Source organism: Lolium perenne, chromosome 5 (assembly GCF_019359855.2).
Source record: "Lolium perenne isolate Kyuss_39 chromosome 5, Kyuss_2.0, whole genome shotgun sequence".
Lineage (NCBI taxonomy): Eukaryota > Viridiplantae > Streptophyta > Magnoliopsida > Poales > Poaceae > Lolium > Lolium perenne.
In genome coordinates this window covers 261,687,018-261,759,106 of record NC_067248.2, presented here as the reverse complement: position 1 = coordinate 261,759,106, position 72,089 = coordinate 261,687,018, and the positions used below count along the sequence as shown (strand labels likewise).

The window sequence follows — 72,089 nt, the reverse complement described above, 5'->3', positions numbered from 1 at the left end:
TTGATGAAGAAGGGGATGCCTTGGGCATCCCCAAGCTTAGACGCTTGAGTCTTCTTAAAATATGCAGGGATGAACCACGGGGGCATCCCCAAGCTTAGACTTTTCACTCTTCTTGATCATATATCATCCTCATCTCTTGACCCTTGAAAACTTCCTTCACAACAAACTTCTCATAAACTTCATTAGAGGGGTTAGTACTCAAAATTTTTGAATCCACCTTGGTCCTGTAGTGGCACATTGCAAGAACTCAATAAAACATTAGCTACAGCTCTCTATGTCTAGAAAAGCTCGCTTAAAGTCCACAAGAGACAATGCAAAAAACAGAGACAGAATCTGCCAAAACAGAACAGCCAGTAAAGACGAATTTTAATAAAATACTTGCGTTGCTCAAATCAGAAAACTCAAAACTAATGAAAGTTGCGTACATATCTGAGGAAAACGCACGTAAATTGGCATAATTTTCTGAGTTTCCTACAGAGAATTAGACCCAGATTCGTGACAGATAAAAATCTGTTTCTGCGCAGAAATCCAAATCTAGTATCAACCTTCGATTAGAGGCTTCACTTGGCACAACCAAACACAAAACTAAGATAAGGAGAGGTTGCTACAGTAGTAAACAACTTCCAAGACACAAATATAAAACAAAGTACTGTAGCAAAATAACACATGGGTTATCTCCCAAGAAGTTGCTTTCTTTATAGCCATTAAGATGGGCTCAGCAGTTTTGATGATGCACTCGCAAGAAATAGTATTTGAAGCAAAAGAGAGCATCAAGAGGCAAATCCAAAACACATTTAAGTCTAACATGCTTCCTATGCAAAGGAATCTTGTAAATAAACAAGTTCATGAAAAGCAAAGTAACAAGCATAGGAAGATAGAACAAGTGTAATTTCAACAATTTCAGCATATAGAGAGGTGTATTAGTACCATGAAAATTTCTACTACCATATTTTCCTCTCTCATAATAATTTTCAGTAGCTTCATGAACAAACTCAACAATATAACTATCACATGCAGCATGCTTCTCATGATTTCCAAACACATAATTTTTATCAAGTTCAAGAATAGTGGAATAAAAACTTTCAAACTTACTTTTATTAATAATATAACAAGGTAGTTGATCAATCTCAAGAGATATGGGACTCATAGAATAAGTCAAGGACTCTCCAATCCCATTTTCATTAGTAGTACAATTAATAGTATCAAGTAACATAGGACCATCATCTAGAGCTTTGTCATAAACATTTGCCAAGCAAAATTCTTTAGTACCATGCATTTCGACTTCAGGCACAAACAAAGCATTATCATAAGATTTATCAAAGTAGCATGGATTATCATAAATAACAGTAGCATAATTATTCTCACAAGTTTTACTTATAGGTACTATTTCAAGAGAATCCACAGGAACATAACATTCAACCTCTTTCGGTAAGCATGGAGGACAATCAAATAGTGTAAGAGATGAAGAGTTACTCTCATTAGAAGGTTGGCATGGGTAGCTAATCCATTCTTCCTCCTTTTGTTCGTCGCTCTCCTCTTCTTTTTCATCCAATGAGCTTTCAGGTTCATCAATTTCTTCTTCTTTTTCATCCAATGAGCTTTCAGGTTCATCAGTTTCTTCTTCCACCGGTTCCTGCAAATTGTGAGTGCATTCTTGTGCATTAATGTGTCTCTCTTTATAATCAAGGATATAAGGATTCCTACTGTAGCATTCTATGCAAGAATTAAGGATAGTAGAGACATAATCTTTAAGGTCCTTACAAATAGCACAAGTTTCATAATTCTCAACCATGAAGGATTCTATCTCGGAGGCTCCCATAAATAAGACAAATTGTTCTACCTCTTCGAACCCATAATGAATATAGCAATTCCGATTATAGTTCTTAATAAAAAATTCCTCACTAAAGCCACATTGAAATTTAAGATGTTTAGTATCCTGTTGAGAGCAACAGTTTATATCATGGCGTCTAAGCAAGATTCTAGCAATTGTATTTAATTTCTCTATCATAGCACTCATTATTTTACCAGTTCTTGATTCTCTATAATTATTATAACATTCTATAAGCTCCAAGTAGGTTGTAGGTTCTCCCATAACAGCAGTTTTTAATTTTTTGGTTTTTCAAATTTTTATGGATTTTTGGGTATATGAGACAAATAAAACAAGACAAAAATAAACTAAGCAAAAGTAAACTACGCAAAATAATACTAGACAGAAATAAACTAAGCACAAATAAACTAGACAAAAGTAAACTAAACAAAACAAAATAAAATAAAACAGAGAGAGAGGTAGAGTGTACTCCCCAGGTGAACTTATGAGTAGAGCTATGCCTCCCCGGCAACGGCGCCAGAAAACAGTCTTGATGACCCACAAGTATAGGGGATCGCGGCAGTCTTCGAGGGTAGTATAACCCAAATTTATTGATTCAACACAAGGGGAGGTAAAGAATACTTATAAGCCTTAACAACTGAGTTGTCAATTCAGCTGCACCTGGAAAAGCACTAGTAACAGGGGTGATGTGAAAGTAGCAGTAATATGAGAGCAATAGTAACAGTAACACAGCAGCAGTAATAGCAATATGGGAGCAATGGCACCGAAAAATAGTTGATACTACTTCCAATGACATGTAGAACAAGTATATTATGATGAGAGATGGACCGGGGTTCCCAGCGATCTACACTAGTGGTAACTCTCCAATAACAAGTGACAAGTGTCGGGTGAACAAATTACAGTTGGGCAATTGATAGGAATCAAAGAATTAAGCTAGAACATCCAGATTATTAATTATGTAGGCATGTTTTCCAATTATAGTCGTACGTGCTCGCAATGAGAAACTTGCACAACATCTTTTGTCCTACCAGCCGGTGGCAGCCGGGCCTCAAGGGAAACTCTGGATATTAAGGTACTCCTTTTAATAGAGTACCGGAGCAAAGCATTAACACTCCATGAAAACATGTGATCCTCACATCACTACCATCCCCTCCGGTTGTCCCGATTTCTGTCACTTCGGGGCCTTTGGTTCCGGACAGTGACATGTGCATACAACTTGTAGATACAATCTAAGCAATAAGTATAGAGCTCAAATCTAAGATCATGCCACTCGGGCCCTAGTGACAAGCATTAAGCATAACAAGATTGCAGCAACAATAACTTCACAAACTTTATAGATAGACTAATCATAATGTATCATCCATCGGATCCCAACAAACACAACACCGATTACATCAGATGAATCTCAATCATGTAAGGCAGCTCATGAGACCATTGTATTGAAGTACATGGGGGAGAGAATACCGACATAGCTACAGCTAGAACCCGTAGTCCATGGGGGAACTACTCACGGAGCATGGCGGAGGCGGTGGCGTTGATGGAGATGGCTTCCGGGGGCACTTCCCCGTCCCGGCAGGATGCCGGGACAGAGTTCTGTCCCCCGAATTGGAGTTTCGCGACGGTGGCGGCGCCCCTGGAGTCTTTCTGGAGTTTCGTCAATTGGTACTGCGTTTTTAGGTCGAAAGGGATTTTATAGGCGAAGAGGTGGCGCAGGGGGGCACCTGGAGGCGCCACACCATAGGCCGGCGCGGGCCCAGGCCAGGCCGCGCCGCCTTATGGTCTGGTGGCCCTCTGGCCCCTCTCCGACTCTTCTTCGGTGTTCTGGAGCCTTCCGGGAAAAATAGGAGGTTTGGCGTTGATTTCGTCCAATTCCGAGAATATTGCCCGAACAGCCTTTCTGGAACAAAAACAGCAGAAAACAGGAACTGGCACTGTGGCATCTCGTTAATAGGTTAGTTCCGGAAAACGCATAAAAACATTATAAAGTGCAAGCAAAACATGTAAGTATTGTCATAAAACAAGCATGGAACGACAGAAATTATGGATACGTCGGGGACGTATCATAGACGTTCACTTGCCGCTTGCAAAAGCGCGTAGAAGATCTTGATCATGATCGCTTCCGGCGCCACGAACGGGCAGCACCTCCGTACTCGGTCACACGTTCGGTTGTTGATGAAGACGATGTCCACCTCCCCGTTCCAGCGGGCAGCAGAAGTAGTAGCTCCTCTTGAATCCTACAGCACGACGGCGTGGTGTCGGTGGTGGTGGAGAAATCCGGCGGAGCTTCGCTTAAGCGTGCGGGATGTGGTGGAGGAGAGAGACCGCTAGGGTTTGGGGAGAGAAAGGGGGTTGGGCGCCGGCCCTCTAAGGGGTGCGGCCAAGGCTGAGCCAAAGAGTGGCTGCCCCCCTCCCTCTCCTCCTCATTATATAGGTGGAAGCACCAAGAGTTCTAGTCCAAGTCTTCGAATAAGACCCCAACACTAAAACCTCCCATATGTGGGAAACCTACTCAAGGAGGGAGTCCTACCCAAGGTGGGACTCCCACCTTTCCTTGAGGTGGGTTGGCCGGCCACCCTAGGGGAGTCCATCTTGGACTCCTCCCCTTTAGGGTTGGCTGGTCATGCAAGGTGGAGTCCCTCCGGGACTCTACTTTCCATGGTGATTTCTTCCGGACTTTTCTAGAACCTTCTAGAACCTGCCATAAATGCACCGGATCATTTCCAAATTTGGAATATGACTTCCTATATATGAATCTTATTCTCCGGGCCATTCTGGAACTCCTCGTGATGTCCGGGATCTCATCCGGGACTCCGAACAAATATTCGAACTCCATTCCATATTCAAGTTCTACCATTTCAACATCCAACTTTAAGTGTGTCACCCTACGGTTCGTGAACTATGCGGACATGGTTGAGTACTCACTCCGACCAATAACCAATAGCGGGATCTGGAGATCCATAATGGCTCCCACATATTCAACGATGACTTTAGTGATCGAATGAACCATTCACATACGATACCAATTCCCTTTGTCACACGATATTTTACTTGTCCGAGGTTTGATCTTCGGTATCACTCTTATACCTTGTTCAACCTCGTCTCCTGACAAGTACTCTTTACTCGTACCGTGGTATGTGGTCTCTTATGAACTTATTCATATGCTTGCAAGACATTAGACGACATTCCACCGAGAGGGCCCAGAGTATATCTATCCGTCATCGGGATGGACAAATCCCACTGTTGATCCATATGCCTCAACTCATACTTTCCGGATACTTAATCCCACCTTTATAACCACCCATTTACGCAGTGGCGTTTGATGTAATCAAAGTACCTTTCCGGTATAAGTGATTTACATGATCTCATGGTCATAAGGACTAAGTAACTATGTATCGAAAGCTTATAGCAAATAACTTAATGACGAGATCTTATGCTACGCTTAATTGGGTGTGTCCATTACATCATTCATATAATGATATAACCTTGTTATTAATAACATCCAATGTTCATGATTATGAAACTAATCATCCATTAATCAACAAGCTAGTTTAAGAGGCATACTAGGGACTTCTTTGTTGTCTACATATCACACATGTATTAATGTTTCGGTTAATACAATTATAGCATGATATATAAACATTTATCATAAACATAAAGATATAAATAATAATCACTTTATTATTGCCTCTAGGGCATATCTCCTTCACGCGGATATAACAGTTATAGGGGTTTCTAACTCAGAACATCTAAGCCCGAATTTTTCCACAAACTCCAATGCAAGAAATGATGTGGTTGCTCCAGTATCAAGTAAGACTTTGCCAGGATGAGTAAGAATGCTTAGCGTACATAAGACTGTTTGATCCGACTCTTCCGCTTGTTCCAAAGATGTGCAATTCAGCTTTCCATAAGGCTTTCCCCTCTTGTTATTGTTGTTGTAGTTACGGTTGTTGTTGTTGTTGTTGTTGTTGTTGTTGTTGTTGTTGTTGTTGTTGTTTCCACCTCGTCCTCCTGAGCTCTGTCCGCTCCAAGACGCCTTGTTTGGACAATCCGGCTTGATGTGTCCATCCTTCCCACAACCATAGCAAATTATTCTGGGTTTCTGACAATCCTTTTGCATATAACCCCTTAGGCCACAATTGTTGCAGATGATCTGGTTGATTGGATTCTGACTCTGACCTCCCCGGTTGTATTGATTACCAGTAGTAGGTCGGTATCGGGGTTTGAAACTCCAATCAGGTGTTGGTTTACTAATTGGGTACTTCCTTGGCTCGATACGAGCCCTCTTCCTCCTGTCCTCCTGGACTTGCCGGTAATCATCCTCGAAAGTGATTGCCAAGTCAATCAGTTCCTGGAATTCGGCAGTCCGTGCCAACCTCAGTTGCATCTTCATGTATGGATTCATGCCTTTCATGAACCGCTTCTTTCTCTTCTCCTCTGTATCCACATCCTCAGGTGCATACCTGGATAGCCTGTTGAAATCCCGAACATACTGCATAATGGGTGCAGTGTTCTGACGTAGTTCGTCAAACTCCCTCTTCTTCAGCTCCACCACGCTCTTCGGAACATGGGCATCCCGGAACTTCTTCTTGAACTCCTCCCAGGTGAACACCTTATCTGGAGGGTGTACTGCTACAAGATTCTCCCACCATGACGCTGCTGGTCCTGACAACAGATAAGTAGTATATCTAATCTTCTCCTCATCGTTGCAACCAACGGTCTTCAGCTTCCGTTCCGTATCCATGAGCCAATCTTCAGCGTCCATTGGTTCTGGAGCTGATGTAAAAGGTAGTGGTCTTGCATTTTGGAAGTCTGATAAGGTTACTCCCTTGCCTTCATTACCCCTATCATTGATGACGTGGGTAAAGAAGTCTTGCATGTTCTTGCTTTGACTTTCCTGGTAACGCCTCCTATCTTCCTCCATTGCTCTCATATACTGTTGGAAGTCTGGGTGCATCATTAGGTGTGGTGGTGGTGGTGCATTCTCTGCTCTAGCTGCTGCATCTGCCTCTTCTTTTTCTCTTGCCTCCCGCTCTCTGCGAGCCTCTTCAGTTTCTACTAACGCCATTTTCCCCCTAGTCCTGTAACAAAGAGCGATTACTCATAATTACACCATGCAAATGTTTTCTGAGCTCAACTCAATGCCCAGAACTAGTCACACAATGAAATCAAGAAGCAAATACAAAACAAACATTTATTATGCATATACTTTGTATATTACATAACACACACACACATTTATATTACATGTGGTATATATATAAACCACTTATTTGGCTCAAATCCCAAGCCAACTGGAATTTAAAATACGTTCTATTACAATACCACCTAGATTACTTTATTCTTCCTTGGAGCTCTACTCCTCGTCATCATAACTCGCCTCCGCGTACATCCCTGGGGTCCATCCGGTACAGCGGTTTGTCTTCCGAACACCGTCCGTAATGAAAGTCCTTCCAGTAGGTATGTAGTCTGAATCGGACGAAGTGCCGAGACAGAGATCTGTCATGTCAAAGTAACTGGATAAAGACTCATATGTATCCCCAGTGGGATACAGCTCACCTTCTTCTGCCATCCATGGAGGATTCCTACTCACTTGACCTCTCATCTTCTTCTTCTTTTTCTTGGTTCCAGAACTTTCACCTACGACGTACTGGGATGTTTTGGGTAATCCCATCTCCAGATCTAAAGAAATGGAGTTGGTGTCTGATACGTCTCCAACGTATCCATAATTTCTGACGTTCCATGCTTGTTTTATGACAATACTTACATGTTTTGCTTGCACTTTATAATGTTTTTATGCATTTTCCGGAACTAACCTATTAACAAGATGCCACAGTGCCAGTTCCTGTTTTCTGCTGTTTTTGGTTCCAGAAAGGCTGTTCGGGCAATATTCTCGGAATTGGACGAAATCAACGCCAAACATCCTATTTTTCCCGGAAGCATCCAGAACACCGAAGGAGAGTCGGAGGAGAGCCAGGGGGCCACCAGAGGGGTGGGCCGCGCGGGCCAGACCCTGGCCGCGCCCCCCTATGGGGAGGCCACCCTGTCGACCCTCCTGTGCCGCCTCTTCGCCTATTTAACCCCTTTCGACCTAAAAACGCAGTACCAATTGATGAAACTCCATAAAGACTCCAGGGGCGCCGCCGCCATCGCGAAACTCCGTTTCGGGGGACAGAAGTCTCTGTTCCGGCACCCTGCCGGGACGGGGAAGTGCCCCCGGAAGCCATCTCCATCGACGCCACCGCCTCCATCATGCTCCGTGAGTAGTTCCCCCATGGACTACGGGTTCTAGCAGTAGCTAGTTGGTACTCTCTATCCCATGTACTTCAATACAATGATCTCATGAGCTGCCTTACATGATTGAGATCCATCTGATGTAATCGGTGTTGTGTTTGTTGGGATCCGATGGATGATACATTATGATTAGTCTATCTATAAAGTTTGTGAAGTTATTGTTGCTGCAATCTTGTTGTGTTTAATGCTTGTCACTAGGGCCCTAGTGGCATGATCTTAGATTTGAGCTCTATACTTATTGCTTAGATTGCATCTACAAGTTGTATGCACATGTCGCTGTCCGGAACCAAAGGCCCCGAAGTGACAAGAATCGGGACAACCGGAGGGGATGGCGGTGATGTGAGGGACACATGTTTTCACGGAGTGTTAATGCTTTGCTCCGGTGCTCTATTAAAAGGAGTACCTTAATATCCAGTAGATTCCCTTGAGGCCCGGCTGCCACCGGCTGGTAGGACAAAAGATGTTGTGCAAGTTTCTCATTGCGAGCACGTACGACTATAATTGGAAAACATGCCTACATGATTAATGAATTGATGTTCTTTCTTAATGCTTTGAATCCTATCAATTGCCCAACTGTAATTTGTTCACCCAACACTTGTCACTTATTGGAGAGTTGCCACTAGTGTAGATCGCTGGGAACCCCGGTCCATCTCTCATCATCATATACTCGTTTCTCTATGACATTGGAAGTAGTATCAACTATTTTCTGGTGCCATTGCCTCTGTGTTACTGTTACTGCTGTTGTGTTACTTTTACTATTGCTCTCATATCACTGCTACTTTCACATCACCCATGTTACTAGTGCTTTTCCAGGTGCAGCTGAATTAACAACTCAGTTGTTAAGGCTTATAAGTATTCTTTACCTCCCCTTGTGTCGAATCAATAAATTTGGGATTTACTTCCCTCGAAGACTATTGCGATCCCCTATACTTGTGGGTTATCAAGACTGTTTTCTGGCGCCGTTGCCGGGGAGGCATAGCTCTACTCATAAGTTCACCTGGGGAGTACACTCTACCTCTCTCTCTGTTTTATTTTGTTTTGTTTTGCTTAGTTTACTTTTGTCTAGTTTATTTGTGCTTAGTTTATTTCCGTCTAGTATTATTTTGCTTAGTTTACTTTTGCCTAGCTTCTTTTTGTCTTGTTTTACTTTTCTCATATACCCAAAAATCCATAAAAATTTGAAAAACCTAAAAATTAAAAACTGCTGTTATGGGAGAACCAACAACCTACTTGGAGCTTATAGAATGTTATAATAATTATAGAGAATCAAGAACTGGTAAAGTAATGAGCGCTATGATAGAAAAATTAAATACAATGGCTAAAATCTTGCTTAAACGCCATGATATAAACTGTTGCTCTCAACAGGATACTAAACATCTTAAATTTCAATGTGGCTTTAGTGACGAATTTTTAATTAAGAACTATAATCGGAATTGCTATATTCATTATGGGTTCGAAGAGGTAGAACAATTTGTCTTATTTATGGGAGCCTCCGAGATAGAATCCTTCATGGTTAAGAATTATGAAACTTGTGTTGCTTGTAAGGACCTTAAAGATTATGTCTCTTTTATCCTTAATTCTTGCATAGAATGCTACAGTGGTAATCCTTATATCATTGATTATAAAGAGAGACTCATTAATGCACAAGAATGCACTCACAATTTACAGGAACCGGTGGAAGAAGAAATTGATGAACCTGCAAGCGCATTGGATGAAAAAGAGGAGGAAATTGATGAACCAGAGAACTCATTGGATGAAAAAGAAGAGGAGAGCGACGAACAAAAGGAGGAAGAATGGATTAGCTACCCATGCCAACCTTCTAATGAGAGTAACTCTTTATCTCTTACACTATTTGATTGTCCTCCATGCTTACCGAAAGAGGTTGAATGTTATGTTTCTGTGGATTCTCTTGAAATAGTACCTATGAGTAAAACTTGTGAGAATAATTATGCTACTGTTATTTATGATAATCCATGCTACTTTGATAAATCTTATGATAATGCTTTGTTTGTGCCTGATGTCGAAATGCATGGTACTAAAGAATTTTGCATAGCAAATGTTTATGATAAAGCTCTAGATGATGGTCCCATGTTACTTGATAATATTAATTGTACTACTAATGAAAATGGGATTGGAGAGTTCTTGACTTTATCTATGAGTCCCATATCTCTTGAGATTGATCAATCATCTTGTTATATTATTGATAAAAGTGTGTTTGAAAGTTTTTATCCCACTATTCTTGAACTTGATAAAAATTATATGTTTGTGGATCATGAAAAGTATGATGCATGTGATAGTTATATTGTTGAGTTTATTCATGAAGCTACTGAAAATTATTATGAGAGAGGAAAATATGGTTGTAGAAATTTACATGGTACTAAAACACCTCTCTATATGCTTAAAATTTTGAAGTTATTCTTGTTTTATCTTCTTATGCTTGTTACTTTGTTCTTCATGAATTTATTTGTGTACAAGATTCCTATGCATAGGAAGTGGGTTAGACTTAAATGTGTTTTGAATTTTCTTTTTGATGCTCTCTTTTGCTTCAACTCTTATTTCTTGCGAGTGCATCATTAAAACTGCTGAGCCCATCTTAATGGCTATAAAGAAAGAACTTCTTGAGAGATAACCCATGTGTTTATTTTGCTACTGTTTTGTTGTGTTTTGGAAGTTGTTACTACTGTAGCAACCTCTCCTTATCTTTATTTTATTGCAATGTTGTGCCAAGTGAAGCCTCTAATCGAAGGTTGATACTAGATTTGGATTTCTGCGCAGAAACAGATTTCTATCTGTCACGAATCTGGGCTGTTTTCTCTGTAAGTAACTCAGAAAAATATGCCAATTTACGTGCGTGTTCCTCAGATATGTACGCAACTTTCATTAGTTTTGAGTTTTCTGATTTGAGCAACGGAAGTATTTATTAAAAATTCGTCTTTACTGGCTGTTCTGTTTTGGCAGATTCTGTCTCTGTTTTTTGCATTGTCTCTTGTGGACTTTAAGCAAGGCTTTCTACACGTGGAGAGCTGTAGCTAATGTTTATTGAGTTCTTGCAATGTGTCACTACAGGACCAAGGTGGATTCAAGTTTTTTGAGTACTAACCCCTCTAATGAAGTTTATGAGAAGTTTGGTGTGAAGGAAGTTTTCAAGGGTCAAGAGAGGAGGATGATATATGATCAAGAAGAGTGAAAAGTCAAAGCTTGGGGATGCCCCCGTGGTTCATCCCTGCATATTTCAAGAAGACTCAAGCGTCTAAGCTTGGGGATGCCCAAGGCATCCCCTTCTTCATCAACTTATCAGGTTTCTTCTATTGAAACTATATTTTTATTCGGTCACATCATATGTGCTTTACTTGGAGCGTCTGTGTGCTTTTATTTTTGTTTTTGTTTGAATAAGATCGGATCCTAGCAATCCTTGTTTGGGAGAGAGACATGCTCCGCTTTTTCATATGAACACTTGTTCTTCGTTTTACTTTTAATGTTCAATGATAAAAGTTGGAAGCTATAATACTTATGGTTATTTGGTTGGAAAAAGAAAATGCCTCATATGTCTTGGATAATTTGACACTTGGCAATTGTTTTGAGCTCTCAAGTAGATCATGATTAAGTTTTTTCATGTAGTTTAAACCTATTAGTGGAGAACTACTGTAGAGCTTGTTAAAATTGGTTTGCATAATTGCTCTCTCTTAAGGTCTAGATATTTTCTGGTAAAAGTGTTTGAGCAACAAGGAAGACAGTGTAGAGTATTATAATGCTTGAAATATGTTCTTATGTAAGTTTTGCTGTACCGGTTCATACTTTTGTTTGCTTCAAATAGCCTTGCTAGCCTAAGCCTTGTATTGAGAGGGATTACTTCTCGTGCATCCAAATCCTTGAGCCAAAACCTATGCCATTTGTGTCCATCATACCTACCTACTATGTGGTATTTCCTGCCATTCCAAAGAAAATTGCTTGAGTGCTACCTTTAAACAATTCAAAATGCTTCCCAATTTGTGTTAATGTTTTATAGCTCATGAGGAAGTATGTGGTGTTTATCTTTCAATCTTGCTGGGCAACTTTCACCAATGGACTAGTGGCTTCATCCGCTTATCCAATAATTTTGCAAAAAGAGCTGGCAATGGGATTCCCAGTCCCAAATTAATTAACCTAAATAGACACTCCTCCATGGTATGTGATTGTTGGACGGCACCCGAAGGATTCGGTTAGGCATGGCTTGTGTAAGCAAAGGTTGGGAGGAGTGTCACCATAATAAAACTAAAATAAAAGAGCACTCCTTCATGGTATGAGATTGTTGGCAGGCACCCGAGGATTCGGTTAGCCATGGTTTGTGAAAGAAAGGTTGGAAGGAGTGCCACCCAAAAATAAAAATAATTCATGGGAGCCGCTCTTTGAAGGTTTGTCTGGCAAGGGGGTTAGAGTGCCCACTACCATTCGTTGACAACAACAAACACCTCTCAAAACTTTACTTTTTATGCTCTCTTTATGTTTTCAAAACCAAAGCTCTAGCACAAATATAGCAATCAATGCTTCCCTCTGCGAAGGGCCATTCTTTTACTTTATGTTGAGTCAGTTTACCTATTTCCTTCCATCTTAGAAGCAAACACTTGTGTCAACTGTGCATTGATTCTTACATACTTGCTTATTTGCATTCATCATATTACTTTATGTTGACAATATCCATGAGATATGCATATTGAAAGTTTAAAGCAACCACTGAAAAAAATCTTCCTTTGTGTTGCTTCGATGCCTTTACTTTGAATTTATTGCTTTATGAGTTAACTCTTGTGCAAGACTTTTGATGCTTGTCTTGAAAGTACTCTTCATGAAAAGTTTTGCTATATGTTATCTATTTGTTAGCAACTATAGATTATTGCCTTGAGTCACTTCATTCATTTCATATGCTTTGTAATAGTATGATCAAGGTTATGTAAGTAGCATGTCACTACAGAAATTATTCTTTTTATCGTTTACCTGCTCGGGATGAGCAGGAACTAAGCTTGGGGATGCTGATACGTCTCTAACGTATCCATAATTTCTGACGTTCCATGCTTGTTTTATGACAATACTTACATGTTTTGCTTGCACTTTATAATGTTTTTATGCGTTTTCCGGAACTAACCTATTAACAAGATGCCACAGTGCCAGTTCCTGTTTTCTGCTGTTTTTGGTTCCAGAAAGGCTGTTCGGGCAATATTCTCGGAATTGGACGAAATCAACGCCAAACATCCTATTTTTCCCGGAAGCATCCAGAACACCGAAGGAGAGTCGGAGGAGAGCCAGGGGGCCACCAGAGGGGTGGGCCGCGCGGGCCAGACCCTGGCCGCGCCCCCCTATGGGGAGGCCACCCTGTCAACCCTCCTGTGCCGCCTCTTCGCCTATTTAACCCCTTTCGACCTAAAAACGCAGTACCAATTGATGAAACTCCAGAAAGACTCCAGGGGCGCCGCCGCCATCGCGAAACTCCATTTCGGGGGACAGAAGTCTGTTCGGCACTCGCCGGACGGGGAAGTGCCCCCGGAAGCCATCTCCATCGACGCCACCGCCTCCATCATGCTCCGTGAGTAGTTCCCCCATGGACTACGGGTTCTAGCAGTAGCTAGTTGGTACTCTCTATCCCATGTACTTCAATACAAAGATCTCATGAGCTGCCTTACATGATTGAGATCCATCTGATGTAATCGGTGTTGTGTTTGTTGGGATCCGATGGATGATACATCATGATTAGTATATCTATAAAGTTTGTGAAGTTATTGTTGCTGCAATCTTGTTGTGTTTAATGCTTGTCACTAGGGCCCGAGTGGCATGATCTTAGATTTGAGCTCTATACTTATTGCTTAGATTGTATCTACAAGTTGTATGCACATGTCGCTGTCCGGAACCAAAGGCCCCAAAGTGACAAGAATCGGGACAACCGGAGGGGATGGCGGTGATGTGAGGGACACATGTTTTCACGGAGTGTTAATGCTTTGCTCCGGTGCTCTATTAAAAGGAGTACCTTAATATCCAGTAGATTCCCTTGAGGCCCGGCTGCCACCGGCTGGTAGGACAAAAGATGTTGTGCAAGTTTCTCATTGCGAGCACGTACGACTATAATTGGAAAACATGCCTACATGATTAATGAATTGATGTTCTTTCTTAATGCTTTGAATCCTATCAATTGCCCAACTGTAATTTGTTCACCCAACACTTGTCACTTATTGGAGAGTTGCCACTAGTGTAGATCGCTGGGAACCCCGGTCCATCTCTCATCATCATATACTCGTTTCTCTATGACATTGGAAGTAGTATCAACTATTTTCTGGTGCCATTGCCTCTGTGTTACTATTACTGCTGCTGTGTTACTTTTACTATTGCTCTCATATCACTGCTACTTTCACATCACCCCTGTTACTAGTGTTTTTCCAGGTGCAGCTGAATTGACAACTCAGTTGTTAAGGCTTATAAGTATTCTTTACCTCCGCTTGTGTCGAATCAATAAATTTGGGTTTTACTTCCCTCGAAGACTATTGCGATCCCCTATACTTGTGGGTTATCAGTGTCTTTCTCTTCCTGTCCAAAGCTTTGGTTAACATTCTGGTTAAACGCGCCTCCTTCATCCTCGGTATCACAAGTGATGGGTTCTCCTTCATCTCCAAATGGTTCCCCAAAACGCCAACCAGTCGAATTCTCGATTGGTGACTCCGAGCAGTCTAAGTTCCTGGAATCATCTCCCCCATATCCAGACTCATATGATGCTGACACATGAGGATAGTGTGGGACAAACTTGGGTGTGAGTGGATCTTTATGGGACAACTGGTCACTCAAATCTACATAGCTGTCTAGGCTAAAGAAAGGTGTAGTATGTTGTGGTTGTGCCCTTAGATCACGCATCCGAGTTTGGACTTTATCAGGGTCCGTGAACTCAGCTAGCATGTGGTCAATCTCACCCCTCATCTTCATGTGTAAAAGGTACATCGTGGTCAATAAAGACTTACAGCTATCCATGTCCTATGCTACAGCTTCAGGACTTCTGCGTGCTAACACCAGATGATTCAGAGTGGGATCCTCATCTTCCTCGGCATGAGGTATATGAGAAAACTCTGAACATAACAGCTCTACTGACTTGTGTTGTCTTATCTCAAGGATTGCCTTGAATAGGGCCATGTGATAGGCTGTGGTGATGGTTTTGGCTTCTCCGAATGGCATTATACGGCTCATCAGCAGTTTTGTCGGTAATTGGACCGATACTCTGCACTTGGCTAGGATTTCCCCATCATAGTAGGTATACTTGATAACAGGTATCCGGGGGTCACAATGAAGTTCCTTCAGCATCCCACACAAGAAAGCTGTGATTGGTCCATCATAATCACCGAGCCATCCCTCAACCTTCCTCAAAGTCCTTTTCGGAAAAGTGTTCGCCATAATGGCTGTATACAAAAGCAGAATATTAGTAGTGATAATGCATCATAATAGCTATAATAAAGAATTATCGCACTAAAATATATGGTTTTGCTATTCTCATGTGAATAATCACCATATTTCTAGAGAATCCTTTACTATTTCTACTTGACTCCTACAGGCTTCTTCCCTATACTAGGTTTTTCCAACCTAAGGTCGCAACATTTGCTCTGATACCAGCTGCGGTGACCCAGCATACCACTGCATGTTGTAGTATACAAGTCGTTGATATGATCTTTGTGAAGGGACTTCTTCACAATTTGCCATATCCCTCAGAGTGGTACAACAGAAACATTGCAGGTCATAACACTCCATACATTATTACAAACATTGTCTTAACAAGTTGGTATTCTCACAGGTCCTATGAGAACACCCTAAGATACTACTTAAGTACGATTACAACTCATAACAAATATAAAGAGAGCTCAACAACTTATTTAGGTAAGTTCTACGTTGCTCGGCTCTATGATGCTAGGGTATGTCACTACTCCTCCACCTCCGTGTCATCGGGTCCGTAGACTATCCCATAGTCTACTCCTTCCACTCCGCCGGTAAGATTAGGTTCCTCGTAGACCAGCTCGTAACTTCCTTCTGGTGCTCCATCGCAGATGGCCTCCACTTCCGGATCACAGTCTAGCAAGGGTGTCGAAAGAAAGTGAGTACAGGGGTACTCAGCAAGTTCTAAAAGAGTAAAAAGGTGTTTGATGCACTAGCTACGACCATTGATCAGGAAATCGCAGGTCAATGCATGTTTTGAAATCATTTCTTCAAAAGGCTGCTTTTATTATGAAAACTATGCCCGTCAGTCTTCACAGGTTGACCAGAACTTCGTGGAGTTCCTTTCCTGCCGCGTTCGCAGTTCCCTTCCCGGAACAGGGAGTGACGGTACACTCTGCAGAGGTGCGTTACTTTTCCCACAAGAGATCTCACCCTTTTTGCCATCCGCAGGGACTTGCCCCCGTTCACACTTCCTTTGGTGTGAGGCCAGGTATAAAGATCCAAGCCCACACCGCCTTCTCCGCGACTACAAACCCACCCTTTTGTCCGACCCTACACCCCCAGTAGACTTCTTCCGATAATACGGCTTTACTCATGGTGTACTCCGGACAATCCATCATAGATCGTAGAGCCATCATCACTAACGGATGGGGATTTAAAAGGCTATCCCAACCTACGGCAGTGCCTCCAACACCCCGCCGGCTCTACCAATCCGTTGGCATGCAGAAGGGAAAAGATACGGCTGGCTTCCCCATAGCCATTATAGATCTCATGGTCAACGCGGTTTGTACGGCGCTAGAATCACTGGACGGCATTGGTAATTAATCCTAGGGTGATATAACCCATGCAATGGAACCTCCACCATATCAACACATACCATGGTTCCATTGCCAACCACATAGTCATATTCATAGTTGGAAAGTAACATTTTATTTGCGATGCAGGAATGATAAGTATATAGCTTTGCATTAAAGTAGTAGAAAATAATCAAGTTGACATGAGCAAGGGTGAACTTGCCTGTGGACTGCGAGATAGTGCAGTTCAATGCAGTTGATGGAACCTGGACCTCGGGTTCTGTAAGAAGCATCATTGTCCGGTAAGGACAATGTTATAAAATCCAAACAATGCAATTATGGATGTATTATTTTATGTTGAATCCCTTTACCCCGCTGTGTTATAGCAATTTAGGGTTGAGTTTAAGATTTATGCCTTTGGCAGTAACTTGCAATTGATTTAAAAGTGTAAACCATTTTAATTCACATAAAGTAAAATACTTCAAAGTAAAACTACTTTACTTGGTGATTCATTTACTCATTCCAAAAATAATTTGAAATCATAGAGTTACCTCTATAGTTTTTGGAATAAAAAGGAATAGAGTATTTTTCTTGGAAAAATACCTTTCTCAAAAGAAATGACTTGGAATAAGAGAATTTCCTTTTTAAATGTTTCAAAATAAGTATTCGAACTTATTTGAGATTTTTCCTTGAATTTTTTAAATTCAAGTAAATAACAGTTTGAAATTTCAAGTTATTATTTTAAATTCATCAAATTCATAATTTTGAATTTGTTTCTTAAATTCTATTTTATATTTTATTTAGGTTAAGATTTATTTTTCATTCACCAATCCAATTTTTAATGGATTTATAGAGTTGTATTTTATTTACTAAAAATTGGTGAAATTCTTGCTTTTTCTAAATAGTGAAAAGACCAGAATACCCCTGACCCCTATTGGGCCAGCCCACTTAACTAAGGCCCATGGGACAGCCCACTAAGGCATGTCCCATAACGGGTCGGTGGCGCCGAAGCGGCCCACCTCGCTCACTCACTCGTCTCTCTCACTCGCTCGTCTCTAACCCTAACTCCTCTCGCGACGCCCGTGGCGATGGCGTCGCTGCCATGGCCGCCGCCACGCTCCGGCCATCTCCGTGCTCCCCTGCCTTAGCCACTTACCAGATTTGGACCGCCGCGAGACGATCTATCGATCTGTCCGCGTGGTTTCCTCGATTGCTTCCTCTCGTGGTGAATCGCCTCCTCTCTGGATCTCGTGGAGAATCGCCTCTGGCGATTGGCGATCTCCGACGAGTTCTCGTCCTTGCCGTCGACGTGTGCGCCTCCGAGACCGACCTGGCATGGGTGCTGCTCGCAGTACCTATGTCGTCGTCTCCGGTGCTTTGCTACGGTGGTGGTGTTCGTCGGTGTAACGCCGGCGTCTTCCCTGTGTTTTGCAGCTGCTATGGCCGCGTGAGCACTGCCTCGCCATGCCATAGCCTCTGTCACCAGTCGCGTGTAAGTTGCTCTGCTCCTTCTCCTCTCCATGCCTGTGCGCCTCCCTTGCTACTGTACTTCTTCTTCCTCTTGTTCTACAGCTCTCTGATGATCCTACGATCATGCAGAGCCTTGCTACAGCTGCCTAAGCTACCCGTGCTTCCATTTTCTGCAAGCTTTGACCAATTTACCAATCTCTGGTACTGGCCAGTGTGTTTTGCTTGCTTACTGCTCCTATCATGCTATGATCTTGCTGTGCCATGCTGTTCAGGCTTATGAGCTTGCTATGCCAGGCTGTACTTGCTTATGGGCTTGCTTGTGCTTACTGGCATATTATACTTGCTTGTCTAGGTGTACTGCTATGCATCTGTGACACTTGTGAATGCCAGTGGTGCTTGTGAGGTGCTTCTGTGCTTCCTGTGTAAGCTAATGATCCATTGGATCAACCATTTCTTGTTGGCTAATGTATCTGTGTGGCTTGACTTGATTCAATTGATCCATTTGATCAATGAAATATCAGTGATTGGTTGCTGATTAATTCTGTGGCTAAGTGAATCCATTTCCTTGTTGATGCTGATGCTCAAGCATCACTATGCTACTGCATACATGTGTTGTTGCTTACTCTAGCTTACTAGACTGGATCCAGTGGTTATGATGCAGTGATTGGTGTTGTGTTGCCTTACAGTATGCTACTGTCAGTACTTAGCATGAATTTGTTACATATTCATGCTTGAATAAATTGATTCATGATGAACTGCTTATGCAGTGATGATTTAAATGACTTGCTGTTGATCGCCAAAACCCACCGGCGGGCAGCGGCCTGTCAACACGGTAGAGCCGGGAAGAGCCTAGAGCTGCGGCTGGCTGAGACCCCTCCGAGCGACGGCCCGCAATGCTCTTCTGGTCACACGCGGCGATGCGAAGTGCAAGGGCGTGCCACCTGACCTATACCTGGTCAGGAAGGTGATGGGGATGCCTCGCTTAGTTCCTGCATGGCATACACGTAAACATTAAATACGAGCCTCGATCGGCTCTCAGGTTATCCTGTGAATCGGCTCAAAGAGCCGATCCACCCATGATCCGTACAGGGTGCACGAATACTTGGTGATCCTGCTTGATCAAGATGAAGCTGATTAGATCTACGACGATTTAGGGTTTTCACCGCATAATCGGATCATCCTACTCCAGGTTGGGCCTCGCGGCCACGCACGGTGCTCATAAGCCGATCCTAAACAAGGCCAAAGAACCAACAATGAAGTTGATCCGCGGAATATCTTGTTTAGGACTTGCGAACGCCACCCTACGTGACACTGGATCCTCCCCCCCTTTGTAAGGCCTAACTATTGCAGATATTAAACTAATCCTTGCATAACAAGGAGCAATCGTAACGGATCAGATCTACTAGATGATGAACAAGCAGGGTGCCGCCCCCACGCCTGAGATAGGCGTGAGGGCGGCTAGACATGCAAGGGTTGCACTACGTAAGCATGTTTATACGAAGAGCCATGCTAACCCTAACACATCTATGATAACTACGTTGCGCGCCATCAAAGACGCTTCAGTACGCGCAACGCATGAACAACGTGGAGCTTGTGCTGCCTAGATCGCAAGATGCGATCTAGGCAGCATGTCGCTTACCTGATTGAAACCCTCGAGACGAAGGAGTTGGCGGTGCGCCGAGATTGGTTTGTTTTGGGGTGAACGTTGTGTTGTTGTTTATTCCATAAACCCTAGATACATATTTATAGTCCGTAGACTCTCTAATCGTGGGAATAGTCCCAACCGGGCACGGGCCCAATTCTAACTAACCGACACGTATCCTACTATGTTACAGATACAAGGGCAAACTAGCCCAAACTTGCTAAACAAGGCCGATTCACGTATATTCTTCAACATAAAATCTTCAAGTCCACCTTGGTCGCGGCCCACCTCTGACTTGGTCAAATCCTGGTGATAACACATGCCCCCCTGGTTTTGGAAATGACATTTCCAAAATCATTACGCTTCTCTTTCGTCGGGTCATGTCGTGGCAGAGCAAAACCGTCGCAGCAGTTTTCATCATGACAATTTACCTTCCCAACTTCTCTGCACGATTTGACAGTCTTGGCACCACCTCCTCGGAAATCACCACAGCATTAAACCTCCCCGTCCCCTTTATTTTTAACCGCGTCGAGCGGTTTGCTTCTTCATCCTCCTCGTTTCCGCAAAGAGCCTTCGGCAAACAAAAAACCCTTCTTGGCCCGCCATGGATTCCTCTTCCTCCTCCAGCCTGTCCTTCCAGTCCTCCTCCTCCAGCGAGCCCGAGCAGGAGGTCAATCTGATGGCCATCTACGAGGCCCGCGCCCGCAGTATTGGGACGCGCGGGACCGGGACTTCTCCCTCGAATCGGAAGACGACGAACCCCTCACCGAAGGGGAGGAGGACCTCCGATTCCTCGTCGACGGGGAGCTGGTACCGGCGGGCGACGACGACCTCTTCCCATGGGAGGCAGTCCTCTCCTCCGACGAGGAGGAAGAAGAGGCGGAGGAGTCGGAAGACGACTCCTCCTCCGCGGGATACCCGCCGGCCAAGCGCTTCCGTGGCTGGGCCTGGTCGGATGACGACGACGATGACGAGGAAGATGAAACCCCTACCGGCGGCTTCATCAACAGCGACGAGGAGCCCGCCGGCAGCAGCGCCGACGGCAGCCACGATGGCGACGACGAGGGTGGCGACGGCCCTTAGATCAGGGAGTAGCATAAGGTTAGTAGTAGTAGTGCATTAGGCATCGGATGATCTTTTGAGAGCCATCGGCTCTTCCTTGTAAAAATCCCCCTTCGAATCAATGGAAATTGTTCTTTCAATGTGATTCTCCATTTGTTCAATATCGAATCCTCCGACTGCCAAAACAGGTCAATGCACCAAGAACCGATAGCAACGTATCGGCTTTTCACCCTCATACGCCCATAAGGCCGAACTTAAATCCCAAATCGGACAGATATCCAAGCAAACACTCCTCGATTCAGACTGCAACTTGATATCTGACCACAACATTTGCAACTCTAAAGTCGATGTCTGTGCAGCGGCTATTTCAAAAACTTTTTTACTGGCCGATTTCGTGTACCGGCCTCCACATTTTACTATCCATCGATTCTTCACTGATGATCTTGAGATCTGGTGGGCAAAATAGAGTCTCCCGGAACGCCTTTGAATTCTTCCAACCAGACCAACTAATCTTCCTTGAACGCTCATCATTTTGTGAAGAAGGTCGCCACGAAGGTCTAGCCGATGGTATCCCCATCAGCTCCTGAATAGAGCATCCACCAAGCCTGCTGCCCCCCGAGCCTCACCTCTTCTGACTTCGTCGGCTGTCAACTCAAACAAAGCACAATGACTGTTAGCAACGCATTGGTTCCTGATAAGCTTCAAAAGGACCCCGGGACTGTCGCTGAATCAGCTTGGATGGTGAGACTGGCACTCCTATAACAAAAGCACCATTCTTCGAGTGCTTGTGATGTAGAACCAGCCGATTCCAACCAAATTGGGTCCCCAGGGCCAAGAACTTTTGGGGCGAGCTGCCACCGGCTTCTCGGTTAGAACACGTAACCAAATGATTCTGGCCAGATCGGCTCTTCAGGGCAAAGATCTTTCTAAGGTGAGCCGCCCCCCGAGCCTTAATCAAGGCGAGAATACCGGCGAGGATGCACATGTCATTGATCAGCTCCCCTCCACTGAACGCCGATGTTGTAGATGAAACACCAAACTGAAAACCATCCTAGCGAAAATGTGAGCCTTGAGCACATCTTGCGATAGCCAGTAGGTCTTGGTCTTGGTCTTGGTCTGTACTAGTCGATGGCTGCGCATCGGCTTCGCTTCGTGCGAATTTTTTTTTTTATTTATTTATTTTTTTTTTGTTTTGGCCGATTTTTCCTTAACCGGCCCCCAATGTTCCACTGCACGCATGTCTGCACATGTTTACCTGCATATGTTCATCTGACTATATGCCCCCCGAGCCGAATCTGCTGAATGACTGCAGATATCGGCTTTCTTGGTTAGTCAGGGCACTGTACTTGCACGTCGGCTTCGCAAAGACTTATGCTGACTTTCATCTGCCGACGTGGCCACTGCCCAGTAGATCGTTGCTGACCACAAACAGAATATGTGCAGAAGATAATTTTGGCCGATTGCTGGAATCGGCCTCCACCTTGCTCGTTCGATGAAGGTTTTGTAATGTCCCTCCATAAACTTTTTGGGGCCGATCACAAGGATCAGCCTCGCACGGTTTGCTCATTGGTTTAATCTTGCTACTCGGTTAGGCTGGATAAAACCAACCCAACCTCTGACTTGACGCGCCTGCTGTCGTCCACCTTAAGTGCATCGTATAATCGTGGAACACTAAGCTCCGTCGGCAAGACAAGCACCATGTTTGTGCCAGCCGATGTTTCATCATCGGCTTTCTTTTGCTTGGGACGCCACTCCATTCTTCGTGGACGACCCTCTTCATCCAGGGCTCGCTGAACCTTTGCGGCCAGATCAGGCCGTGCCTTCCTTAGCGTATGCAGGTATAACCTTTCGGCTTCCTCCAGGCCGCGCAACCGCTGAACCCTGCGTTTTTGTGAACGGCTGAGTCCGTCAGGGCACCACCTCGGACGGTGGCACCTGTCTTCTTCTTCTTCTAGTCCTTCGTCTTCGGAATCCTCAAAATTTGCCCAACGAAGTGACTCAGCACGTTTGCTTGGTGGTGGGAGAGGCCCTAAGCGCTCAAACACAGACACGTTGGCTGCCTCCTTCTTCTTCTTGTTGCATTCTGGGCAATTGCCGATTGTGGGCAATCGGCTCATTCCTGAATCCCAGCGGTGTACGAAGAAAGGGCAGTCCGGTGTCCGGCGTTGTCATCTTGCTCCCTTGATGTGTCCGTGGCACGGCGCTCGTGCTCCTCCTCATCGCGATCCTGCCGACGATGTCTTCGGCTTCTCTAGCCGCACGATCTCCTTCATCATCATAGTTGGACCGTCGGCGTTGGTCATCTTGTCTCACATATTTGTTGCGGAGGTGATCAGAGAGAGGTCGTTGATATCTTATGTTCTTCACTTCTCCCTCTGTAACGTAGCGCTTGCCATCATGATGGAGCCGATCGCGTGGAGCGGCCTCCTCTGTATCCTTGCTATGAGAGCAGCTGCCCTCATCTCCATCTTTGCCAGAGTGGTTCCCAGGTCCTACCATGTTGATGCTGAACGTGGGACCTGGCTGGCAACTCTCAGGGTAGATGACTTCTACCATGTTAACGGCGGGGAAGGGCTGGGTGTCTACCTTCATGGCGTACTTGGTTGAAAATTAAACGCCCCTTCTCTATCGCCGCTTGGATGTGCCGACGCCACACCTGCGGTCGTTGGTGGCATGGGAAAGCGAGTTGTGGAACTTGCAGTATGGCTTTCCGTTTAGCTCTTGCGCCGTAGGGAACTTGAGACCTTCAGGAATCGTCAACTGTTTCTCCTTGAGCAGGAGGTCGAAGATTTGTTCAGTCTTGGTCACGTCAAAATCAAATCCCCTGGGCGGCCCTGGTGGCTTTACCCATTTGCGGGACACGGGGTTCCTCCCCGAGTCCATTCAGCCACTTGCTACTTCTTGGTCTCCCGCAGCACTTCACCTTCCTCTGTATCGACCATGACTACGCACGCTTGAACTTGTCTTGGTACAGTGCAGGTGGCGCTGTTCATATGCTGATAGTTTCTGAACCATGTGCGCCGGCGAGGGATAATCTGCTTGGGAGGCCATGTCCTTGAGCTGTGTTGCAAGGCCAGCTACTGCCAACTCGACTGCTTCCTTTTCAGTTATACGAACCGAATAACATCGGTTCCTAAGATTCCTGAAGCGCTGGATGTACTCTGTCACCGTTTCTCCGCGCTTCTGACGTAGTTGTGCTAGATCGGCAATGCTAGACTCGGAAGCTTCTGAATGATATTGCATATGGAACTGTTCTTCCAATTGCTTCCAAGACTGGATGGAGTTTGCTGGCAAAGAGGTATACCATCCAAAAGCCGATCCTGTGAGGGACTGTGAAAAGAGCCTCACACGTAGCTGATCCGACACTGAAGCCGGTCCTAGTTGCGCCAAATATCGGCCGATGTGCTCGATGGAGCTGGAGCCATCTGATCCACTGAATTTGGAGAAGTCAGGGAGCCGATATTTAGGTGGCAGCGGGATCATCTCGTACTCGTCGGGGTACGGCTTGGAATAGCCGATTGCCCTCCTTTTTGGCATAATGCCGAACTGGACTCTCAGTATGGTACTGATCTGATCCGCCGTGCTGGCTGCAGGAGATGCACTCTGAAGATTCGCCGGGGTGGCGTACTTAGCCAGCCATGTTTGCTTTTCCAGCTCTGAGCCAACTGCAGGAGCTGGGCTCTGGAGTTTCGTCGGGGTGGCGTACTTAGTTAGCCACGTCTGCTTCTCAAGCTCTATCGCTGACGTCCCTCCTGTCTGCGCCGGAGTCCCTGACGTTGTGGCCTGGTTTGAGAGTGCCCAGTTGCCACAATCTGGTGTAGGATAACGTTGCATAGAAAACAAAAATTTTCCTACCGCGAACACGCAATCCAAGCCAAGATGCAATCTAGAAGACGGTAGCAACGAGGGGGTATCGAGTCTCACCCTTGAAGAGATTCCAAAGCCTACAAGATGAGGCTCTTGTTGCTGCGGTAGACGATCACTTGCCGCTTGCAAAAGCGCGTAGAAGATCTTGATCACGATCGGTTCCGGCGCCACGAACGGGCAGCACCTCCGTACTCGGTCACACGTTCGGTTGTTGATGAAGACGACGTCCACCTCCCCGTTCCAGCGGGCAGCGGAAGTAGTAGCTCCTCTTGAATCCGACAGCACGACGGCGTGGTGTCGGTGGCGGTGTAGAAGTCCGGCGGAGCTTCGCTAAGCAAACCGGACAATATGAAGTGGAGGAGCAAAGCTAGGGTTTGGGAGGGGGTGGCCGGCCACTCAAGGGGGGCGGCCAAGCTATGGTCTTGGGGTGGCCGGCCCCCTCCCTTGGCCCCTCATTATATAGGTGGATCCCAAGTGTTGGTGTCCAAGTCTTCGAATAAGACCCGAAACCAAAACCTTCCATAGGAGGGGGCAAACCTAGCCCAACTAGGACTCCCACCCAAAGGTGGGATTCCCACCTCCCATGTGGGGGGTGGCCGGCCCCCTATGGTGGAGTCCACTTGGGACTCCACCCCCACTAGGGCTGGCCGGCCATGGAGGTGGAGTCCCTTGTGGACTCCACCTTCCTTGGTGGTTTCTTCCGGACTTTTCTAGAACCTTCTAGAACCTTCCATAGAACCTTCCGCGACATTTTATTTCACATAAAATGACATCCTATATATGAATCTTATTCTCCGGACCATTCCGGAACTCCTCGTGATGTCCGGGATCTCATCCGGGACTCAGAACAAATATTCGAACTTCATTCCATAATTCAAGAACTACCATTTCAACATCCAACTTTAAGTGTGTCACCCTACGGTTCGAGAACTATGCGGACATGGTTGAGTACTCACTCCGACCAATAACCAATAGCGGGATCTGGAGATCCATAATGGCTCCCACATATTCAACGATGACTTTAGTGATCGAATGAACCATACACATATATTACCAATTCCCTTTGTCTTGCGATATTTTACTTGTCCGAGGTTTGATCTTCGGTATCACTCTATACCTTGTTCAACCTCGTCTCCAGACAAGTACTCTTTACTCTTAACGAGGTATGTGGTCTCTTATGAACTCATTCATATTATTGCAACACATTAGACGACATTCCACCGAGAGGGCCCAGGAGTATATCTATCCGTCATCGGGATGGACAAATCCCACTTGTTGATCCATATGCCTCAACTCATACTTTAGGATACTTAATCCCACCTTTATAGCCACCCATTTACGCGGTGGTGTTTGGTGTAATCAAAGTACCTTTCCGGTATAAGTGATTTACATGATCTCATGGTCATAAGGACTAGGTAACTATGTATCGAAAGCTTATAGCAAATAACTTAATGACGAGATCTTATGCTACGCTTAATTGGGTGTGTCCATTACATCATTCACACAATGACATAACCTTGTTATTAATAACATCCAATGTTCATGATTATGAAACTAATCATCCATTAATCAACAAGCTAGTTTAAGAGGCATACTAGGGACTTCTTGTTTGTCTACATATCACACATGTACTAATGTTTCGGTTAATACAATTCTAGCATGATATATAAACATTTATCATAAACATAAAGATATAAATAATAACCACTTTATTATTGCCTCTAGGGCATATCTCCTTCGATCTCCCACTTGCACTAGAGTCAATAATCTAGATTACATTGTAATATACCTAACACCCATGGCATTACGGTGTTGGTCATGCTTTGCCCTAGGGAGAGCTTTAGTCAACGGATCTGCTACATTCAGATCGGTGTGTACTTTGCAAATCTTTACTTCTCCATCTTCGATGTACTCGCGAATCGAGTGGTAACGCAGCTTGATATGCTTCAGCCTCTTGTGTGACCTTGGCTCTTGTGCATTGGCGATGGCACCCATGTTATCACAGTAAATGATTAATGGGTCCAATGCACTCGGAACCACACCGAGCTCTACAATGAACCTCTTCATCCATACCGCTCGATGAAGCCTCCGAAGCCGCTATGTACTACGATTCTGTTGAAGACTTCGCCACCGTGCACCGCTTCGAGCTTGCCCGACTTACTGCGGCACCATTCAATATAAACACGTACCCGCATTGTGACTTAGAGTCATCGGGATCGGTGTTCCAACTTGCATCGGTGTAACCGTTTACAACGAGCTCTTGGTCACCTCCATAACAAAGAAACATATCCTTAGTTCTTTTCAAGTATTTCAGGATATTCTTGACCGCTGTCCAGTGTTCCATTCCTGGATCACTTTGATATCTGCTAGTCAAACTAACGACATGTGCTATATCCGGTCTAGTACATAGCATCGCATACATGAGAGATCCTCCTGCCGAGGCATAGGGGATGTTACACATCCTTTCTCTTTCTTCTGCCGTAGCCGGTCCTTGAGTTTTACTCAATACCTTGCACAGTAACATAGGTAAGAACCCTTTCTTACTTTCGTCCATTCTAAACTTCTTTAGAATCTTGTCCAGATATGTACTCTGTGATAGCCCTATTAGACGTCTTGATCTATCTCTATAAATCTTGATGCCTAATATATACGATGCTTCACCAAGGTCTTTCATTGAAAAACTATTATTCAAATAACCCTTAACACCGCTTAATAGTTCTATATCATTCCCGATCAATAATATGTCATCTACATATAATATCGTGAATGCTCTGAGCTCCCACTCACTTTCTTGTAAATACAGGCCTCTCCATGACCTTTGTATAAACCCGAAGTCTTTGATCACCTTATCAAAGCGTCGGTTCCAACTTCTCGATGCTTGCTTCGGTCCATAGATTGAACGCTGAAGTTTGCATACTTTGTCAGCATTTTTAGGATCGACAAAACCTTTGGGTTGTACCATATACAACTCTTCCTCAATGTCTCCATTAAGGAACGCCGTTTTGACATCCATTTGCCAAATCTCATAATCGAAAAATGCAGCTATTGCTAACAAAATCCTCACAGATTTCAGCTTCGCTACAGGTGAGAAAGTCTCATCGTAGTCAACTCCTTGAATTTGTCGGAAACCCTTTGCGACAAGTCGAGCTTTATAGACGATAATATTACCATCGGCATCTGTTTTTCTCTTGAAGATCCATTTATTTTCGACAGCCTTTCGGCTATCGGGTAAGTCTACCAAAGTCCATACTTTGTTATCATACATGGATCCCATTTCGGATTTCATGGCTTCTTGCCATTTGTTGGAATCTGGGCTCATCATCGCTTCTTCATACGTCGCAGGTCCTCATCATTGTTATCCACAATCATGACATTTAGACAAGGATCATACCAATCGAGTGGCACGTTCCCTTGTCGATCTGCGAGGTTCAGTAGTTTCCTCGTTCGAAGTTTCATGATCATTATCATTAGCTTCCTCTCGTTGCCGGTGTAGGCGATGCAGTACAACTTCGATCGCGCTACTCCGATCAACGAGTATAGATTCATCAATCTCATCGAGTTCTACTTTTCTTCCAGTCACTTCTTTAGTGAGAAATTCTTTCTCAAGAAAGGTTCCGTTCTTAGCAACAAAGATTTTGCCTTCGGATCTGTGATAGAAAGTGTATCCTATAGTTTCCTTAGGATAACCTATGAAGACGCATTTCTCCGCTTTGGGTTCTAGCTTGTCCGGTTGTAACTTCTTTACATAGGCTTCGCAACCCCAAACTTTCGAGAACGATGACTTAGGTTTCTTATTAAACCATAATTCATACGGTGTCGTTTCTACGGATTTTGATGGTGCTCTATTTAAAGTGAATGCGGCTGTCTCTAATGCATAACTCCAAAATGATAACGGCAAATCAGTAAGAGACATCATACTACGAACCATATCTAAGAGAGTTCGATTACAACATTCAGACACACCGTTTCGTTGAGGTGTTCCGGCGGTGTCAATTGTGAAAGTATTCGCATTTCTTTAAATGCATGCCAAACTCATAACTCAGATATTCACCTCCACGATCAGATCGTAGAAATTTGATCTTCTTGTTACGTTGATTTTCTACTTCACTTTGAAATTCCTTAAACTTCTCGAAAGTTTCGGATTTATGTTTCATGAAATAGATATACCCATATCTACTCGGATCATCTGTGAAGGTTAGAACATAACGATAACCACCGCGCGATGCTACGCTCATTGGTCCACATACATCGGTATGTATGATTTCCAATAAGTCGGTAGCTCGCTCCATCATACCAGAGAATGGAGTCTTTGTCATTTTTCCCATTAGACATGCTTCGCATCTATCAAGTGACTCAAAGTCAAGTGATTCAAGTAATCCATCAGTATGGAGTTTCTTCATGCGTTTCACTCCAATATGACCAAGACGACAGTGCCACATATAAGTAGAATTATCATTTAGTTTAATTCGCTTAGCATCAATGTTATGTATATGTGTATCACTACTATCGAGATCTAACAGAAATAAGCCATTCTTTTGTGGTGCTCGACCATAAAAGATATTATTCATAAAAATAGAACAACCATTATTCTCAGACTTGAATGAATAACCGTCTTGCATTAAACAAGATCCAGATATAATGTTCATGCTCAACGCAGTACATAATAACAATTATTTAGGCTTAAAACTAATCCCGAAGGTAGATGTAGAGGAAGTGTCCCGATTGCGATCACATTGACCTTGGATCCGTTTCCAACGCGCATCGTCACTTCATCTTTCAGCGGTTGTCGTTTATTCTTTAGTTCTGTTTCGAGTTACAAATATGAGCAACCGAACCAGTATCAAATACCCAGGTACTAGAACGAGAACTAGTGAGATAAACATCTATAACATGTATATCGGATATACCTTCTTTCTTCTTCTTGACCAGGCCGCTCTGTAGATCAGCCAGATACTTGGAGCAATTACGCTTCCAGTGTCCCTTCTCCTTGCAGTAATAGCACTCAGCATCCGGCTTAGGGCCGTTCGTAGGTTTCATAGGAGGCGTGGCAGCTTTCTTGCCACCCTTCTTGAATTTTCCCTGAGACTTGCCCTGTTTCTTGAAACTCGGTGGTCTTGTTGACCATCAACACTTGGTGCTCTTTCTTGATCTCAATCTCAGCAGCTTTTAGCATGCCAAAGAGTTCAGGTAACTCCTTGTTCATGTTACGCATATTGTAGTTCATCACAAAGTTCTTGTAACTTGGTGGCGGTGATTGAAGGACACGATTAATCCCGATCTGTTAGGAATCACTATTCCCAAGTCATCGAGTTTCTTCGCATGCCGGTCATGGCGAGCATGTGCTCACTAACGGAGCTGCCTTCTTCCATCATACAGCTGAAGAAATGTTTCGATGCTTCATAGCATTCCACTGCCGCATGAGTCTCGAATATAGCTTTCAGCTCATTCATCAACTCATGAGGATCATGGTGCTCAAAACGTTTTTGAAGATCGGATTCCAGATCGCACGGGATGGCACACCGAACTTGAGAGTACCGAGTTTTCCGAGTTGCGTAAACAGCTTTTACTTCATCGGATTCATCTTCTGCAGGAGGGTCACCTAGCGGTGCATCAAGCACAAATTGCAGATTTCCGCCGAGAGGAAGATCCTCACATGACGGAACCAGTCGGTGAAGTTGCTACCGTTGCTCTTAAGTTTCTCTTTCTCTAGGAACGGATTAAAATTGATTGAGGACGCCATCTCTACAACATATATTTGCAATAGTTTAGACTAAGTTTATGACAAATTGAGTTCAAATTTTAATTCAACATAATTAAAACCCTAGGTGAACTCCCACTCAAAACAATATCCCTCGCATTGTCTTAGTGATCACACGAACCAAATCCACCGCACCTAAACCCGATCATCACGAGAAAAGGTGTGATTTCAATGGCGAACACTCATAGTGTTCATCATATCAACCATATGATTCATGCTCTATCTTTCGGTATCACGTGTTCCGAGACCATGTCTGTACATGCTAGGCTCGTCAAGGCCACCTTAGTATCCGCATGTGCAAAGCGTCTTGCACCCGTTGTATGTACTTATCGAATCTATCACACCCGATCATCACGAGATGCTTGAAACGATAAGACTTAATAACGGTGCTACTAAGGATGAACACTTTATTATCTTGAGATTTTAGTGAGGGATCATCTTATAATGCTACCGTCGCGATCTAAGCAAAATAAGATGCATAAAAAGGATTAACATCACATGCGGTTCATATGTGATATGATATGGCCCTTTTGTTCTTGTGCCTTTGATCTTCATCTCCAAAGCACGGATATGATCTCCATCATCTTCGGGCATGATCTCCATCATCGTCGGCGTAGCACCAAGGTCAATGGCACCGTCTTCATGTTTGTCCTCCATGTAGCAACTATTACAACTACTTTGAAATACTACTCAACATGAAATTTAAAGACAACCATAAGGCTCCTGCCGGTTGCCACAATACAATAATGATCATCTCATACATATTCATCATCATATCATGGCCATATCACATCACCAAACCCTGCAAAAACAAGTTAGACGTCTCTAATTTGGTTTGCATATTTTACGTGGTTTAGGGTTTTCGAGAGAGATCTAATCTACCTACGAACATGAACCACAACGTTGATACTAATGTTTTCAATAGAAGAGTAAATTGAATCTTTACTATAGTAGGAGAGACAGACACCCGCAAAGCCTCTTATGCAATACAAGTTGCATGTCGAACGAGGAACAAGTCTCATGAACGCGGTCATGTAAAGTTAGTCCGAGCCGCTTCATCCCACTGTGCCATAAAGATGCAAAGTACTCAAACTAAAGATAACAAGAGCATCAACGCCCACAAACCATTGTGTTCTACTCGTGCAACCATCTATGCATAGACACGGCTCTGATACCACTGTAGGATAACGTTGCATAGAAAACAAAAATTTTCCTACCGCGAACACGCAATCCAAGCCAAGATGCAATCTAGAAGACGGTAGCAACGAGGGGGTATCGAGTCTCACCCTTGAAGAGATTCCAAAGCCTACAAGATGAGGCTCTTGTTGCTGCGGTAGACGATCACTTGCCGCTTGCAAAAGCGCGTAGAAGATCTTGATCACGATCGGTTCCGGCGCCACGAACGGGCGGCACCTCCGTACTCGGTCACACGTTCGGTTGTTGATGAAGACGACGTCCACCTCCCCGTTCCAGCGGGCAGCGGAAGTAGTAGCTCCTCTTGAATCCGACAGCACGACGGCGTGGTGTCGGTGGCGGTGTAGAAGTCCGGCGGAGCTTCGCTAAGCAAACCGGACAATATGAAGTGGAGGAGCAAAGCTAGGGTTTGGGAGGGTGGCCGGCCACTCAAGGGGGCGGCCAAGCTATGGTCTTGGGGTGGCCGGCCCCCTCCCTTGGCCCCTCATTATATAGGTGGATCCCAAGTGTTGGTGTCCAAGTCTTCGAATAAGACCCGAAACCAAAACCTTCCATAGGAGGGGCAAACCCTAGCCCAACTAGGACTCCCACCCAAAGGTGGGATTCCCACCTCCCATGTGGGGGTGGCCGGCCCCTATGGTGGAGTCCACTTGGGACTCCACCCCCACTAGGGCTGGCCGGCCATGGAGGTGGAGTCCCTTGTGGACTCCACCTTCCTTGGTGGTTTCTTCCGGACTTTTCTAGAACCTTCTAGAACCTTCCATAGAACCTTCCGCGACATTTTATTTCACATAAAATGACATCCTATATATGAATCTTATTCTCCGGACCATTCCGGAACTCCTCGTGATGTCCGGGATCTCATCCGGGACTCCGAACAAATATTCGAACTTCATTCCATAATTCAAGAACTACCATTTCAACATCCAACTTTAAGTGTGTCACCCTACGGTTCGAGAACTATGCGGACATGGTTGAGTACTCACTCCGACCAATAACCAATAGCGGGATCTGGAGATCCATAGTGGCTCCCACATATTCAACGATGACTTTAGTGATCGAATGAACCATACACATATATTACCAATTCCCTTTGTCTTGCGATATTTTACTTGTCCGAGGTTTGATCTTCGGTATCACTCTATACCTTGTTCAACCTCGTCTCCTGACAAGTACTCTTTACTCGTACCGTGGTATGTGGTCTCTTATGAACTCATTCATATGCTTGCAAGACATTAGACGACATTCCACCGAGAGGGCCCAGAGTATATCTATCCGTCATCGGGATGGACAAATCCCACTGTTGATCCATATGCCTCAACTCATACTTTCCGGATACTTAATCCCACCTTTATAGCCACCCATTTACGCAGTGGTGTTTGGTGTAATCAAAGTACCTTTCCGGTATAAGTGATTTACATGATCTCATGGTCATAAGGACTAGGTAACTATGTATCGAAAGCTTATAGCAAATAACTTAATGACGAGATCTTATGCTACGCTTAATTGGGTGTGTCCATTACATCATTCACACAATGACATAACCTTGTTATTAATAACATCCAATGTTCATGATTATGAAACTAATCATCCATTAATCAACAAGCTAGTTTAAGAGGCATACTAGGGACTTCTTGTTTGTCTACATATCACACATGTACTAATGTTTCGGTTAATACAATTCTAGCATGATATATAAACATTTATCATAAACATAAAGATATAAATAATAACCACTTTATTATTGCCTCTAGGGCATATCTCCTTCATCTGGCACATACGTGCACGCGTATCCTTGAGGGATCTCCTTAGGCGCCTCAGCCAAGAACTGGTAGTCACTAGGGTCACCACCGATCTTGTAGACGACGAATGCCGGTGTAGCCGGCACTTCAGATGGTGCTGCCAACGCATATGGCAGCGGTGGACGGGACTGGAGTGGCAACTCTCCTTGGTGCGTCCCGAGAGCTGGTCCTGACGGCGAGTACTGGTGGCTCATGATCTCCTGGATCACGCGCAGAGCGAGACGCTCCAACACGTTGACCAAGTTTTCAGAGTGGCGGTGTAGCGAGTGAGCCACCAAGTAGTTGATCTCTGCCGCAGGCCCTGGTGCGTTCCTCCGACGGGGCGAGAGATCTATCCCATCGAGTGCACCTTGTGGTGAGAACCCCTTCCATCGATGCCATGGGTACGGGTTCTACGAAAGAGCCGATGAGGTCGGCTTCGAGGGTGGCCTTGATCTCGTCATGTTTCTTCTTGAGCTCAGCAGGCAGCTCCTCGTAGGTGACTGGCGTGCCGTCCGTCGCCATCTCAGATGTAGATGGCGATGTGGTTGATGTAGACGATTGTCCCACCGGGCGTGCCAGAATGTGTTGATCGCCAAAACCCACCGGCGGGCAGCGGCCTGTCAACACGGTAGAGCCGGGAAGAGCCTAGAGCTGCGGCTGGCTGAGACCCCTCCGAGCGACGGCCCGCAATGCTCTTCTGGTCACACGCGGCGATGCGAAGTGCAGGGCGTGCCACGACCTATACCTGGTCAGGAAGGTGATGGGGATGCCTCGCTTAGTTCCTGCATGGCATACACGTAAACATTAAATACGAGCCTCGATCGGCTCTCAGGTTATCCTGTGAATCGGCTCAAAGAGCCGATCCACCCATGATCCGTACAGGGTGCACGAATACTTGGTGATCCTGCTTGATCAAGATGAAGCTGATTAGATCTACGACGATTTAGGGTTTTCACCGCATAATCGGATCATCCTACTCCAGGTTGGGCCTCGCGGCCACGCACGGTGCTCATAAGCCGATCCTAAACAAGGCCAAAGAACCAACAATGAAGTTGATCCGCGGAACATCCTGTTTAGGACTTGCGAACGCCACCCTACGTGCCACTGGATCCTCCCCCCCTTTGTAAGGCCTAACTATTGCAGATATTAAACTAATCCTTGCATAACAAGGAGCAATCGTAACGGATCAGATCTACTAGATGATGAACAAGCAGGGTGCCGCCCCCACGCCTGAGATAGGCGTGAGGGCGGCTAGACATGCAAGGGTTGCACTACGTAAGCATGTTTATACGAAGAGCCATGCTAACCCTAACACATCTATGATAACTACGTTGCGCGCCATCAAAGACGCTTCAGTACGCGCAACGCATGAACAACGTGGAGCTTGTGCTGCCTAGATCGCAAGATGCGATCTAGGCAGCATGTCGCTACGATTGAAACCCTCGAGACGAAGGAGTTGGCGGTGCGCCGAGATTGGTTTGTTTTGGGGTGAACGTTGTGTTGTTGTTTATTCCATAAACCCTAGATACATATTTATAGTCCGTAGACTCTCTAATCGTGGGAATAGTCCCAACCGGGCACGGGCCCAATTCTAACTAACCGACACGTATCCTACTATGTTACAGATACAAGGGCAAACTAGCCCAAACTTGCTAAACAAGGCCGATTCACGTATATTCTTCAACATAAAATCTTCAAGTCCACCTTGGTCGCGGCCCACCTCTGACTTGGTCAAATCCTGGTGATAACACTTGCTTGTATATGAATTTGCTGTTCATGATTATTTAACAAGCAAATAAATCTGAATCCAATTCTGGATGATGATGTTCTACAGTTGGCTTTACTTTATCTGGTGCTAAGTGTGATGTGACCTCAGTAGCCTTGCTACTGATTGGTTGCTCACCAATTTGATTGAATCTTGTGGGCTACTCAACTTTGCTTGCATATTTGGGGATCATACTAGATATGAATGCCAATATGCTTGCCTGTGATGAAATCTAGGGTTTTTACTGATGGTTGTGTGCCTAGGATTTTCTGTGTAGTCTATACTAGCTGCTAATTATTGCAATACATCTACTGGTGCTATCTGTGCATCAGATCTTGCTTCTGTGCACAAGATCTGTATCTGGATGTTTCTATTTTGGTGGCTTTTTAGACTAGCAGTGATCCTTGGTGAAAACCAAGTGATGATTCACCCTGTTGAGCATCTGCTCAACACCATGGCTGTGTTATGCATGATTTATGGATCAGATCCATTGGATCTGTCCAGGAACTTGGTATACCTTGCTCCAGCTGCTAGTATGAAATGTTTTGTTGTTGCAGACTTGTGGTTTTGTGCACAGCCCTTCACCTCCAGATCCTGGTTGATCTTCTAGGTCACCATGATTTCTGTTGGCTGAGGGTTTGTGTGTGTTGGTGCTGTTCTTGAGCAAGAACTGGATGAACTTGTTTTGCTCTAGCTTCACCCTTACCTGGTGAATTATCCTATCTGGTCGACTGTCATGGTTCTAGGGTTTGTGTTCATTTTATATGGTCTCTACTTCTATTCTGGCCATGACACACAGGCCTGACTTGCTTTGTGACTCAGCTGTTGCATTGCCTTGCTGTTGCTTGATCAGCACCAGTTCTCATATGCTGAAACTTGAGCCCCTGGTGGTGCTCAGGTTTGGTCTGCTTGCTCTTATCTTGTGCTGTCCAGGGCTTTGGACAAGCACAAGTGTGCAGTGACAGTGTTCACTGTCCAAACTGAATTTCTGTGATGTTGTTCTATCTGTCAAAACTCAATTTCTAACACTTAGTATCCTGTCTAGCACTTGTGATTTGTTTTGCAGGTTTTGAAGTTGGATATGACCAGAAGATGTCCTTCAAGCACTTAGTCTAAGTTTTAGTTTAGGAAAATCTTGTAATTTTCCTTTTTTATTTCTGTTTATTATTATACATCAATTCTTGTATCAAGAATATTGTAAAGACTATGTATTCTGTGTTGATGATCAATAAAGCTCAAGTTTTTGTTCATGAGCTTTTCATTTATGTAATGTTTATATTGTGAATTAAATATTGTACTTAATATTCAATGTGTAATTCAAAGTCATTTGATTTCATAAGTTGTGTTTGAATTGTGAATTCATATTTATATTGTGTGATGATTATTGTTAGATGTATTAACACTTGTCAAATGCAATCATTCCCCAAATCAATAAGATACAGAAGAGATCATGTCGAAATTTCCCTAACTCACATTGCCTAACCCTAATTGCAAAATGAGAGAGAACCTCGATCCCTCTTAGGTTTAGTTGCAATAAGTCGCGAAAATTTCCCCCGTTTTGCGATGAAATGCACATCCCATTTCTAAATCTACCCTTCGTTGTTCCTATGTTCTGGGTTATTACACGCGGGAGACGGAGTGATTGGCGGGAGAAATGAGCGGCGTACGGGAGGGGAATACCCATAAAAATTGTAGGATTTTGGTTCTTGTGGCTACAAGACGGCCCCACCATCGAAAACCCCTGTGGAGCGAGGCATCGGCGCGCCAATTTGCTCCCTTGACGAAGGGGCCATCACAGGGTTGCTGGTGATTCTATTGGGCTCGACAACACGCCGGCCCTTTTTGGGGCGCGCGGGTGTGAACCCAGAAACAACGTCAGCCCCCAAATTGCTATCAGGGCCGCCATCGGAGCCGCCGGTGGAGATGCTCTAAGACCTGTCCTGAGAAGGACCACCGGATCAAGGGAGCTACAGTGGGCTTGTTTGATTCAAAGAATCTGTAAAACATATGAATAGGGTAATGGTAGAAATAATATGGCATGCCATATGAAATCCTAAAGGAAAAAAGAATGTAGGAATTAGTTGCAGACGTCGTTTGGTTGTACCACGGGAAAAAACGCGGAAAATTTCTATAAAGATTGAGTGCATGTCATAGTTGTCATAGAATTATAGGAAAATTTTCCAATAGGTCTAACCTCTTTTAGAATTTCTATGGAATTGTAGTGTAGAAAGCAATCCATATGAATTTTGGAAGGTCCATTCCTTTGAATCAAATGGGTACTACAGAAAAAAATCCTATGGTAAGAAAACTACAAGTTTCTTTTGGAATTCTTATGAATCAAACATGCCCTAAATTGGTTTTTTTTGTGTTGGATGCTATGATGGAATGGAGATACATGGCTTGTTATTTATAGTGCGGCTAGGCCAAAGGTTGAGATCAATGTCTCGCTCATAGTCTTAGTCATAAGAGGGAGATCACACATTCTATGGCGACATACATGTGTCAAAATCATTGTATGACGGGAATGCAAATATACAATCCCCCCTTGTGGGAATTTGGGTATTGGAGGTATCATTGTTCCTGCATTGTTACCACGACCAACCTTTGCTTGCATACTAGTGAGGGACAGATGCTGAGATGCAATAAGATCTGAGGCTTGGAGTAGCACGTGCATTGATAAAGTCACGTGACCAAGACTAGCTAGGAGAGTATCTTCATCATATATTTGACTAAAACAAAAATATAATTTGTACTAAAGTTTTACACTTATTTTGAGCTTATTTTAGCTTGTTGCATTCTTAACAAGTATTTGTTCATTACTCAATGGCATAGTTAAGCACATAACAAAGCTAATAAATATTATTTGTTGTGTTATTTGTCTTGTAATTCTAATTTACATAGTAAGAAAAAACCTGCACTATATCAAACTTAAAATGAATTATGTAATATTATTTTTTCATCAAATATTTTTTGGCAACTACACAAACCATTTTTTGTATACATAATATGGTAAACATCTCTAAGGCATATATGGTCTACACATATCTTAATAGAAGTTTCTAGTGTATAATTATCTAATAATATTTACATAAACTTACGTAACATCGACCTAATCATAATAACTTAGAAGTGATGGATAATATTATAGTGGCTAATAGTATAATTTAGTATTACATGCCTCCTTGAAAGAGCATGGAGCCCCCATGTGTAGTTTTGGTAATTACTGACAATTTCTCTGGACTAATATCTGCATTGAGTTATATTTATACGAGCTATTCATGGGCAATGCTTGAACCATATGTTGGCTTCAAGGTTGCAATAAGAAGAAATGATGTGCAAGTTGAGCCAACTCGAAGATATCATATCCGTTAAGCTTGCCATTCATATGGTGTTCATGGATATTGAAGATGCACCGAAGAAGAAGCTCTCCCATAGTGGAGTATGGGAGAGCAATTCGCAAGACTTCATCAAGCAAGCACAATCAAAAAAGACGTTCCATCTTGTTGCGATCAAGACCATCATCATCGAGTTCAAGTGAAATATGCAAGGCTAAGATTTTCTCTTGATAGGAGTTTTTCTTACTAGTCTCGTGGTTTAGTTGGGAAACCGGTTTATAAAATAGTGTTCATAATAGCAAGAGGGTTCTTGAGTGAGTAAATCGATCGTATCATTCGGAGAGAGCTCAAACCTTTGCATCCTTGCATCATATTTTTTGGTTGTTGTCTAGCCAAATGTCCTCCCAAAACCGTATCTGCGTTCCATCGAAAAAGTACCATGGCGAAAGAAAATTTTCTTCAAAGCCATGAAACAAATGTTAATTATACGAGTAGGCCTCTAAATTCTAAACCCCATCGATGCCCTGATGGTTTTACACACAACGAGAGAGACGCAACTGAGCTTCACTCTTTGTCGAGCCCAGACAAATAAAGCAGATGATGGTGATGGTTATTTGTTAATTTTGTCGGTCTAGACACAAATCAAAACCTAGCCACAACATCGCATTATCTCTACTTGGTCACTGCTTGATTCTCTTGCGAGAAGGTGGATCGATGACCACCGGACAATCGGTTTGGCTAACGAGTGGAATCAACAAAGTGAATTTAATTATATTTTGACAGAAAGGTTGGTAAGTTATCTCCGAGCACTATTACTTGCACAACTAATCCAATGTATGTATGTGATATAATTCACTTTCACGGCTACAGGAAAAACATTATTACATTTCCCTTTTGGATGCTTGGGCATGGGAAGTATCTACACTTGAACATGTTAGAATATCGCATATAACTTAGAGGTGTGCTAAGAATTTAAATATAACATCGAAGGATTCATGCATGGTGGTGGTTTGGATAATGGCTACCATTCGATCACTCGAGAGGTAGGAATCTAAGAAAAGAGAATATTCTATTTGATATTTTTCATGAATTTGCATGTTATTTTCCAAGCATATGTGTGGATCATCGAGCACTTGTATGTACTTCCAGTTGAGAAGTTGATGGAGTAGTCAAGACATGCCCTGAGAAGGACCACCAGATAAAGGGAGCTACACAGTGAATTGTTTTGTTTGTTGGTGTTGCATGCTATGGTGGAGGAGATACATGGCTTGTTATTTATAGTGAGGCTAGGCCAAAGGTTGGGATCAATGTATCACTCATAGTCTTAGTCATTAGAGGGAGAGCACACATTGTATGGCGACATACATGTGCCAAAATCATCGAATGACGGGAATGTAAATGTACAATCCCCCTTGTGGGGTATTTGTGTATGGGGAGGTATCAGGTTGAACAGATGCTTGAAGCGTGTTTGGTTGCATGCATTGTTCCAGCGACCAACCTTTTCTTGCATACTAGTGAGGGATAGATGCTGAGATGCAACCCTCTAGTAGGTCCAGGCATCTAGAGCATGTAGCTGGTGGGCTATCACATCAAGGGATCTATTTGGTTTGTACACGTGATTTTTTCAGGAAATATCAGGAGAACGAAGTTCAAGTCAAGCCTTGTATAGGTTGCATATCTCCATGACTTGGATGAGAGCATATTTGTTGCACTGGTCTATGTGTCTCAGTGCAATAGCTGGTGTGTCCAACTGAAAATTTGTAAGTCAAGTGAAAAATGTGTACATCATGGGCCTCCTTGAGATTAATACAAGACACCAAAACCCCATTTGGATGCTATTATGTTTCGAATTCTCAAAGATGTGAGCAATGTTTAGATACCGTGACAGTGAACATACCACTTAGTTAAAGTTAATCCTAAAATCTTCAGGACTGGAATTTAGATTTCGTCTAATCAATGATGAAAGAGAAAGATAAACTCTCTAACAAGGTCTAACATGGAAAAATACAAAATTATTATCCACAATCAATCTATTTAATGGGGAATACTTTTATTTTCTTGAAAACAAATTAGTTTTATACTGATGTCAATTCCATGATTTTGCAACATACTTACTTTCCTGTGTCCTATGATAATTTCTTGAGTGACCATAAATAATCCGAATTATTTGCCTTTGATCCAGCCCAGATACTTTTGTCGAGTATGAGAACTAGGTTCCCCAATTTGCCTCCAACATATTGCTAGAATCACAAGATTTGAGTGGATGTTTAAATTGCTATGGAAGTGAGGCATATAAGTCCAATCAATGGAACTTTGTGTAGCACCAAGGACAACCAATGAAAAAAATGTGATTTCTACAATGCAAAGATGGCTTTACATAAATGGGCCTACAGACAGAAAGGCTCAACCTTATCCAAGGCCCACTTATTTTACAAACATTTCTGGGCCACAGAAAAGAACCAGCTCCTCCCCTGAAAAAAACCTTGTCTCCTCCGCCACACACTCTCGCTCTGTTCTCCTCGAGCTCACCTCCACCCTCTCCCGCGCGCTGCTCCTCCCGCCACACGGCCGCCGCCGCTCCATGCTGCTCCCAATGCGCCGCCCCCCGGCGGCCCCTTCCCGCCCGTCCTTCCCTCCGCACGTTTCCTCCCTCGTGCTCCGGCGACAGCTGCACGGTCGGGCGGGGGGCGAATTCGAGCTCCGGTTCAGACAGATCGACCGGGTCCGGCTATGCACGGTGGCGCGAGCGAGCCCGGTGGAGGCGGACGCCTCCGCCGCAGGGTTCGGCCGCCGCGCGATCGTCGGGGTGGTGCTCGCCATGTCCCTCTCCGCGCCCGCCTACTACAGAGCCCCGCCTCCATGTAACCAGTCAACAGCTTTTTTCGATAAAGTTCAATCAATCAATCAACAGCTTGGAAACAAAATTTCGGTTCAGATTTTTTATTTTTTCTCCGTCACGCTCTGTTCTGAATTTTCTGTTAAATGGATTGCATGGTTCAAGCGTCTGCGCTCACGGAGGAGAACTTGATTTTCCTCGAGGCGTGGCGGGCGGTCGACCGTGCCTACTACGACAAGTCCTTCAACGGGCAGAGCTGGTTCAGGTACCGAGAGCGCGCTCTCCGCGAAGAGCCGATGAATTCCCGGGAGGAGACATGTATGGTTCTAGTTGGTCCCTTTTGCAATTTAGACTTTTGAATTACTCCTGCCCTGTGTATACAATTATGATCGCTACCAATACTTCTGTCTATCTGCCTAACAAAATAACTTCTGCAAGGCATCACTTGTCAGTTGTCTCTTTGTATTCTAGACTAGAAAACCACATTCGATAATTGGATCAAGTACAGTTATTACACGGTAGCACCTTTGGTCGAATCTGAAGTCAGTTCAGAACCATAATACGCAAGTTAAGTAGGCCACTGTTTGGTATAAAAATGAGAAATTCCGTGTTTCTTATCGTTCTTGCACTATGTGATCAGATTTTCTTGCCACTCAAAAAATGCTTTCAACCTTGCACCCTAATCATTTCTCGTGTTTATTAGACTCTCCAATTGTTCGTGGTGATGTACAAGTCTGCTTGCTATCTATACAATCTTCTTAGCGAAATAACTCCTGCAAGTCATCACTTGTCTGTTGTCTCTTTATATTCTAGAAAGTAGAGCCACATGATATGACACTTTGGATGAATCTGAAATTATGCTAGAACCATAATAAACAAACCACTTAAATAGACCAATGGCTTGTACAAAAATGAGAGGTGTCGTGTTCTTTTACAGTTCTTGCACTACGATACTAAATTTGCTGTCCTCGCGTTGTATTTCAGATGCAGCAATAAAGAAAATGCTCTCAACCTTGGATGACCCGTTCACTCGTTTCTTGGAACCCGAGAAGTTCAAGAGTTTGCGGGTATGGTGCTCGCACAAACTTCGGTTACTGCTTCGTTGGCATATTATAAACTGCATTCTGATGCATGCCATTACCTTCTCTGAAGTAAGTCTGGCACGCAAGGTGCCCTCACGGGTGTAGGTTTATCCATTGGCTACCCACTGGCGCTCAATGGATCACCTGCAGGACTGTCTGTGATGTCAGCAGCCCCAGGGGGTCCTGCCGAAAAGGCTGGCATCATCTCTGGAGACGTTATTTTGGCGATTGACGACAGAAGCGCGCAAGACATGGACATATATGACGCAGCAGATCGCTTACAGTAAGACCTAGCTATCATCGGTGTATGATAAAAAAAAACAGTATTAGTGAAATGATGGTCCTCTATTGTGGTTCAGAGTTGCATATATTTGCTGGGTTCTTCTTTGACACTTTCTACTCTTCTAGTCTCTACTTCAGTGTTGTGTTCTAATATTTTAAGGCTGATAATCTTGTTTTGATTTCTTGCTAGGGGTCCTGAAGGAAGCTCGATAAATTTGACCATTCGCAGTGGAGCTGATACTAGACATGTTGTTTTGAAGTAAATTCATGTGCACCATCCTTTTGTAGTTCCTTCAGAGTAAAGATTCAATTTGCTTACTTAAGGCTATAAAGAGATTCATCCTCTTTGATATATGCCAGGAGAGAAAGATATACTTTAAACCCAGTAAGGTCAAGGATGTGTGAGATTCCAGGTTCAGAGGACAGTTCAAAGATCGGTTACATCAAACTAACAACGTTTAACCAAAATGCTGCAGGTTTGAGCTGGCTCTGGCTGAATATTATAATTTCTTTCTCAATCATTGTATCGTTTTTCAGATGTCAAGCTCTGCTGATCATGCCACTTATTTTATCCTATTCCAGGATCTGTTAAGGAAGCTATTAAGAAATTAAGGGACAACAATGTAAAGGCCTTTGTGTTGGATCTGCGGAATAACAGGTTCTTACCTGCTGAATTCGGAGTGCCTTTTCACCTCATTCTATTGAAAAATTCACATGTTGTGTTTGATGCAGCGGTGGTCTTTTTCCTGAAGGGATTGAAATTGCGAAGATTTGGTAAGCAGTTTCACCATATTTCAATACATGGGTTTTTGTCTACGTCTCTCTTGGTGATCTACGTGAGTAGTTTGTTAATTGTATTATAAACTGGAATATGAAAACTAAACTACTGATTGATGAAGTATGGTACATTTCTTTGGTGGATTCTAGTTGTACACCTTGAGTGAGTGATGCCTGTTGGACTCATGAAAACTGGGACTTTGTTTGTCGTTCTTTATGTTCTCACAGTATGTAGCAATTCTGAATTTCAAACTACTTTCTTACTTAATTCTGTTTATTCATACTAAATTGTCTGTTAATTTGAGTGAAGTTTCGCATTACTCTTGCTTTGTTAGGATGGACAAGGGTGTCATTGTATATATATGTGATAGCCGTGGTGTCCGTGACATTTATGAAGCAGATGGAGCTACCACGATTGCTGCATCAGAACCTCTAGTTGTCCTGGTATGAACTATCTTTGCTTACAACAACGCAATGAGAAATTGATCCATCTGATATCAGTCTCTTCTTTTTGATATTGGCATTATGTATTTTCTGATCAATAATAAATATAACGTTGTACATCACAAGTAGCCACTTCTCTCAAGTCTCAGCTCGTTACCAGGTAAACAAAGGAACCGCAAGCGCAAGCGAAATCCTTGCTGGAGCACTAAAAGACAACAAGAGAGCAGTTGTCTATGGGGAACCAACATATGGAAAAGGGTACCCAGTGGCATCCCATCATGTTGTTAGTTCTGATTTTGCATGCTTAGTTTCTCACATCACTTACCTGCAAACTTCCAGAAAGATCCAGTCAGTGTTTGCGCTTTCTGATGGCTCAGGGTTAGCCGTGACAGTGGCACGCTATGAAACACCTGCTCATACGGACATCGATAAGGTAAGCAATTGCATTGAACTGTCACAGTAGATATCAGACACTGTTGGCCTGAACCTGAAGCTCTTGTTTGTTGGTACAAGGTTGGTGTGATTCCTGATCGCCCATTGCCTGCGTCGTTCCCAACCGACGAAGATGGCTTTTGCAGCTGCCTCAAGGACCCTGCTTCTCCTTGCAACCTTAACGCTGCACGGCTGTTCGCGAGATCATGACCTAATCACATTGCAATGAGCAGCTGTGTGTCGTTCCCAACTGACAAAGATGGCTTCTGCAGCTGCCTCAAGAACCCTGCTTCTCCTTGCAACCTTAACGCCGCACGCCTGTTCGCGAGATCATACCTGATCACGTTGCAATGAGCAGCTGTGCTCTCCACATTTTGGGCTTCTGGTAGTTGGGTGCGTTTTTGTTCATATAGGCGTTTCTCTAATTTGGGGTGCGTTGCTGATCAAATTCTTTTTGTTGTAAACTAATGGTGTGTCTCCAAGGAGAAAACTGTTAACTGTACAGAGTCAATTCTATTTCACTTTGTTGGTAAAACTGTATATACCAGCACCTGTAGAGTTTGCAAGAAAAATCCAATGACATTTTTTCCGAAGTCAATCTATTGTCTTAGACTATTTAAAAAGGGAGAGAATTGAACGTTTGTGATGCAAACAAAAAAAAACAACTTTTTCCAAGCCTCAGCGCACTGGAACGTCAGTCTTGTATCAACACCTAAATTACATTCCAGAAGCATAACTGTATTACACGATACACATGAAAGTTCAGACTCAAAAGCCTACATGAGATTCTGCCACAATAGTAAGTTTAATGAGCTAAATCCAGCAGCAATGATCACATCCCGATAGGACTCAGCGTCGTTGATCAGGCATATCCCAGGTAGCATCATCATAACCTGCGAAGAAAGAACAAGGACAATTTTGTGAGAATACCGACGAACTTTAAGTCACTTCACAGGCAGGGGAAACAAATGGAGGGTAGGATACATGACATGTGATGAACATTTGGAAGCATATGTACAGTGGATAGAGGAGGGAACCAGTAAAACATGTAACAGCTGATCAATAGTGAGGTAGGACAGTAATCAATTGCTTTATCAAACATACACTGGATAACTAAACATTCAAAATTTTGGACAGCTGGTAATCAATGGCTTCATCAGTGTGCAGAACAGAGTGTACATTAGACCATAAGTTATATACTAGGGACTAGGCTAACAGTAGACACGATAGGATTTCAAGACATCACAGGGTAGAAGACCATAATGGTATATAATCAAGTACTTCCTCTGTTCCCTCATATAAGACGTTTTGGCAAGCTAAATTAGCTTGCCAGAACATCTTATATCAAGGAACAGAGGGAGTACATAACAGGAGAAGTCTGAGGCTTTGGCCAAATGAGAAACATAACAGGAGAAGTCTGAGGCTTTGGCCAAATGAGAAACAATTCTGTAACCAACAAATTTACCTTCCTATCAAGGCAAAGTAACGGGATCTATTCCACTTTTGCAACTTTTCTTTGCTCAATTTGGCCAGTCAACTCACACTGCATCTCAGTCCAACTTGTTGGTACCAGAGTACCACCTAGAGCAAAACAAGGGTAGCAGCCTTAGTACAAATGTAAAATTCTGCTTGATCGTACAATATGCATAAAAATCATAATATTTCCACACTTATTGCACAATGCATCCTTGCATCAGAGAATTAATGCTGAAAATTTTGTTTCAATGCTGAGTAATTTGAGTATCAAGATAAAGCTTACCAGCTATACTTTGGGCAGAAACGACTCCAAGTTCATTCTTGGCAGTTGAAAGGTAGTAGGCCCTCGCATCACCAAGAGAAAGCTTCAGCGTGATTTAAGGTTTGCAATCTGATAAAAAATATATAGTATTTTGGCAAGACTAGAAGTTCACTGCTAAGTAATAAAATGAACAATGTCTATAAATATAGTAACTTGAAACATGCAGCTGCATGAGAGCTGGAGAAATCAAATAGGGACATGATATTCCCCTGAAGGATACAACCAGAGCTCTGACAATGTCGCCCGGTCGATATGACTGGTACATATCCACCTTATCAATCTCAGTTGCACGAACATCTTGTTGCCTACAAACGGAAGAGCATGGCATGAGCAATTTTCCTGTAATACTCGATCTACAACGAAAGTGATGTAATAAAAGCATCTGACTCTAAACACAGGTTCACAATGAACCCAAAGCAAAACACGAAGCCAAATGGCAGCATAACAGCAAAAATTTTTTTTGTGAAAAACAGCTGATACCTTATCATGCCAGTGAACTTTTCCTTGACAGCCTTTGAGTCAACACACATAATATCTGCAGAAGCCATCCTAGCCATAACCTTCGTCACCTGCAACAGTAACAGCTTTGAGCCACACACATCCCTTGTTTATTTGACAAAGTCATCTCCAGATGTCAATAAGGACATGGTACAAGCAGAAGAATCATAAATAGTACCAAATGTTTGTTCAAGAGAAAGCAGCTATTTGAATTTGTTTATTCCTTAGGCTCAACACTACAAGGTGAGATTCTTAAGCCTAATGTGATCCAAGCACATGCATCACCAACCAAGTGCCAACCTGAACAAGAAAAAATGTATGTTTCTCTGTGGACGTCTATTCACTCACACCAGGAATGCGGTTAAGTTCTAGTGTTCCAAGAGTTGACAAAAAATAAGTTGACTGCAAACCACATATGCAGTGAGCGCAGCAGCCATACTAACACGAAGCATGATTTCAGACAGCTCCAATCATTCGATGGGTACGCGGGCACTAACGGATTCGGCGAATGAAAAGAAGCCCCAATCGAGGGTTCTCCCAGAGAAAGAGATCTTACACGGGCAATGACGACGCTTCCCGGCTGCGGGACGGCTCCGTGCGCCTTGTGCCCGACAACCTCCACCGTGGACCTCTGCTACCAAATCAAACCAACCGCATACAGTACACCATCAGAAGCAGCAGCGCGAGGAACGGGAGGAGCAACTCCAGAAACCCTAGCTAAGGCCGGCCTACCTGGTCGGAGGAGCCGGGAGTGGGGGGCAGGATTCGGCGACGGCCGGTGACCGACGCGCGCACGGAGTGGCCGTCGGCGTAGGCGCCGCGCCCGGCCGCGAGGGAGGAGGAGGCCCCGAGGAGCTCGCCCGGGGTGACCACCTCTGCGCCGCCGCCGCCGTCGTGCTCCATCGCCGTGGCTGCCATTGGGAGTTTGGGGTTGGGGGAACGCGAGGAGAGAGGGTTTTGCCTGTCCCGTCTGTCTCGGCTCTTGTGGGCTAAATACAGGCAGTGGCTTTGAGCCCATACGGCCCAATAAGTTCTTTGAAATTAGCCCCAATTTTCTTGATGTATAATCTCTGGTTTATTTCTACGATTTCTGCATTTCCATGTAAAACTATGGATGCACAAACCAGCCACCTAGATTCCTAGTGAACATGAATTTGGGTATTTTTCCTCCGTCTCGGCAATACATGTGCTTTCGGGTCTTGACTTGTTATATTTCCAACTGATGGGATTTGACGAGCTGTATTGAATAGCCGACCCACGTCGCCTTTAGAGGAACATACATAACTCAGGGGTGTGTATTTTTCTCGGTGGAACTGGATGGATTCCTAACAAACTTATGTAGGAATGGTGTTGAAAATCGAGAATCAACGGGAAGATGGAGTCAGCGTTGCCACATAGAACAATTGAAAAATCGAGAACCAATGGAAAGATGGAGTCAACGTTGCCATGGCGCTTGATAATCTGAAGGCACATCACATGATAACTTTTCTGCGAGTATGAACTGTAGAACAATTGAACTTGATGTCAAGGCACCTACTCTGACATTGATACATTGAGCTATGTAATCTGGCCCCGAGCACTCACATGATTATTACTTCACTCACATTTTCTCATTTTTTCTACATTTATTACCTTTGAGGCGGCTTAAGGGCATGGTCAACGCTACACCGTGGACACCTGTCTCTCCACATAGGCTCGAATGGTCCAGTTTATCAAAAGCTACTTCCTGCAGATGATCCCGCCACTTCCCTCGTAAAAGTTAACGAAGCCCACGAGGACCACTCTACCCACACCCAAAAAAATATGGGGAAATGTTGTGAGGCCAGGACATGGGGAAGCCACCACTTGGATCTTGAATTATCCAACCCATATTACTGCCCCCTTCAAATATCCTTTTCGGGGAACTTCCAACATCTCAGTTATTCAGCTTCTGTCCCATCCATTTACTTCACTACATGTTTGTCCCTATCCCACCGACCCTTGTCCATTCAACATGGCGAGTGATGCATGAGATTCTAGAGTTCCGATAGATAGTAGAGTCAGACTTGTAGATGGAGAGTTAGCACTTCTTTGCGTGGCATGTATAAATGGTACTAAGTTCAGGTATCTGCAATCTGATTTTACAATTTCCCTCAATCGAAACCATTTTCTGATAATATGGCTTCACAGCTTGTGATTCCCAGAATTAAATTAATTTTGGTATCCTTACTTCCCTAAACCACAGAAGTCCATGCATATTTTCCCTTATTCGATTCACAATGATCACAAGGAGTGAGCTTAGTGCTATTTTGCAAAAAAAAAAAAAACGAAATTCATGTTTTTTAATTTTCATTAAGGGCTCCTAAGATTCATAAGATAGGAAAATCATAGGAATAGAAAAAACATAGGATTAAAATGTCATGTCTACTTGAATCCTATAGAAAGATGAGTTGTGTTTGATTGTGCCAAAGAAAATTTTCCATGAGGTATGACCTAATGTTTTATTCCTATAGGATTTGCACTACAAGATTCCTATAGGATTATTTCCTATAGGATATGTTCCTATGAATCAAACAATTAGTGTAGGAAAATTTTCATACGATCTAAATCCTGCACAATTCTTATTTAAATATTATGAATCAAAGAAGCCCTAAAACTAGATGACATAACATATGATATTTTTTTAGTTGTCACCGGGAAGGGCCAAAGGCCCTCACCTGAACTTTTTCATTTTCATAAAATCACCCACATAAGGATACAATGGGGGAGGAAGCCACACCCAACCACACATAACAAATGATCATCTCGAAGGATAACAAAAAAAAAAAAATTGACATCCACAATACCACATACCAAAAGCAGTAGTAGCCTTGGGGCTGAACTCGATCTTCCTACAATACCAACAGTATGGCAGCCGGATCCGGCCGGTAGAAATGGGGTGCATTCCCTTGCTTGCCACAATATACCACATACCGCAAGCAGTAGTAGCCTTGGGGCTGAACTTGATCTTCTTCCAATACCAACAGTATGGCAGCCGAATCAAGGACGACGAGGTAGCTATCCGGAATTACAAGTCGGATGGAGGCTAACAAGGCCCTACAAACAAACAAACACGCGCAGGAACGTAGGACGTATGCCATGCATGTATGCATGTGAGCATGTCACTGCGACAGTAGAGCCGGGCCTTTAAACGGGCACGCCGCACCTGCCTGAATAGCAACCAAAACCTCCCTTCGTCCATGGACCCCAGGCCGGTGGTAGAAACGACGAACGAGGTCACGGTCGCCGGGTCGAATCGTGCTCTTGCTGGTATTAGTAGCTAGCTAGCTTGGTTATCAGCACTACTTGACTCGAGCAGAGCATGTACGGGCGGCAGAACGGAAGCGATTGATGGACGGATCACTTTGTGGCATCGATCCATCCATCGTACGCATCTTCTTCTAAAAGCTTCTTCTAAAAGGTTAGAGCATCTCCAGCCGCGTCCCCCAAAGCGTCCCCCAAAACGATTTGGGACGCACCGGACAAAAAAAACCGTTTCAGTCGCGTCCCCCAAAGGCCATTTTTGTCTGGCGCGCCCCCATACGGTGTCCGGCGCCCCGAGCCCATCCCCGACCCACAGGGGACGCACCGGGGACGCCGGACACAACGAAAAGCGAGGCGGGGAGTGGCGGGGCCGACTCGTCAGCGGCACAATAAATTTTTAACCTAACCGTCGCCTACCTCGCGACGGAAGTTATTGGCGGTGCAGTTCCCGCAGCGACGCAGCGACGGTGCATTTCCCGCAGCGACGGTGCAGTTCCGGCAGCGACGCGTCCCGTCGCGCCTAGCTCTGCGTGCCGGCGTTAATGCGCGCCACCGCTCCCCCGCCTTCCTCCGGTCTATAAAAGGGCCGCCTCTCATCGTCCCTCTCACACACAAACCCTAGCGCCTCCCTCCCAAACCCTAGCCGCCACCATCTCAACAAGACTCGACGCTATGTCCGGTAGAGGCGGAGGCCGACCTCGCGGCCGTGGTCGTGGTCGTGGCCGCGGCAGAGCTGAACGCTCGCCGTCGCCTTCCACGCCGCCGGCTTCATCATCGTCGGAGATGGACGTGGAGCCGGACGTGCGGTTCGAGTTCGTCCTCGTCCTCAAGGGCGACCCGCGCGGCATCCAGAGGCTGCCGGACTCCTTCGCCGACTACGTCGCCGGCGACGATCGCCCGCGCACGATGCATCTGCGGGAGGCTGCGTGCGGCTACTACCGGTGGATCGTCGACGTGATCTACGACTGAGTGTTCTGTCTTCGCAGCGAACACGTGCACATAGGTTTCTGCCTGTTCGCCTCATCGATAGAACCAACAAGGGCACCATCCTCCCGCTGGATTTTCCAGTTTAGGTGACTGGGTGTGCCCTCGAGTGTTCTTTCTTAGCAGCGAACACAGGAAACCTTCGATGCACGGCCTAGTTAGGTTTAGTTTCTTTGCAAAATTTTATATTTGTGTCCACGACGGTTCAAACTATGTATTAGTTTGTGGAAAACCACGTTCCCAATTATGTATTAGTTTGTGGAAAACCACGTTCCCAATTATGTATTAGTTTGTGGAAATTGAAATAAAAATGCCAAAAAAAGTATTTCAAATGTTTGGGGGCGGCGTTTGGGGGACGCGGCTGGAGAGCGACGTCCCCCAAAGGCGGCACGAACAAAACACGTCCCCCAAACGCTCAATCCGGCGCACTTTGGGGGACGGTTTGGGGGACGCGGCTGGAGATGCTCTTAGCTAGCTAATGCATTCATGCACAGTGGATTCGCCTTTTGATTTTTCTCCCTTTTGGGATCGATTGACATTGAGGACGGGGCTTGACTCTCGACTGGATTTTCACCAAGTTTCAGGCGATCGAAGATCTCTCGAGCGTAATTGGCATCCCACAATGGATCGATGTGGATAGATTTCGGATGGATGGAGGGTAGCGGGCGACCTGATGCAGCTGTCGCGTGGCTAGTAGCTAGCTTGGCTTAGCTAGGCGGACGTACGTGGAAAGTTGCCGCCTGAGCGCGAGCGCGATCGAGGTCGCTGTACATGTCGTCGTCGTCCCGTCGACCCGTCCCCCTCGGACGGTCGCCGGCGTGCCGCACGAACGCTGTCGATCGGGCATCCGGCCTCGGATTCTCTCCTCGATCTACAGCATTTCTATGCATCTGCGCTCCTTCGCGGCCTGTGAACCGCGAGTATACTTCCTTCGTTTGTTAAAAAAACAATGCCGTGTTTTTACTTTTTACCATCGAGGGTCAAATTATGACAGCCAACGTATATATTCGTATGACATGTGCGTTACGTGAACGTGATAAAAACCTGAATCCGATTGCCGAATTCGTCTTCGTATTCACAATAAAACTCTGACGGTTGTGGTTTTGTGATTACGAAATTTCTACTACAGTAGTAACCTTGCAAAGTGGAAGAAATGTTTGGGTGGGCCGCTTTGATTTGCAGGATTTAGAAAACAAACGAATAATAGAAACAGAACAATCCGACAGGTTTGCGAGTGCAAAACATAGGAAACTACTCCTACGTACGTAGTACTGTCCAACATAAAGAGTCGTTTGGATATAACGTAGAAAAAGTGTCTTGATCCGACGTAACCTAATCTTAAAAGAGACCGACTTAGGTGTTCAACTTCGTAGGGTATTATTGAGCCATAAGAATCCAATTCTTTTAATTTTGGTAGCAATCATTCATTTAATCTAAATATAGCCAAAAGGAAAGAAATCATAAGGGATTCGGTTGCTACAAAACTCAAATGCAATCAATGATGGAGCGTGCATCAAATGAAATGACGGGCCTGGTCGGTCAGCAAAATGCCAAAATGGGACTAAAACAAGCAAAATAGTTATAACTATGTTTCGTAATATAAGCTGTTTTAAATAGTTTGCTAAACGGATGATACTAGATCTTCATGGAAAAAATGAAGGGGTGGGAGCCACGGTCCAGTATGGCCCACCTGTGGTACCACCGTTGCATTTCTGCATGCAATTATGACAGCCCAATAAAGACCTAAAAACTTTCTCCAAAATAATATCTAACATTAAATCTAGTTATTTCGAGATTTGCAAGTATGATTTTAATTTCTGCAGCATTTCCCGTTGAATATATTTTTAGGAGGAAACTGAGTACAAAAATCATGCAATTATTCACACTCCCAAGAATTGTTAGCGAGATTAAATAAAACATATGGCATGCACATAAAATTTCTTAACATATATATGTACTTTGGTCATTGTACAATTTCATCCAAATGGAGATCATTTCTTGAAAAATTGAAATGAAAAGTGTAAAATGGGAACAAAGGACAGACGCGATTCTTTTCCTGGTAACCAATGGCACGTAAAAAAATCTCTATGCACGAAAAACTAACTCCTAGGGAGTATAAAATCTAAACCATGGGAGGGATGGCAATGCATTAAATATAATTCTTTTTCGCGAGAGAAGTCAATGTAATTAGGATGCTATTTTTTTATTAAGATCATATATTAATATTACGAAGATACCAATTACACCCAACCTGTGCAACAACTCATTGTTCAAGCGACAATACAGATCTACATAACAAAAAAGAAGAAGATCTATTCTTTCAAGCAGCAGTACTAACACCATCTAGATAGCATCAGAAGTCCAGCTCCTCCAAAAGCGACTCCTCCAAGAAGGAAACAACACAAAAGAGCCATCGTCGCTCGATCATAGATCTTAGTTTTTCACTCTGATGAAAAGTCATCGCTCCCAAAAAACAATGCCTTGAACAAGGTCATTGCCAGACACAACCAATTAAGGCTAAACCTTGGATTTTAACCCTAAAAGATAGGAATTTGAATTGCTCCTGTGTTATAGCCCCAACTTTCGAAGCAACTGCTACAAATCACAAATCACCAAGCTATCGGCCAAATTCATCATCGCTACGAAGAGTAGAATCATCATTGCTAGTCCCTAGATCTCGGCTTCCATGACATTCTCCGCCAGCTGACTTAACCATGGGTGAGAAATTAAGCATGCTGCATGATGCTAACAAAGAACATGGGAGGGCTCGCGGGAGGATGCTATGACTGACATGAGATACAGTTTCTACGATGAAATGGATCTTATCCTAATCCGTGCTATTTCCGTTGATACTGAAGCCAACACTCAACATGTAATTTACGACCGAAGCTTGAATTTGAACCAACAACGTACGTTTTTATATATTTTGCAATGAACCTAGATAATTTATGTCACGTCACGACAACAGCTGCACACCAAGTTCTCGAGCCACCATATTTAATAAAGTACTTCAAGGCTTCAATAAAGCTACATAAATCCAGGTGGAGCTAGAGAGTCGGTCAATCAGCAAGACTTTGCTGCTTTTTATATACATAGACTGTCTACACCGGAATCTACACGTGTGAAAAGTGCCTACTGAATATATAAAAAACCTTAATATGTATTATAGAATTTTAATGAAAAATACACGCTTCTTCAATTACAATGGAAATTTGTCATGTAGCAAAACGTCGCTACACTTGCTAGTAGATTCGCTGAACAACTTTTCCTCTCATGTTGACGCTATATATGATAATTTATACCCCATTAGGTCGGCAAAATTCGTTTGGCCTATTCCTCATCGTCATCCTGTAGGCAACTAGGCACGAAGGAATCATACTATAGCTAAGATATATAGTAAGAGAATTTTAGCACATCATTATTAAACATATATATCTAATTTCACCTCTTCCAACGCAAGCACCTCCTTGTAGATGTAGGTACTTACATGATTTATTATATATTGGTCAGTACTAGTTAAATGTATTATGTCTAAATTTTTTCTGAACATTCTTGTCTAATCAGTGATTCAAACTAAGCATCAATGCTATCATTGATGCTTTATAACCCAGGTGGAGCGAGTATTATTTTCACTTGTTTTATTCAAAACTAAACACATTTCGTAAAAAATGTGCAAACACCTCACTAATCTAAAAATGATCAAAATAAGACTTTGCACATTTCTAAAAAAATGTACAAAATTATGCGCAACAGAAATGTGGACGAAGGGAAATAATTATTTGTCGAAAAGCACAAAGAGTTCTTCCGTAAATATTATTGGCGTAGCTGTAGAATTGATGTACCAAGGACCGAGCAACTACATCATGATGTCAATATGAAGATTTCTTAATGAGGTTCGGTGAACTTGCCTACTTTCTAGGCATGAGTAGGACGTTCCTCCGTTGATACCCCAACACCTTTCTCTCCCCGCGTGCATGTTGCTATCAAGTCGTCATGTGTTACATCGTGTGGTACCCCTCATGTTATATACGAGTTTATATCTAAAGTGTCTGACTCCAATACTAATCGTATCCTATCCACATATAATACAACTCTAAGTCCAAACATAATTCAACTCGTACCTAATATTCGATCCAAATACAATAATACCAATACTTATCTTTATGTTCACCCATCCTAAGATTGACATACTCTGATCCTCTGATATAGTCACCTCCAACAACCAAGTGGCACATTAAAAATTAAAAGAAATTTGGATATTAATATTATATTAAGGAGATATGAGCGAGGTAGTTGGCGGCGTGGCATCCTCCATGATCTTGGGTATTTACCGATCTTTATTTGAGGCAATAGGAAGTCTTAACAAGGTCTACACTCATGCATTATACTTATCAAAAGCCTATATCATCACAAAATCGGTGCATGTCACCCAAATCTACGAGATAATTGAAAGTTTTGGAATAAAATCAACACCCATTTTGTTGACATTTTTGCTTTAGTGCACCCCCTCTCCCAAACTCAAACACATCAGCGACCGAGATTGTTTCATACCCCTTCGTATTAGAGGGCATGATGGTCTATACTTATTTTTGTAAGCACCCATTTGGATAACACCCAGTGCAATGTGTTGGACATAGTACCATAGAGGAAAATAATAAAGAATGTTTATTGTTATATCTCAATAGTTAGTAATAAGTTTTATGCCATGCTATAACTTTATCAATCGTAAATATTGGTACATGTGTGATATGTAGACAAATCAGAGTTCCTAGTAAGTACATATGCGAACTAGCTCATTGTGGTCATTCGATGATCGAGGTTTCCCGGTCATGGATATTTATGCCAATTGACAATGAGATTATATTGTTGGGTGAATGATATGATGGACATACCCAATATATAAATATTGAAATGCAGTGACAAAGTTCACCGTTTAAGATAATTATTAAAGCGTAGTGACCTAATCCTTAGACTGTGAGATCATATTTAATCCCTATCACCGAAAGATGCTTTGAGTGCATCAACCGTCACACCGTAAGGTATTCCGAAGGGGTAGGCTGAGTCATATGTGTCAATATAAGGATTTGTTCATCCGCGTAACAGATAGATACTCTGAGCCTACTCACTGAGATTACACATATTAAGCTACGCAACGTATGACTAGGTCATGAGAATAGATCATATCACGGGATCGAGTTAAATAGCCTTGTCAGTAACGAGATCGAATTAGGTATGATGATACCGAAGATCATATCTCGGACAAGTGCGGGTATCAAAGTAACAAAGGAAATAGAACTCAATGTAATGGTTCAAACAATGATATTTCTTCGTGGAATTCACATGTTTCATTATGGACATCCCGGTCTCGCTATTGATCATTGACCGGATAGACATCTCAGTCATGTCTGAGTATTCCCGAACCGTAGGGTAACACACTGAAGGGTTAGCGATGCTTAGAGATCATTTTGGAATTTGGAAAAACCAGAAAAAATGAGAGGAGAACCAGAAAGGATTCCAAGAAAATCGTAAGGGTGTTCGGAGTGGTCTGTGAGGTGTCTCGGATCATCGGGGAATGAATAATATGTATTATATATTAATTAAATAAAATAATAATAAATATTTATTTATTTGTTTTAAAAATAAGTATTCCTCACCTTAATGGGCCCCTCCCAAGGGGAACCCGCTAAGAAGGCCGGCCGAACCCCCCATTGGCCAAGAGGCCAGGTAGGGTTTCGTGTGTATGTCTGTGGGTATGGGGGAGGGGGACCAAGGGTGGACGATGAGTACTACTATATCATTCATGTTCTAGTGGAAACCTAACCGCTTTCGGTCTACAATGGTTACTCGTAGATAGATTTGGACAATCGTAGCGCTAGTTAGAATTTTATTTTCTGTGAATTCCAACACAATGTACACGTACACATGACATTTATACAACTTGTCTCCCCGAAGACCCAGAGAAGTACAAGCGCATGTATAATTCGCGACTTTTACGCCTGTGTGAGGCACTCTTGTCGCGCCGCTTTGATGCAACTATACCAGTTGTTCTAGCTCCGCCTCTGGGTGGGAGTATGTTGGATCAAATCACTTGGTGGCACATTTGTGATGGTATAGGCAGGGTTTTCCAACACGGTGATATCCATGTTTCGCTCGGCGAACAAGGGGTGAAATGCACACGGATCTCCAAGTAGAAAAAAAATACATGGTTACAAACTTTGACCGCATATATTTCGCCGGGTGACGCAAAAAAAAGTGCATATTATATGGGAAAATGATCCTATGCCTCCGGCTCCGGGGGATCACGCTGTCGTATCCTCCGCCGCTCCTCTCTCGCGTACGGCACCGTCGTCGCTCCTCTCTCGCGTATGGCGCCGCCACCGCTCCTTTCTAAGGGCCTAGCATCGCCGCTGGTACTCTTGTCGCGCCCAACGCCGCCACCGCAGCTCTATTGCTTTGAACGCCGCCACGCGCCACTCCTCACTCAGGTTGTTCCCACGCACCTCCGGCACGGGCCACCCACCGTCGTCGCGCGCCGCTTCTCGCAGAGCTTCCTCCCGGAGACGGAGATGAGGCTCCCGAGCTTGTCCCCACACGCTCTCCGTCCCAGTATCCGCTCGTCGCCGCGAGGTGCGGCCAGGCTCATATCGTCGGTGCCTGTCCTGGCCAGGCTCGGCTTCTCCCGGTCCCCGACCTCCTTCCCGACCTTGTCCGCGAGTTGGCCGGCCGCTCCGGCGAGATTCGGCCGTCTCAGCTCCAGCAAGATATGCGCTACTCCACGAGGCCACTACCTTTGGGCACATGGCCTTGCTGCCGGCGTAGCGCAGCCGCGAGCTCGTCCGGGGTGGACAGCGCGGGCACCGGAGCTACAATAGTAGATTTTTTTGCTCTATTTGTTATGCAGTTTTGATTATATAGTATTCCGTACAAATAGTTTGCTACCATGTCTCCATTGACATCTCCGGTGAATTTAGATTTTTGCTATATTTTTTGTCAAATCTTTTGCTAAAATTATTCTGCTGTTTTGCTACCTTATTACGAAATTGTTGCTTCAAGGTCTCGTGTGTCTGCTACAAAGGTCGTCGGCGTCTGCTACTTTGGGCGGTAGTGGCTGCTACACAGGCGGCGTTTTGCTACAAGCGCCGACGAATATTGGTACAAGCGGCACTGGCTGTTGCTGCAAATGCCGGCGGCGGTTGCTACCAAGCGCCGCCATGCTTCAAGGACGCCGTCGAGACCAACGGTGGTGCTACCACAAGGCGGCGATGAAGCTAGCAGCAGCGTTCGGGCGATGGCTGCAAGACGGACTAGACATTGACGGTGTGTTGTAAGGTCGTGCGTTGCTGTCGGCAGAGGCCGGCGTTGCTACCTTTGGGGTCGGGCAGTGCTATCGACGGAGGGTTGATTTGATACCTTAGGTGTTTGATGTTGCTACCGGCGGTTCTGGGCGTTGCTACCTTAGGTACACGAAGTTGCTGCAACGTTTGGCGGCGCTGCTGCAGGGGCGAGGTCTCCTTCATTGTCTCTGGAGGGCGAACCTACTAGTTTGCTACCAGTGTTACGCATTTTTATACAATATAGACCTTGTAAAAAATGTTGTGATGCTATTTTTTTTGCTATAATTGTTTTTTGTTTTGCTACTTTAATATAGAAATTTTGCTACGAGGTCTTCGTCAATTTTTTCGATGATATTTGGGTTTTGCTACATTAGCATTTTTCTGCTACAATAGCATATTTTTTTTGCTACGAGCTCTCCAGCGAGGTCTCCGGCGAGATCTCCGGCGAGCTCAGCCTTTTTATTTGATTTCGTGAGTGAATCGTTTTTTGCTACAATGTAGCAAAAGCGGATTATGTTTTTGCTGCCGAAAGGTGTTTTTTTGCTACATTCAGTAAAAGCAGATCTAGTCGTTCAAGATGGCCGATCCGATGGCTGGCGACCCGGGGCTGGGAAATCAGATCCCCGGGGGAGGCCCAGCAGTTTCCTATTATATGCCACCTAACGTTACAAGGACAGCCAGGATAAAAATAAAATTCCCCTTTATAAATGTAAATTATATATTAGCATCTAGTGGACGCATCACCAACTAAAGCAGGGCCGTGTCTGTCTGACAATACTTATTTACCTGGTATAGTTGCATCACACACGCATTCTTTGTATTGGATTAGTTACACCGTTTCTAATCCTACGAAGATAAAAAAAAAGATCTGTCACTACCACCTTAGGTAAGCATATCAGGAATTTTTTATTTATGCTAGCTACAGATCCTCTCGTGAGAAATCTACTACTGTTGATATTCTCGAATATTTTTTCTACTGCTGCACATGCTCATAGCTGTGAGTCCTGGCCGCATATGTCAGGGAGGTAACGCTGAATCCAGTTTTATGACTTTCAAGTGTCTAATTGAATTTTACCTATACCCTCTCGATGCTCCTCAGGGCGCCGCCAGGGGGCTCCTCCTTGCGCCGCCAACTCCTTCCCTCCACCGGTCTCTCACGTCGTTGCTACCGCCAGCCATCGCCGACACAGCGGGCCCAGCCACCAAATGGGGGCCTCGGAGGTGGTCGCCTGGAGGTCAGCATTGGAGCTGCTGGGGTGGTGAAGGCTGTTGGATCTTCGAGCAGTGACTAGGGCGGCGCCCCTGGCCAATGTGGTGGTGGAGATCGTCCTTGGCGGCGCAGACCGCAGTGGGGACCTGGGGCCGGAGGGGATGATTCTATAGATTCGATCTAGGTATCAGCCATCTCCACATCCCTCCTCGTTGCGCGGTTTAGCTGGTTCCGGCGGAAGATCAGACCTATTTATGTATGTCTTCTTCCTCGATGTCGATCTCCGTCGATGGGGTTTGGAGCGGCAGATCCAACAGGGTGCCGCCAGGTCACCTGTGGACTGCTAGCTCGGCTTGCATAAAGGTGGTGATCCTAGGATCCCAAATCGCGCCAAGATGATGATCTGCGAGATGCATGTCCCCATCGATCTGGCTGGAGTGTCATTTTCCAAAAAACTCCGCCAGTGAACTGCACTAGGTGCTATTTACCGCCGGCACACCACCATATAGCGGCGCCAGTGATTCCCAAATACCACCGGCGTACCAAAAATTTGGTGCGCCAGGGGTAAGGGTCGACCAGGTACGGTCCAGGGCAAAAAAAAAACATGCCAACCCCCTTACCGCTCCACACATACACCCTTCCCCGATCTCCTTTTCATTTTGGAAGAAATTTAAAAAAGGAGAGAAATTTGAAAAAATAAAATCCTTCGAGATGGCCATGTGGTATCTGTTCTAGTTATTAGGAAAATTAACAAACATGAATTTCGATATATTATGCAAAATGGTGTCATGTTTCAGTAAAACGGCTTTTCTGGTTGCCATACGACTTTTGAAAAAAAAATTTATATGAAAATTTACATCCAATTTCAAAGGCCTATGGTGGTATACAGATTTTTTAGATTCCTCAAAATCAAAAAGAAACACAGAGTTTTTTAGGTTTTAGATTTTGATGATTTTTTACTACAAATTACCACCGGCGCACCACCGTATTGGTGTGCCGGCGATAACCTACCATGTATATTGAAAACAAGCCGGCTCATCTTCTTTCTCTTCCACTTCTCCCTTCTTCTCTTTCAATTCTCGTCCTCCTTCTCCTCCTCTTTCTGCCTCTGGCCACCTTCCCTTCTCCTCCCCTTTCTCTTCTCCCTCTGTCTCTTCCACCTTCTTAAGCCTCCTCCTTCATCTCCTTCCATCCAACGAGCACCTCCTCAACCTACTCATCGGCGACCACCTCCTCGACCTTCCTTTGACGATGGATGCCTCCGGCCGAGCTCCCTCTGGCAAGATTCTCCGCGACCACCTCCTCTCCCTCCATCATGCGCGATGCCTACGATGACCACGACCACAGCGGCGACCACAACCACGACCTAAACTCGACCTAGATCTAGATCCATATCCAGATCGGCCTTTTTTTGAATCCTCGAAAATAATACCGCTGGCGTACCAGGCTGGTGCGCCGGTGATAACAATTATACTGCCGGTGTAACAGGATGGTACGCCGGTGATAATCAAATACCACTGGCTTGTTCCCACCAGCTGCGCTAGTGCGCCGGTGATATAGCAAAATTAGGTGCGCCAACAATAGTCTTTTTGCTATTATTGGATTTCTGGATCGAGTGGAATTCGGTCGAGCGCATCCGTGTTTTCTTCTCACCGTTTGGTTTCAGAGGGAGCATTGCGAAGCTCTTTTGGCTGTTACCATCATGGGGCACGCTTTCTCCCTCTATGGTGAAGTCAGCAGGCGGAGAATTTCATGAAAGCAGCCATCTGAGGACTAGCAATGGTGTTTCGAGTCGTTGTAGCGATGAGGAATTATCTTGGTGATTAATGACTTGGAGTAGCGGCATCGGAAGTGGGGGCGGCATCAGAGGAGAAGTTCAAAGTATTATCTTTTAGGGTGAAAATCCAAGGTCTCGTCTTAATTGGTTGTGCTTGACAATGGCATTGTTGAAGACGTCGTTTTGTGAGAGGGGACTTTTTCCATGTGAAACCTAAGATCCAGGATCGGGAAACAACGATGCTTGTACATTGTTCCCTTTTTTGAGGCATCGCTTTGGAAAAGCTGGACTTCTGGTGTAGCCTTGATGGTGTTACGGCTGCTACTACAAGGAATAGATCACTGTAGCATCTTTTATTATTATAATTTTTCTTATTTTTATGGATGTGTGCATCCGTAATGCCGTTAGAGTAATGCCTTGTTGCTCTGTAATCAATATACTCGCGATATTAATATGTGTTTTTGTCGAAAATATTCATACCTATTGGTACACACAAAATTGTTATTAACAAAATATTAAAGAAACAGTGGTGAAATGAAAACTAGCTAGTTACGAGGAGAATGTAGCATTGGATGCATGTATCAGTGAGATCACTGTTCAAGACAGCCTCGATCGTGACAGGATTTGGTATTACGCGGTGCTCATTTTATTGCAGTACATGGTTTGTCCTTTGCTATGAGCTTCTTGCTGTGGATCGAGATGTACTAATATGATATACTATTTGTTATGCTTTTAACACGCATGGATCGGACAAACAACCTGTAGGACAAAAGAATGTCTCATATGTACAAAAATACGTACAATATGCCTTGACCGGAGAAATGGAATTTTAAGATGTGTGTGTGTTTGTTTTTTTGTTATCATCCCAATAACGTACATCCACTGCAAACCTGGGCGACAAGACAAAGAATGTCTTGCACATACCGGTACCGCACACGATGTGGATAACAAGTATAAAATACTATGTAAGATGCATTTTAACCTGTTTGGGGATGGACATGGCTGAAACGAATTAGTACTAGTAGCAATTTCTCAGTCAATAGCTAATTAATAGCCATCAGATTAACATTTATTTTCCTCTCTTATCCACTTGCATGAGTCCTGAAGTTTGATAGGAGACCTATTGGGTTTGTGACGAGTTTTTGGGCTCACACTAGAGAGCCTCAAAAACCGCCGGTGCGTTCTCGAGCCTAATAAAAACATCGGCACACTCTTTTTTGGGCTCCACAACAGACGGTGTGTGGATCGGGCGCGCCGGCGCCTCACGCCATGTAGGACCTCAACAGTGGGTCCGTCCTCTCAGTGACACAATCGTCGCGTCGCATTTTAAATGATCACGCGGAGGGGGCCGGTCATCGTCACAAATGGACACGCCGGTTCCCAAGGCGGTGACATGACGGTACGCCGCCCGTACACTCCACGCGCATACCCACACGTCGACGGTAGGGATCGAGACACATACCGATGTGTTCAATGCGAGCATCGGCCTCCACTATAAACAGCCACCCGTCTCCCTTCGCTTCCGTCGCTCCATCGAAAAACCCTAGCGCGGTCGTCCAACTTCAACGATGGTGCAGAACGATGAAGCCGGCTGCAGCGGCGTCGGGGTTCGCCCGTCAATTTCAACCTTCAGGAGGTGGCCCCCGGGGTATCGATTCCCACACGGATGGCACATGTCGAACGACGGGTACGATGTACCGCCATTGCCTATGGGGAGGGAGCTACACACCCTCGTCGCGGAGTACAGGGGCTAGCTACTGTTTGCGCAAAGGAAAAGTGCCGATTGGGCGCCAAACAGCGACGAGTTGCTGCACGTGTTCTAGCGCGCACGGTAGGTGAGATCGCCCGCTTCGCCAGCTCTAACTCTAAGCGGTTCAACCGCATCGGCAGGCACGCCTGGTGGCAAGGCTGCGACTTCGACAAGGCGCTCGCTGTGCATGGCGCCGCACGTCCGTCTTCCATGCACACTTGCGGTCGGGATCTTCCGGCACCGGGACACCACGCCAGCGATACTCGCCGTACCCGCCACCTCGAAGGTCTGGTGGCATCATTCTCCGCGTCACCCCATGTGGATCTTCATCGACACCGGTGAAGAAGGAGAAGATGTCGTCGACGCCATGCGGGCGGCTGTTCCTTCAGCGATCGAATAATGAGGCGTCAATGAAGAAGATGAAGCTCAACCTCCCCGTGCTACTACCACCACCAGAGAAGCGCTAGTGGGAGATCGGGATCCAAACGGCGAACCACACAGCTGAGGATCTGGAAGACGTGCCGGGGAAGGGGGCGCGGTTGACCCGCTCATTCAAAACAATGCCGACAACTGGAGATCGGTTTGCCTAGTCATGGTCGGCGACGGACAGTGGCAACGTCATTGACCTTGATGCGCTCGCGCCTGCGCTAGCCCCGCAACCCAACGAGGAGCCTTACGATAGCCTCGAAGAAGCTTTCGCCTCCTCTTCCGACGATGACGGTGGCGACGGCGCGGAGAGCAGGCCTTCCGCGTGCCCGACTTGTTTAGTATTGTCTAATGTTTATTTTAAATTTCACTATGTTTTGTACAAATTTTAATGAATTTCAGCGATCAAAAATTTCAATTATTTGGGGCCGGACAAATGGGGCGGGCTGCTATGGAACGACTATCCCTTAATTTAGAGAAGTGTTGCCCCCGCGCATTGCTGGTGCAGCTTCCTCCGCCTATTTGAGGTGCGCTGGTGAAAATGCTATTAGGCGTTGTCCGAGCTCGGCAGAGCACATGAGAGAGAGCTACGTCAGCTCCAATTTGAATTTGGGATGTCCTTTTGTAGGCAAGAATTGACTCTAATTTACCATATCATCTACACGTACTATTCAAAGTACGAATCACTTTGGAGCATATTATATACCTACAATTTAATCGCATATTACACTCGACTAAAGGAAGGTGCGTTTGTCCAGGATAAAAATACATGGTTCTAGCATCGCTCAAAATGTGACCACCATGCAACCTCGCCACGCATAGGAAGTCGGTGAAACTGAAATGGAAATTTCTAGGCGGATAGAAACGGAAGAACAGGGGGGAATTACATCTAGAAGACCGGAGATGCCGCTGACCCACTAAACCTGGTTGACATGCCCTCCATCCCAAAACACTGACAACTAGCTAGATAGCGCAAGAAGATCATAGAGAGTATTGCCAGGAGCGGCCCCGCTTGGAGTTTCTTCCGCAAGACAAGCGACGAGATAGAGGACGAGAAGATTCCATTGCCATAATAGATGATAATGAACGAGTCTCGTGGCTAGTGAGGAAGAAATTGAGGGTATTTTTACAAGCTAGGCAAGCAAAAATCTAGGCTACTACACGTGATCCAAAATAAAAAAAAATATTGATCCTACTACGAGAACCAACTAGAGGATTGCCAACCATGATGTGAAAACAGAGAGAATAAGGAAGGCCGCATCTAGGTAACCGCACTGTATATCGATAACTTCGTCCATGGAATTAGGAGGCTCGATTTGGAGCTCACCATCGTCATCTCTAGGGATGAGGTTTAGGCTTGCGCTGCAATAGGGCTTCTAGATCTGACCGCCATGAAATGAGTCGCCGGGGATGGGGTGGGTGGATTTGATCTAGAGAGGACCCACGGGAACGCAAGTGGGGATGGGGGAGCAACGACTCGGAGGGGAAGATCTGGTACCACTAGGGGAAGAGATTGTGATAGCTGGCGAGTGGTCTCACACCTCTGAATGGGGCCGCCAACATAGTCACGAGAGCTCATCTCCTCTCGCCAACAAATCGTGATAAGAAACTCTAATTGGGACGATGAGAAACACCTCGATTATTATAAATCTTGATTGTGTACACATGAAAGGAGAAATGGCATCGCCACCTCAAAACTTATTAATTCGGTGAGGTGCCCCTTCTCGAAATATATGTACAATATCTTACCTTCCCCCTTTAGTCGTCATGGGATGCCTTCATTAGAAGATTTACATCTCAATCCTTAACTAATATATGGGTCCCTTAATTACATTCTTTCGTTTGCGAGGTCCCTAGACATGGGCATTTCTCGGGTTGGGCTAGGTTTGGGGTTGAACCTCCAAATGGCCGACCTCAACCAACCATGCCAACCTAGGATTGAAGCCATAAATTCACACTGAAATGAAGCATGGGCCCTAACCGAAGTAAATCTTGAAGCCCGTCCTAACCCATTTAGGGTTTTTCAGAAAAAGAGTAGGACCTGGGTTGGAAAGAAACTAGTCATCTAGAACTGTTTTTCCGTGTGCCGTGCTGCTCCCCTATATATTTTTGGCAGTCACCAAGTGAGGGTTTTGTGTGGCTAGGGATTATGTATATTTGGAGTGACGACCACAAGGCATGCATGTGTGCTAGAGAAAAAAGTGGAGGCCTCTTGTACTTTCGCTAGTGATGTCTGCAAGTGCACAAGATATTTGTAGCTAGTTTCGAAATAAGAGTATCAAACCACAGTGGAGCTATTTGGTAAATGTTTAATTGCCTCTTGTTACCTTCACTTAGACGTACCTACAAGTTATTCTCGATCCAAAGCAAAGTGTTATGAAAGCGATTGCTGTGTTGGGTTGTTAAGAGACAAATAGTAAAAATAAAGCGACTAGAGAAAGGAAACATTATAAGCGATGTAAAGAACTTGAAACTGCAATAAGGGTAAAGAGTTCTCAGAGAGTTGTTGATTCACCACTAGAATGGATAAAACATTATTAGGATATACGATGTATTTGTAGCATGTGTACATGTATGGGTGGAGTTCCACTTAAAGGTGCACTTATTTGTGACAATATGCACCTCGCATAACCACCACCAGTCTTCCTAAGCCATGAACTGGAGTACACTAGTAATTAAGGGTGTCTCCATGGTTATGGATATCCACGCCTGGATCCCTTGGTACCTCGCTAATACATAGTTGACAGGGGAAGGAGATGTTGTCACGTACTAACACCCATATACCACAAACTACGTATAACTATGATTTCCTCCAATGTCCTAAATGCGAAAACATTGTGTGATCGACATTCACACAACATCATTTAAGAATATCACCATACACATAATACAAATGAAGATAACATAATCTTTATTTTAGTTCATGATATTGCTAGGGTTTCTGCATCTTCCCAAGAACAAATAAAACTACTCACAATTGGAGACAAATAACATCATCATGATGGTATGAATAGAGTATGAAGGATCAAACAAGTAGACGTGAATTTTCACACTAGGGTTTGGAATTCAAACAATATGGATGAGGGTGGTGAAGATCGATGAAAATGTCTCCTAGATCTGAGCAATGCTTGCAGTGGATTTAGTCATTCGACGATGACGGTGGCGACGGTGCGGATAGCAGGGCCTACTGCGCATTCGGCTTGTTTGGTACTTTTTAATGTTTTATTTTAAATTTATCTATGATTTTTTACAAATTTCAATTAATTTCAACGTTCAAAAAGTTCAAATTATTTGGGGCCCGGACATATGGGGAGCGCTGCTGTGAAACAGTCGTGCCTTAACTTAGGGAAGTGTTACCGACAAGCCCCATGGCGCATTACCGGCGCAGCTGCCGCCACCTATGTGAGGCGCGCCGGTGGAGATGCTCTTACGCGTTGTCCAAGCTCCAGCAGGGCACACGAGAGATAGCAGCTTCAGCTCCAATTTGAATTTTGGGTGTTGGAGACTAGGGTGTCCCTTTTTAGGCAAGAATTTACTCAAAATTACCATATCATATACAATATCCAAAGAAGGAATCATTTTGGAGCATATTATATGACTACAATTTAATTGCACATTACACTCCCCTAAAGGAAGGTACATTTGTCAAGGAAAAATATGGTTGTAGCATCCCTCAAAATGTGTCCGCCATGCAACCTTGCCACGCGCAGGTAGATGGTGAAATATAAATGGAAATTCATAGGTTGGTTCAAGCGAAACTGAGGGGAATCCGATCTAGACGACCAGAGACGGACCGTGACCCACTAAGCCTAACCGACAAGCCCTCCATCCCGTATTGCCATGAGCAGCCCTTCCTGGAGTTTCTTAATAAAGACGGGGGGGGGGGGGGTAGAAGACGAGGAGATCCCATAAGCATACTAGACGATAATGAACGTCTCGTTGCCATTGAGGAAGAAATTGAGGGTATTTGCATAAGGAATGCAAGAAAATATAGGCTACTCGGGGTGATCCAGTAGAAAAAATATCGATCCTACTAGAACCAACTAGAGGATTGACAACCATGGTGTGAAAATAGAGAGAATAGAGGTAGGAAGGCCGCACCTGGGTAACTACACGTCGATGGCTTCATCCATAGAAGTAGGAGGCTCGATATGGATATTGCCATCGTCATTACTAGGGATGAGGTTTAAGTCAATGATAGGACTGGTGGCTGCAACGGCTTCTACATCCGACGGGAAGGGGGTGGATGGATTTGAGCTAGAGAGGACCCGCGGCAATGCTAGTGGCCATGGGGGGAGCAAAACCTCGGAGGGGACATATTTGGTACCACTGGAGGAAGAGATTGTGGCGGCTGGAGAGTGCTCGCGCACCTCCAAATGGGGGTCGTACGCATAGTCGCGAGATCTCATCTTTTCTCTCCAACCAATCGTGATAGGAAACTCTAATTGGAATGATGGGAAACACCTCGATTATTATAAATTTTGATTGCATACACACGAAAGGAGAAATGGTATGGCCACCTCAGAAAATATAATTCGGAGAGGTGTCAAAATATATGTACAATATCTTATCTTTTTCTTGATGTGTTAATTAGAATATTTACATCTGTGTATGGGTGAAGTCCCACCTAAAGGTGCACTTAATTGCGCTAATATGCATGTCGCATAACCACCATTAGTCCTCCAAAGTGAGTAATCGGAGTACACTAGTAATTAAGGGTTTCCCCGTGGTTATGGATATCCCACTCTTGGATCCCGTGATCCCTCGCTAATACGTAGTTTATAGAGGCATTGGATGTTGACATGTACTGATATCCACGTACCACCAACTACATACAACTATAATTCCCCCCAATGTTCTAAATGGGCAAAACATTGTGTGCTCTACATTCACATAATTGTTTTGAAGAATATTGCCAAACACATAATACAAATGATGATAACATAATATTTAGTTTAGTGCATGATATTACTAGGGATTCTCCATCTTCCTAAGAACAAATGAAACTACTCACACATGGAGGCAAACAACATCATCATGATGGTATGAATTGAGTACGAAGGATCAAACAAGTAGACATATATTTCCACACTAGTGTTTGGAAATACAACAAGATGGATGACGGTGATGATCATCAATGACAAGGCCTAGAAGATCCGAGTAATAGTGGCGGTGGATTCACTCTGCGAGTTCCCCCTTCCAGATCCCTTCCGGTGGTGAGATTTTATCGAAATATGGTGATTCTGTATCTCAGATAGATGATCTGATTTCATGAGGGGTGAAAGTATTTGATGAGACAAAGACTCTAACATATTGTATGATCATCCATACGGGCGGGGATGGCCACACTAATGGTAGCTAAAACTTTGGTGACACTGTTTCTTCAAGAATTATCTCTTTGGCTTGACACCCAGGTGCATGGGTACATGTTTGGAATGTATTTACTGCTTCCGTCGATCATATTTATGCTCAAATAATTATTGTAATTTATTTGTCCATCGACCTGTTCATTTTGGGATCTAGTGAAACAAGTAGAATAGGTGTGCGTAAACGCGGTAAAATACCAAAATCCTAAAACTACTTATGCAAATACATAACTGAAAACACCATTCAAAATAAACTCATGAGCCTAGCGACAACCTCGACGAGGCTTTCGGATCCTCTTTTTGATGATAGTGGTGACGATGTAGAGAGCAGAGCCTACCGCGCGTTCGGCTAGTTTACTATTTTCTAATGCTTTAATTTAAATTTCGCTAAGTTTTGTGCAAATATAATTGAATTTCAGCGTTCAAAGATTTCAAAATATTTGGGGGTCGGACATGTGGGGCGCCGCGCCTCTCTGGAACAACCGTCCCTTAATTTAGGGAAGTGTTGCCAGCACGCCCCATAGCCACTGGCGGCACAGCTACCGCCACCTATTTTGGAGCACCGACGGAGATGGTCTTATGCGTTGTCAAAGCTCCGATAGAGCACATGCGAGAGAGTGGCATTGACTTTAATTTGAAGTTGAGGTATTCGAGACTAGGGGTGTCCTTTTTAATGCAAGAATTTACTCAAATTTACCATATCATCTACACTATCAAAGAAGGAATCACTCTAGAATATATTATATGCCTACAATTTAGTCGCACATTGCACTCCCATAAATGATGGTACATTTTTCTAGGCTAACAACACATGCATGGTTGTAGCATCACTCAAAATATGACCGCCATACAACCTCTCCATACACAGGTAGATGGTGCACCGGAAATGGAAATTCCTAGACGTATCCAAGCGGAACAAAGTGGAATCAGATCTAAACGACCAGAGACCCCGCGTGATCAACTAAGCATGGCCGACAAGCCCCCCATCCCCAAAACACTGACATCTAGATATCGCAAGAGGGTTATAGAGAGTAGTTAGGAGCAGCCCCTCTTGGAGTTTCGTCCCCAAGACAAGCGGAGAGGTAGAGGACGAGGAGACCCCATCGCCATACTAGATGATAATGAATGTCTCGTGGCTAGTGAGGAAGAAATTAAGGGTATTTATACAAGGAATGCAAGCAAATATAGGCTAATAGGAGTGATCGAAAATAAAAATAAATATAGATCCTACTACAACCAACTAGAGGATTGACAACCATGGTGTGAAAACGGAGAGAATATAGCCAGGAAGGCCACACCTTGGTAAGCGCACTGCATGTCGACGACTTCGCCCATGGAAGTAGGATCTCCACCATCATTGCTAGGGATGAGGCTTAAGCTAATGATAATATGTGCAGCCGCAACATGGCTTCTAGATCTGACCGCCATGATATGAGTCGTCGGGGAGGGGGTGGGTAGATTCGAGCTAGAGAGGACCCACGTCAATGCAAGCGGGGATGGGGAGAAACAACTCGGAGGGGAAGGATCTAGTACTGCTGGGGGAGACATTGTGGCAGTTGGCGATGCTCTCGCACCTCCGAATGGGGCTCGCCGGCATAGTCTTAAGAGTTCATCTCCTCTCTTCAACTAATCGTGAAAGGAAAATCTAATTGGGACAATGAGAAACACCTCGATTATTATAAATCTTGATTGCGTATACACAAAAGGAGGAATGGTATCACCACCTCATAACATATTAATTTGGAGAGGTCTCAAAATATATGTACAATATCTTACCTTCATTATTTAGTTGTCATGGGATGCGTTAGTTAGAAGATTTACATCTCAATAATTAAATAATATATGGGTTCCTTGATTTCACTCTTCGTTTGCAAGGTCGCTAGACCTAGGCATTCATCTGGTTGTGCTAGGTTTTGGGTTTCGACTTGCAAATGGCCGACCTCAACCAACCAGCATGACCTAGGCCCGAAGCCAGAAATTCACACTAAAATGAAGCCTTGTCCCTAATCGAGATAAATCTTGAGGCCCTTCGTAACCCACTAAGGGTTCTTGCAAAAACAGAGTAGTACCTAGGTTGGAAAGGACTAGTCATCCAGATTTACTTTTGTGTGTGTCGTCCACCCCCTATAGACACCATGGAGAAACCCTAGGGCTTAGCCGGAGGACCCTATATTGCCACTCTTTAGAAGCACTGCCACAATCATGTTCCATGGTGTTGGCGAGCAATCTACCAATAATATGGAGGTCCTCCTATGTTATTGGTGGTCACCGAGTGAGGTTTGTGGGTGGCTAGGGATTCTATATATTTGGGGTGACAACCGCATGGCTTGCATGCGTGCTAGGGAAAATTGTGGAGGCTTCATGTGGTTTTGTTAGTGATTTGTTGATCGTAGATGCATGTGGCAGTGGCTAGTTTATCAATAAGAGTATCAAGCCATAATGGAGATATTTGGTAAAGGTTTAATTGTTTCTTGTTACCTTCACTTAGATGTACCATCAAGTTATTCTCGATCCAAAGAAATGTGTGATGAAAGCTATTATTGTTGTTGCGTGTTGTTAACAAAGAATTGGTAAATAAACGAGTAGAGAAAGGAAACATAATAAGCGATGTAAAGAACTTGAAACTTCAATAAGGGTAAAGAGTTCTCAGGGATTTGTGGATTCACCACTATCATGGTTAAAACATGATTAGGATATATGACGTCTTTGTAGCATGTGCGTATGGGTGGAGCCCAAAAAAGGTGCACTTAATTGCGCAAAAATGCACGTCACATAACCACCACTAGTCCTCCTAAGCCAGCAACTGGAGTACACTAGTAATTAAGGGTTTCTCATGGGTATGGATATCCACACTTGGATCTCGTGATCCCTCGCTAACACATAGTTGATAGAGGCAGGGGATGATGTCATGTACTGACATCTACGTACCACCAACTACATACAACTATGATTTCCTCCAATGTCCTAAATGGATAAAACATTGTGCATTCAACATTCACACAACATCATTGAAGAATATCACCAAAAAAATAATACAAATGAAGATAACATAATCTTTATTTTAGTTGATGATATTGCTAGGGTTTCTC

At 44.2% G+C, this 72,089-nt stretch overlaps 2 protein-coding genes across 3 annotated transcripts; one reads left to right on the top strand and one right to left on the bottom strand.

The window, feature by feature from the left end:
• The first annotated feature begins 41,081 nt into the window (after positions 1-41,081).
• On the top strand, positions 41,082-45,077 carry LOC127304399 (carboxyl-terminal-processing peptidase 2, chloroplastic). Its single transcript, XM_051335089.1, has 12 exons — positions 41,082-41,583; positions 41,724-41,876; positions 42,543-42,625; positions 42,715-42,923; positions 43,113-43,181; positions 43,283-43,398; positions 43,505-43,580; positions 43,655-43,696; positions 44,035-44,143; positions 44,304-44,401; positions 44,483-44,576; positions 44,657-45,077. The coding sequence occupies exons 1-12, from the start codon at positions 41,082-41,084 to the stop codon at positions 44,783-44,785; spliced, it is 1,680 nt and encodes a 559-aa protein (XP_051191049.1). The 3' UTR covers positions 44,786-45,077.
• A 198-nt stretch (positions 45,078-45,275) lies between these two features.
• Positions 45,276-47,834, bottom strand: LOC127302906 (exosome complex component csl4). Of its 2 annotated transcripts, none has more exons than XM_051333629.2 (7): positions 47,604-47,834; positions 47,428-47,505; positions 46,854-46,942; positions 46,594-46,678; positions 46,335-46,416; positions 46,041-46,156; positions 45,276-45,468 (listed from the first exon to the last, which is right to left on the bottom strand). In XM_051333629.2, exons 1-6 carry the CDS (start codon positions 47,787-47,789, stop codon positions 46,068-46,070), a joined length of 609 nt encoding a protein of 202 aa, XP_051189589.1. In that variant the 5' UTR covers positions 47,790-47,834; the 3' UTR covers positions 45,276-45,468; positions 46,041-46,067. The 2 variants fall into 2 exon arrangements, with proteins under 2 accessions (XP_051189589.1, XP_051189590.1); XM_051333630.2 differs by having other exon boundaries at positions 47,428-47,502.
• Between the last annotated feature and the right edge of the window lie 24,255 nt (positions 47,835-72,089).

What these genes read in the sequence shown, in the direction of transcription:
- LOC127304399 (XM_051335089.1), top strand. Translation starts at nt 41,082, where the DNA reads ATGCAAAGATGGCTTTACATAAATGGGCCTACAGACAGAAAGGCTCAA. An exon ending in GTTTAACCAAAATGCTGCAG is followed by an intron (nt 43,399 to 43,504) that starts GTTTGAGCTGGC and finishes ATCCTATTCCAG; the next exon opens with GATCTGTTAAGGAAGCTATT. An exon ending in CAGAACCTCTAGTTGTCCTG is followed by an intron (nt 44,144 to 44,303) that starts GTATGAACTATC and finishes GCTCGTTACCAG; the next exon opens with GTAAACAAAGGAACCGCAAG.
- LOC127302906 (XM_051333629.2), bottom strand. Translation starts at nt 47,789, where the DNA reads ATGGCAGCCACGGCGATGGAGCACGACGGCGGCGGCGGCGCAGAGGTG. An exon ending in CTCCCGGCTCCTCCGACCAG is followed by an intron (nt 47,506 to 47,603) that starts GTAGGCCGGCCT and finishes TTGATTTGGTAG; the next exon opens with CAGAGGTCCACGGTGGAGGT. An exon ending in ACATTGTCAGAGCTCTGGTT is followed by an intron (nt 46,417 to 46,593) that starts GTATCCTTCAGG and finishes ATCACGCTGAAG; the next exon opens with CTTTCTCTTGGTGATGCGAG.